At 48.5% G+C, this 61,403-nt stretch overlaps 1 protein-coding gene and 1 long non-coding RNA gene across 9 annotated transcripts; both read left to right on the top strand.

Annotated features, from left to right (window-relative positions):
• The first annotated feature begins 18,573 nt into the window (after positions 1-18,573).
• Positions 18,574-28,769, top strand: LOC102900721. 2 transcript variants are annotated; one of them, XR_006584127.1, is made up of 3 exons: positions 18,574-18,808; positions 25,944-26,017; positions 28,182-28,769. It is a non-coding gene; the product is annotated as an uncharacterized LOC102900721 (long non-coding RNA). The 2 variants fall into 2 exon arrangements; XR_440879.5 differs by having other exon boundaries at positions 18,576-18,758.
• Positions 28,770-36,547: 7,778 nt separating this feature from the next.
• SPOCD1 (SPOC domain containing 1) lies at positions 36,548-60,523 on the top strand. Of its 7 annotated transcripts, XM_045035465.1 has the most exons (17): positions 36,572-36,825; positions 36,936-37,002; positions 37,227-38,606; positions 48,841-48,882; positions 49,877-50,053; positions 50,717-50,758; positions 50,882-50,942; positions 51,216-51,306; positions 52,047-52,206; positions 52,325-52,441; positions 53,967-54,095; positions 56,230-56,362; positions 56,592-56,742; positions 57,053-57,188; positions 58,134-58,223; positions 58,510-58,696; positions 59,689-60,523. In XM_045035465.1, the coding sequence occupies exons 3-17, from the start codon at positions 37,266-37,268 to the stop codon at positions 60,351-60,353; spliced, it is 3,522 nt and encodes a 1,173-aa protein (XP_044891400.1). In that variant the 5' UTR covers positions 36,572-36,825; positions 36,936-37,002; positions 37,227-37,265; the 3' UTR covers positions 60,354-60,523. The 7 variants fall into 7 exon arrangements, with proteins under 7 accessions (XP_044891401.1, XP_044891400.1, XP_044891402.1 ...); XM_045035466.1 differs by lacking the exon at positions 36,936-37,002 and having other exon boundaries at positions 36,548-36,666; XM_045035467.1 differs by lacking the exon at positions 36,936-37,002 and having other exon boundaries at positions 53,967-54,091; positions 56,229-56,362.
• The last annotated feature ends 880 nt before the right edge of the window (positions 60,524-61,403 follow it).

The raw sequence follows: 61,403 nt of genomic DNA, 5'->3' as shown, positions 1-61,403 counted from the left end.
GGAGCCTGCTTCGCATTCTGTGTCTCCCTCTCTCTCTGTCCCTCCCCCACTCGCACTCTGTCTCTCTCTCAAAAATAAGTAAAAATTAAAAAAAAAAAAATCCTTTTCTTGCAGCCCTAGGAGGAAAGGATCCTGGAAGGTCCCCCATCTAGCTCTTTTGAAACATAAATGGAGGCCCCACAGTCCTGGACCCATTTCCCCTTAAGAAAGTTTATGTACTTGCCAACAAAGACACTCAGTCTTCCCTGGGGACTGTGTCCAGAAAGTCTTTGATCTGGACCATCCCTGTCATCCAGCAGGCCCAGGCCTGAGGCCATGCACTCTTCAGAAGCAGATTCACCTGTTGTCCTCTCTGCCCCCAGGAGAAGCGCCCTGAACCCTCTAGGTTTTCTTGCCGGCTGAGGCCTAGACGCTGACCAGCCCAACCCTGAGTCTTGCCCTTCCCAGTCAAAAAGACAAGGTCCTCCCATGGGTCCCGGTCCATGGTTTCCTTGGGAACAGCAGCCACTAAGAGGCGGCTCTTGCGCCCAAAAGCCACTTGGGTCCAGTAGCCTCTCTCTAACACAGTACCTGCTTCCCCCAGAAGCAGACCCTGAAACATGGATTTAAGTGTACACGGTTTTTCAGAAAGTGCAAGAAACACCAACAGAAGAGTGGGGGAAATCCCACCACAGGGAGGGGAAGGCCGCCAGTGAAGGGTATGTTATCACCAGCTACCACACTGGGCAACCAGAGCTAAGCGAGCTCATCAGAGGGGCGAGGGAGCTGGGGTATTTATATACCTACCCTGTCGGTCACTCTCAGGGCACAGGGGTCTTCTGCAGCTTTGGAAAAAGCCTTCAGATAACGAGACGCAGAAACCGGAAGCTGGCTGGAGCCGTCTGAAGAAATCCCTCCGAGCGGTGTGGGAGGGGGAATCAGCGATGTCTGCTACATCCTGGTGCCAGTACTCCCAGGGCCAGGGCTCTGTTGGCAACGAAATCTTCCCACACCACAGCCACCTTCCCACCCAGTCCCCGGAAACAGCTGGAAACATTTTGCCACCCACGTGGGATTCCAGATGGATTCAAATCTGACGTGTTGTTACTTATACTTTTGTTTGCTTCTTCTATCGATTACGAGAGGTCTATTATTTCATCTTCTTTTTCTCCCCCCTTCCATCAGTCCGGAAGAAATGCGTTCTGATCCTATTCTTATAGTAGTTACCCTAGTAACTTTCACCTTGCCGTCAACGTCTCATCAACGTCTAAAATTAATCGATGTCTTTTTTCCCCCTGGACCGGGCACAACAACCTTAAAACACCCTCACTCCAATAACTAGCCTCTATAGTCTTATTTTTCTTTGTCACCCCCAGAAGACATTTTTATTATGATTGTATGCCATCAATGGATAACATGAATTATTTAGAAGCATCATTCTTTTTTTTTTTTTTTTTTTTTTTAGAATTTAAGTAATTTCTACACCCAACATGGGGCTTGACCTCACAACCTCGAGATCAAGAGTTGCATGCTTCCTCTGCCTCAGCCAGCCAAGGTGCCCCCAGAAGCATAATTTCTTAATTTTCAAGTATATAGGGATTTTCTGGTTACCTTTCCCTCATTAATTTGTAACAAATGCACTCTGGCCTGAAAACATAATCTATATGATTTCAATACTTTGACACTTGTTCAGACTTACTTAATAGCCTAGGATATGGTTGATTTCTGATGTATCCTGAATGTTCCACGTGTCCTGAGAAAGAACACGAAATCAACAGTTGTTGGATATCCTGTTCTACAGGTGCCTTCGAGGTCAGACTTGTTAATCATTAAATCTCCTATGTTCTTACTGTTTTCTGTCTGCTTGTCCTAGCAATCACTGGAAAAGATATGTTGAGATCTCTTGCTATGATGGTTGATTTGTCTGTTTTTCCTTGTCATTGCTACCATTTTTTGGCTTTATACCTTTTTTTTTTTTAACGTTTATTTATTTTTGAGACAGAGAGAGAGACAGAGAGAGACAGAGAGAGACAGAGCATGAACGGGGGAGGGGCAGAGAGAGAGGGAGACACAGAATTGGAAGCAGGCTCCAGGCTCTGAGCCATCAGCCCAGAGCCCGACGCGGGGCTCGAGCTCACGGACCTCGAGATCGTGACCTGAGCTGAAGTCGGATGCTTAACCGACTGAGCCACCCAGACGCCCCGGCTTTATACCTTTTAAAGGCATCTTATTAGGTACATACAAATTCAGAATTATTATGTTTTCTTTTTTTTTTACGTTTATTTATTTTGAGGGGGGGTGGGAGAGGGGCAGAGGGAAAGGGAGAGAGAGAATCTCAAGCAGGCTCTGGGCTGTCAGCACAGAGCCTGACTCGGGGCTCGATCTAATGAACCATGAGATCATGACCTGAGCCAAGATCGAGAGTCAGACACTCAACTGACTGAGCCACTCAGGCGCCCCATAGAATTGTTATATCTTCTTAAAGGGAATTTTTATCATTATGAGATGACCTCTACCTTCCTATTGTGAAATGGTTTTGGCTTTACAGTCTATTTAATTCTGCAACTAATCTAGCTATATCTGCTTCCTTTTGTTTAGTATTTGCATGACATGATTCTTCTACCTTCTCGCTTTCAATCTTTTTTTGTATGTTTATACTTAAAAGGTATTTTCTGTAGACAATAAATATATAATCGCATTTTTATTATCCAATTGGCAATATTTGCCTTTTGACTGAAATATTTAGTTGTTAAACTTCAATGTGCTATTATTATTATGACTACTATTACTGTTATTATTATTTACATTCAATATCCACGTAGACTTTCTACTTGGGATCGTTTCCTGTCTGAAATAAAATATTTAGAATGTCTTTAGAGTCTTTAGATCTGCTAGTGGCAACGGTTTCAGCTTTTCTCTGTCTGAAAATGTCACCTTTATGGTTGTTTTTCTCCCACATGTCTAAAATGATGAAAAAAACCCCGTCAATTCAGAACTCATCCATCAAAAATATCCTTCGAAAACAAAGACTCAATAAAGACATATCGTCATCCACTGAACTCTTAGTTCTTCCTACCCCAAACCTGCTGTTCCCTAGCAAACCCCAAATTTGGACAGGGAGTACCAAAATATTGGCGCTATCTGAGATTTATCTCTTTTTTCCATCATCTCAAATCCTGTTCTGTGTGCAGCCTCGTAAACTCTGTTTCGATCTAACCGCTTCTTACTTCCGCCACTTCTACTAATTTAGCTCAAACCACCATCATCTCCCCGCCAAACTGTAGCAATGACTTCTTAATTGGGCCCTCTGCTTCCTCTCTTACCACTCACATGATGGTGACACAATATCCTTTTATAACGCGAAGGAGATATGGTTATTTCCCTGCTAAGAGCCCTCCAATGTCTTCCTCGTAGGGCAAATTTCACACACAGTGTATGCGACGGGGCTTCTCTGTGTGTGTCTAACTTCACCCCACCCTGTCCACCTGCTGCCCTGGGATCCTGCTCCTCCATCCCAGGGCCTCCCTGCTCCTTCTGCCGGGGTGCTCCCCCTAGACCGAGGCTGGCTCCCTCCCTTCACTCCCTCCCTCACTTCACTCCTACCTCTGCTCAAACACTAATTAATCAGCAAGGGCTTCCCCGAAAGCCTTTTCTAAAATAAGATCGTCTCACTCTACTCCCTTCTCTAATGTTCTTCGTAACAACTGTTAACCACCTGACATCATGTCCTACGTACTAGAGTGTAAGCTCCAGGAGGACAAGGACTTTATTTATTTATTTTTAATTTTTTTTTAACATTTATTTATTTTTGAGACAGAGAGAGACAGAGCATGAACAGGGGAGGGTCAGAGAGAGGGAGACACAGAATCTGAAACAGGCTCCAGGCTCTGAGCTGTCAGCACAGAGCCCGACGCAGGGCTCGAACTCACAGCCCTCACGGACTGCGAGATCATGACCTGAGCTGAGGTCGGCCGCTTAACTGACTGAGCCACCCAGGCGCCCTGGACAAGGACTTTATTTTATTTACTTTATTCATCCCTAAGTGTCTCAAACCGTCCCAAGCAAAGAGGAGGTTTTCCACAAACACCCGTCGAATGGATGGATCCGCAAGGTTATCTATTGTACAATGAGATGCGCATTAAAAGATTTTTCTCTTAAGGTTTACTTATTTATGTGTTTATTTTGAGAGAGAGGGAGAGAGTGTGCATGCGCGCACGACCAGGGCAGGGGCAGAGAGAGAGAGAGAGAGAGAGAGAATCACAAGCAGGCTCCGTGGTGTCAGCATAGAGCCCAATGAGGAGCTGGAGCCCACAAATGTGAGATCGTGACCTGAGCCAAAAATCAAGAGTCAGGACACTTAACCGATGGAGCCACCCAGGCGCCTCGAAAGCTTTTAATGCAAATGTAGTCCAAGTATCTAACTTCATCAGCTTGTTACTACAAGGTTGGGTTTAATTGCCTGATTACCTTTTCATACTCAACTTATGATGATTTAACACCCCATCCACATGATGGCAAATCCTCAGCCTCTCCTCAAGGGGACCCCAGTTATTTCTGGGAGTCCCCAGAGAAGGGCTCCCAGGAATGGCATGCTAGAGTTAGCAGGTGCCGGCTGCTAACAGCTGATTGTTAAATATTCCGGAATTCTGTGAGCTGGTTGCTATACCGTGGAGGCTTGAAATTGGCTACACTGGGAGTATTTATACAATGGAAATCAGTGAATGCTACCTATCAGAACGGTTTTTTTTTTAATTAAAAAAAATTAGAGCCAGTTTACCAGTACAAGGGTCCCCAAACTAACAAGTAAACTCCTGTTTCTAGGGGGCATTGTCTCCCCTCCGAATGAGGCTCCACTGTGAAGGCTCTTGGAAAATCCTGCCCACTGGTCCCGCTCATCCCGCGAAGGCCAATGTTCCTATAGTCTCTGGGAGCCAAGGGTGAAGTTGAGGGCTGCCCACCCATAGATCCAGACATGGAGTGGAACCTTGAAGATACAGGGTTTCTCCAAACTTCCCTCTGCTTCTCTAATCAGCTGGCTTTCAAAGCTCTTAAGCCTTTTTCTTTCTTTTAAATGAAGGCTCCAGGGGCGCCTGGGTGGCGCAGTCGGTTAAGCATCCGACTTCAGCCAGGTCACGATCTCGCGGTCCGTGAGTTCGAGCCCCGCGTCAGGCTCTGGGCTGATGGCTCAGAGCCTGGAGCCTGTTTCCGATTCTGTGTCTCCCTCTCTCTCTGCTCCTCCCCCGTTCATGCTCTGTCTGTCTCTGTCCCCCCCAAAAATAAATAAACGTTGAAAAAAATTTAAATGAAGGCTCCATAGTGGTGGTGCCGAAGTGTGGCTTGGCGACTTTATCCCCCGTGTGAAAGACTCTGCCAGTTGCATTTTCTCAAAAAAAAATTTTTTTTTTTAGTGTTCATTTATTGTTGAGACAGACAAAGACAGAGCATGAGCGGGGGAGGGGCAGAGAGAGAGAGAGAGGGAGACCCAGAATCCGAAGCAGGCTCCAGGCTCCGAGCCGTCAGCACAGAGCCGGACGTGGGGCTTGAACTCACGAACCCACAAAATCGTGACCTGAGCCGAAGTCGGGCGCTTAACCGACTGAGCCACCCAGGTGTCCCCAGTGGCACTTTCTGTATGCATTCCCCCATCTTCCTTATTGTGACTGTGACGTCAGAGGAGCAGAATGGCAGAGCGGGAGACACAAGAAGCCACCGTAAGGACCCTGGAGCCAAAATAAAATCCCCTTACTCAGGCCCCTGTTAGCTGTCCTAACTGCTGTTTGAATTGGTTCCTAACTGAAACGCTTCTCTGGAATGTTCATCAGCTCATCAAGCCGGTTGAGCAAATACTCATATTTTCTACGCAAGCACAATATCCAAACTAGACCCCTCTGCTTTTTATTGTTTGATGGGAATGCTATTGATTTTTGTCTATTGATTTTGTAATTGGCCACGTTCTTGGACCCACTTTATACTGTTAATGGATTTGGGGGAGGATTTCCAGATATACAGTCATATTAGCTTTAAATAATGATTATTTTGCCTCATTCTTTGTAATATTTATACCCCTTTAATGTGTTTCTCTAATTACATCAACTAGAATGTTCAGAACTGTTAATTAAGCACTGTAGTAGGGATCCTTGATTGTTCTTTTTCTTTTTTTTTTTTTTTAATTAAAAGCATTTGTCTTCGATGGGGCGCCTGGGTGGCTCAGTTGGTTAAGCCTCCGACTTTGGCTCAGGTCATGATCTTGCCGTTCCCAAGTCCAAGCCCCGCATCAGGCTCTGTGCTGACAGCTCAGAGCCTGGAGCCTGTTTCAAATCCTATGTCCCCCTCTCTCTTTCTACCCCCACCCCCCACTCACACTCTGTATCTCTCTCTCAAAAATAAGTAAAAATTAAAAAAAAATTTACCTTAGAGCACAAGAGCAGGAAAGAGGGGCAGAGGGAGAAAGAGGGAGAGACGGTGAGAGAAAATCTCAAGCAGGGTCCACGCTCAGTGTAGAGCCTGATACAGGGCTTGATCTCACGAACTGTGCCTGGGCAGAAACCGAGAGTTGAGTACTTAACTAACTGAACCACCCAGGCGCCCCAAGATTGTTCTTTACTAATGAAACTATTTCTAGAGTTTTATTGTGAAGCATGAGCTTAAAGTTGGTTTAAGACATTTGAAAGCAATAATCATATGAAAGAATCACTTTTACTTTACTAAGATTTGTAAAATTTAGTTATAGATATTAAATTTATGAAATGCAATTTCACTATCTTTTAATAATATTGTATGGCTTTCTTTTTCTCCTTATTATAAGATAAATTATAGTAATAGATTTTCTCATATTGATCTATGTTTTTACTTCTGTAAAGAATACACTTGGTCATGGTATATTTTTCTTTTAAATGATTATTGTAGTCTATTTCCTATAATAAATTATATTAATAGATTTATTAATATTGAACTGTTTTAACATTCCTATAATAAATACCACTGGATCAAGGCATATTTCTTTCCTAACACACTATTAGGCTCACTTTGCTTATCTTTAAAAAATGTTTTTTTATTTGAGAGAGAGAGAGAGTAGGGGAGAAGGGCAGAGGGAGAGAGAAAGACTCTTAAGCAGGCTTCATGCTCAGCATGGAGCCTGACCCAGGGTTCGATTCCATGACCCTGGGATCATGACCTGTTTTGCCAATATTTTTTAAAGAGCATGAACTCAGTCTACTAATAAACCCAGTTGCACAAGAAATATCACGTTTCATATTCTGCCATGATTTTATTCAGGAGTTTTGCATCAATAGAATGAGCGAGGTTGGTCTACTCTTTTCCTTTCCTGCACTACCCTTGGGTTTAGGGAACAGGGTCTTCCTAAAGAAAGTATTTCCTTCTTTATCAAGTTGTTCCTGTCACTTGATGTAACTGCCCAATATGTAGGCTGCATTATTCTCATGTTATACCTGAGGAGACTGAAATCTGCTAGGACTGAAATCGTTAAGCCTGATAGCAAGGTCTCTGGGAAGCAAACTTTGCCAATGAAAGGCAGTGTAGAATCGTGGTTGAGTTGGACTCTAGGGCTGGAGTGACCAGCCAACTGACCCTGGACACCCACCCCCACCCTGAGTTCTTGGGAGAATTTAACGGGATGATTGTGTATAGAACGGAGAACAATGCCTGGCACAGAGTAAACACTAAATAGACAGGAGTTGAAAAACAGAATGTAACAAAACAAACCACAGGCTACTTGGTGGACAGGAATCAGGCCGAAATAGAAGAGCGGTCCTGAGGGTGGCTCCTTTCACGCTGAGGAAAAGCCTCAGAAATGATCTCTGCCCAGAGCAGCACCCCCTTCCTACCACCCACACTCCATATGCCTTCCAGATTTCCTGCCCTTTGCCAGGACAGAGCTGCAGGGACCTTCTCAACTGTCAGCTTGCCTCCTGGACACCCCACATTCTCCTAAACCAAGGCCTCACATGGTCCCTCTGGCTTGGGATTGTGTTGGAAGAAAGACTGTTCAGTGACCAAAGTAAAAAGCAATTCACATTTTCCCTGGTGGGTCCTGAACAGCGTGAAAGGCAGTTCAGTGAAGGGCACTCCCGACTGAAGCTGCCTCCTTTTCCTCTGTCGTGTCTTACCCACACCTTCCAGCTGCTTTGAAGACACGGCCTTTCACTCTCAAGTCCCACCCCAGCTGGCTGACCACCTCCTCCCTCTATCCAGTCACCATTCCCAACACTACTCCCCCAGCCTCACACTGTGCCCACTCCCGGCGCCCAGCCCCCAACATGCCCCTCCCAGCAACATAGCTTGTTCTGGGTTTTGATTGCTTCTCCCACAAGAAGCAGCTGTCCCTGGAGTTCTTTGGTTCTGTCCTTTGGTGCCCTTGAGGATTCTTTCTGTCTGCAGAGAAGACTATTAAGGTTTATTTTTGGTTTTAAAAATGGAGTCAATTTATTAAAATTACAAATCCCAAAACCTTAGTTCTTCTTAGGCTTTTATGTTCAACTTACAAATCTTGTTGTTCTATTTATAAGCCTAATGCATCTTCGGAGTAATTTTTAAGGAGACTTTAAATGTTTGGTCCTATTTCCAAACTCAGTGAAACACCTTCACATTGTAAACCTGCACGAATACATTTAAATATATTTGATTTCTTGTTAAGTATTTAGATTTTCTCACTTAAACAGAATCTTGCTAAGTACAACATAATTCCTATCAATATAGGAAATTAATAAATACAGTGAGCCCAAAACTCACTTAGATATTCCAATATTATGCATTACTTTAGTAAGATTTCAACTTGCAGTCAGAAGTCTCAATTACACATTTTTTTAAATTTATGTTTTTGAGAGGGGGGGAGGGGTCAGAGGGAGAGAGAGAGAATCTTTTTTTTTTTTAATGTTTATTTATTTATTTCTGGGAGAGAGAGAGAATGAGTGTGCGTGGGGGAGGGGCAGAGAGAGAGGGAGACAGAGAATCCGAAGCAGGTTCGCACTGTCAGTGCAGAGCCTGATGGGGGGCTTGGACCCCCGAGCTGTGAGATCATGACCTTTGCCGGTGTTGGATGCTTAACTGACTGAGCCACCCAGGTGTCCCCTCTTTTACATTAAAATAATATTTTTTTTAATTACTTCATTTAATTTTTTTTCAATTACACATTGAAACTGGAGTCACACAGTAGTCATTCTAATCGACCAAATGCTCTTAAATATTACAACTACATAAAATACCAAATATTAGGAGACTTCTCTTTTTTGAAGCTTATTTATTTATTTTGAGACAGAGTACGAGAAGGGGAAGGACAGAGAAAGGGAGGGAGAGCAGGAATTCCAAGCAGGCTCCATGCCTTCAGTGCAGAGCCCGGACACAGGCACAAACCATGAGATCATGACCTGAGCCCAAATCGAGAGTCAGACGCTAAAATGCCTGAGCCACCCAGGCGCCCCAGACTTCTTATCACAACATTTCTAATGCGGAAGTTCTGATTCTCTTGGGCCTTTCTATGCTTAATTTAAAATAATAATAGCTAACACTAAGAGAGCATTTTCTATATGCCAGACTCTGTTCTAAGTGCTTTTCAGATATTATGTCTTAGCTTATTTAATCGTCCCAACTCTTGACCACAAACTTCAAGTGAGCCCTGAGGGCTGCCTGGCAGCCACACTGTATGCCATGAGACCCTTCAAGCTCACATGTTTTTAAGTGACTATTTTCTACATGCTACCCACTTCTCAACCTCCCAACACCTCCCTATCTCAGCCAGTGACCTGTTACACAGCAAACACGTGGTCTCTCCCACTTTTTTTTTTTTTTTTTGCTAGATTTTCCTTGCTAGCTATCAGCCCGTTAAAAAAAAAAGCTCACCTTGGGGCACCTGGGTGACTCAGTTAAACGTCCAGCTCTTGATTTTGGCTCGGGTCACGCATGATCTCATGGTTCGTGAGTTCAAGCCCCGAGTCAGGCTCCGCACTGACAGTGTGGAGCCTGCTTGGGGTTCTCTCTCTCCCCCCCTCTCTCTCTGTCTCTGTCCCTCCCTCACTCGCGATCTCCCCCTCTCTCAAAAATAAGTAAATAAATAAGTGTATTTTTTTAAAAAGCTCACCTTTGCCGCAAAACTCCTCAAAGGCATTGTTGTCCCTCTCCCCTGCCCCCCTCCACCCCCCGCACGCCCACTAAGTCACCTTGGTTCATCTTACCTGACCATCAGCAGTGCCTGACCGCTAATGACTCTCTCTTCCTGGAGAAACCATGTCCGGGGCCAGGATGTAATTCCTTCTGGGGTTTCCTCCTGACTCCCTGCCGTCCCACCTCTGACTGCTCTGTGGTTCTTCTCTCTGCTCTTCTGTCTTCTCTCTTCATGTTGGACATGCTGCTTGTCTCCTCCCTATGCCCCCTCACCCCCTTGGCGCTCCGCTCTCGTCCCATCCCGTGGTCTTTATACACTTATCTGTGCGCCCCTCCTTCCCAAGTTTACCTCATCAGTCCGAAACTCCCTTTTCAATTCCATGCTCGCGTATCCAACCACCTGCTCGACATCTCCATCGGCATGTCGCGTAGACATCTCAAGTCAAACACATTCACAGCGGAATCCCCGATCTTCCACCCACCCCCAAGTCTGCTCACCGGGGGGTTGAATCACCTGCTCACCAAGTCTGCACCTCAGTTGATGAGCATCCTTCCAGGTGCTCAGACCAAAATCTGTGGGGTTTTCTCTGTCTTACATCTCATATTCCAAGAGCAAAATTCCGTTGGCTCTGCCGTAAAGCTGCATCCAGAATTTGGCCTTTGTTACCACCTCAGCGGCTATCACCCTTGTCTGAGTCTTGGATTATTACGGTAGCTTCCTAACTGATGTCCCTTCTGCCTTGTCCATTTACATCTACTCTCAGCATAATATCCAAAGGGATCCTCTTATTTATTTTTTTTTAAGCTTATTTACTTGTTTTGAGAGAGAGAGAGAGAGAGAGAGAGATAGCCAGGGAGGGGCAGAGACAGAGGGAGAGAGAATCCCAAGCAGGCTCAATGCTGTCAGCAAAGAGCCCGGTCCAGCTCACGAACTGTGAGATCATGACCTGAGCCGAAATCAAGAGTCGGACACTTAACCGACTGAGCCACCCAGGCGCCCCAAGAGGGATCTTTTTAAAAAGTGGATCAGATCTTGTCTTTGTGCTGTTCAAAACCTTCAATGACTCCCATTTCATTGAGAATAAAAGCCAAAATCCTTGCCGTGGCCTCCAGGGCCTTGCGATCTGATTCCTTGTCCTACTCCTTTCCCTCCTCGTCAGCTCCAACCACGCTGGCCTCCTGTTCCCCCAACATCCCATGCAAGTTCCTTACAGCAGTTACTCCCTGGGCCTGGAAAGTTCTTTCCCCGGATACCCGCTTCCCCTCACTCTTTCACCTCCTTTAGGTCCTCACTTGAATCTCACCATTTCTAGGAGGCCAACTCCAACCACCCTACCAATATGGCAGCCAGCCCCCCCCCCCCCCCCGTCTGTTCCCTTCCCCCTACTCTGCTTTTTATTCCCACAGCACTTAATCATCTCTGGAGAAAAGACGTATCATTTTCTTACCTATTGTGTTTATTGTTTATCTCTCCTGCTAGAGGCCAGGACTTTGGTTTTATTCCCTGACGTCTCTCTCCTAAATGCCTACAATAATGCCTGGCATTTGGTAGGCCCCCCATTAAATATTTTTTTATATGAGCAGTCACATTAGAAGAGTACAATTTTTTTAAAAGTTTATTTATTTATTTAAAAAATTTTAAGTTTATTTATTTATTCTGAGAGTGAGAGAAAGCACAAGTGAGGAAGGGACAGAGAGAGAGAGGGAGAGAGAGAGAGAATCCCAAGCAGGCTCTGCACCGCCAGTGCAAGGCTCGAACTCAAAAACTGCACGATCATGACCTGAGTTGAAGTCGGATGCTTAACCGACTGAGCCACCCAGGCACCCCTAAAGTCTGTTTATTTTGAGAGAGAGAGAGAGAGAGAGAGAGAGAGCAGAGAGGGGCAGAGAAAGGGAGAGAGAGACAGAGAGAGAGAATCCCAAGCAGGCTCTGCCCTGTCAGCACAGAGCCCATCTCAGGGCTCGAACTCACCAGCCGTGAGATCATGACCTGAGCCAAAACCAAGAGTCAGATGCTTAACCTACTGAGCCACCCAGGTGCCCCAACACAATTTTCATTTCCATCTGACAGATGAGGAGGCTGAGGCACAGGGAAGATAAGGAACTTGTCTCGGGTCACCTCGCCAGTGAGTGGTGGAACTGGGATTTGGACTGAGAATGCATGTGCTTAATCACTCTTCTAGACTGCCTCTTTGTAACCCAGAACCTGTACGCTATGCGCTGGGTTCCAGTTACTCATATTATCTAATTCTCTTTCCTCAAAGAAGGCTGCACTCCCACCCAAGGGGGGGATGGATTTTGCATTTCTTTATCTCTTAAGATATGTAAACATGTTTCTCCATTTTACAGTAAAGACTTTTTTTTTTTAATTTTTTTATTTATTTTTGGGACAGAGAGAGACAGAGCATGAACGGGGGAGGGGCAGAGAGAGAGGGAGACACAGAATCGGAAACAGGCTCCAGGCTCTGAGCCAACAGCCCAGAGCCTGACGCGGGGCTCGAACTCACGGACCGCGAGATCGTGACCTGGCTGAAGTCGGACGCTTAACCGACTGCGCCACCCAGGCGCCCCCAGTAAAGACTTTTGAGCCGGATAGGCTCTTAAATTCCGTCGTGCTTTTAGGGTCACCCAGCTCGAAGGATAGAACCCAAGCTCCATGAGGACAGGTGTTCTCAGATACTCTGTCTCTTTTGTTCTTTACTGATTTGTAGAGCAGTGTCTGGAGCAAGGCTGGTGCCCCACAGATGTTAACTGTGGAGTGAATACTATCTGGGGTAGCACCTAGTTAAATTTTAGCCACATCACGTGGCTTTGTCTGACTCGAGGTCACCATTCGTTACGCCAGTCTCCGATCTATTGCATGCTCTACTTGGTTGCTTCCTGTTTCATTGTCTGAAAGTGCTAGACTGCTACAGTGGACTGTGGTCCTCCACTGGCTTATGGCTTCTTGGGAACTCCCCCCCCCCCCAGGCCCGTGTGAGCTGGGTGGAGCTGTCATGGTGCCCCAACACCACAGCCATGGGGGGTGGGGTCGTGATTCACAAGCCAGTCCTGTGATTGATCGATGCTGTAGTTCAAGCTGGGTGATCAGACAGGAGGTTTTATTACTGTTATTATTGTCACTATTATACTTCACAGCATGGCTGGTACTCTTTCTGGTGTCACAAGGGGATGAGGTATAGGCTGTCAGTGAAATTGCCAGTGGGTCTCTCATTGGTCACAAAGACACCGTGTAACACGAGGGTGTGGGGCCAACATACAAATAAAGGTAGAAAGTTGAGAGGGAGGGAGAGGGACCTATGCCTTGTTTCACTGGTCGCTCTTTAATAGCCTTTTAAATCTTTTCTTTGTTTATTAGTCTGCACAGCTTCTCTACTTCTTGAGTCAATTTTGGTAATTTCTATTTTTTTAATTTTTTTTTCAACGTTTATTTATTTTTGGGACAGAGAGAGACAGAGCATGAACGGGGGAGGGGCAGAGAGAGAGGGAGACACAGAATCGGAAACAGGCTCCAGGCTCTGAGCCATCAGCCCAGAGCCTGACGCGGGGCTCGAACTCCCGGACCGCGAGATCGTGACCTGGCTGAAGTCGGACGCTTAACCGACTGCGCCACCCAGGTGCCCCGGTAATTTCTATTTTTGATAGAGTGTCATCCTCCCGTGGATTTGCTGTCATAATCTCATTAAATTCCTTTAGCCCCATCTGCACCTACAGTTAAATCTCCTTTCTCACGATCTGTATCTGTATCTAAAAGCGCCACACCTGTTTTTCTTAATTAGGCTCGCTAGTGATTTTGGACTTTACAAAATATTTGCAAAGAGCCAGTTTTAATTCGCTCCCTTCGCTGCTTTTTAGTTCTTTTTTATTTCATGAATTTACCTTCTTTTTATTAATTTTCTTTTACTTTTCTTTATTTTGTCCTTTTTCTAGGTCTTAAGCTGCATACCCATTGAGTTCATTCCTTTTCAGCCTTTTTTATTTTAATTAAAAAATATATTTATTTTATTTTATTTATTTTATTTTATTTTATTTTTTTTTAATTTTTTTGTTTTTAACGTTTATTTATTTTTGAGACAGGGAGAGACAGAGCATGAACCGGGGAGGGTCAGAGAGAGAGGGAGACACAGAATCTGAAACAGGCTCCAGGCTCTGAGCGGTCAGCACAGAGCCCGACGCGGGGCTCGAACTCACGGACCGAGAGATCATGACCTGAGCCGAAGTCGGACGCTTAAATGACTGAGCCACCCAGGCGCCCCTTATTTTAATTAAAAAAAAAATATTTATTTTAAAAGAGAGTGCACGTGCATGAGTGGGGGAGGGGCAGAGAGAAGGAGAGAAGAGAATCCCAAGCAGGCTCTGCGCTGTGAGCGCAGAGCCCGACGTGGGGCTTGAATCCAAGAACGAGGAGACCATGACCTAAGCTGAAATTAGAGTCAGACTGAGCCACCCAGCCACCCCTTTTTCAGCATTTAAAGAAAATATTTATTGGGGCACCTGGATGGCTCAGTTGGTTAAGCGTCCAGCTTCGGCTCAGGTCATGATCTCGCGGTCCGTGAGTTCAAGCCCCGCGTCGGCTCTGTGCTGACAGCTCAGAGCCTGGAGCCTGCTGTGGATTCTGTGTCTCCCTCTCTCTCTGTCCCTCCCCTGCTTGCACTCTGTCTCTCTCTCTTTCAAAAATAAATACACATTTAAAAAAATTTTAATAAAAAAATTTAAAAATGTTTATTTATTTTGGGGGGGGGGAGAGGGGAGTAGGGGAGGGGCAAAGAGGGAAAATGCTAAGCAGGTTCCATGCTGTCAGTGTGGCTCAGGGCTTGGTCCCAAGAACTGTGAGATCATGACCTGAGCCAAAATCAAGAGCAGGACGTTTAATCAACTGAGCCACTCAGGCACCCCAGCATTTTTTTTAACTACGTAATTTTAAATGATAAATTATCTTGTGAATGAAGATTACTGGACTCCATAGATTGTGATACATATTTTCCCTAGTTTGATCATTGTGATTTCTATTTTTATTTCCTCTGTTCTCAGGTATTTTCCTCCACCCACTCTTCCTGGCAAATTCCTACTTGTTCATCCATTTTCAGCTTAGATGTTATTCCTCAGGGAAGGCTTCCTGACCCTCCCAATCAGGTTAGGGCTTTTAGCCGTAAACTCTTACAGAGTTGATACTTCTTTTTCAACGTTTTTATTTATTTTTGGGACAGAGAGAGAGAGACAGAGCATGAATGGGGGAGGGACAGAGAGAGAGGGAGACACAGAATCGGAAGCAGGCTCCAGGCTCTGAGCCATCAGCTCAGAGCCTGACGCAGGGCTCGAACTCACGGACCGCAAGATCGTGACCTGGCTGAAGTCGGACGCTTAACCGACTGCGCCACCCAGGCGCCCCCAGAGTTGATACTTCTGATACACATTAGAACGATTCTTTGTGTGATGATCTGTTCCTTCCCGTTCCTTACCAGACCAGAAGCTCCTGAGCTCAGGGACTGTATTGATCTTTATCACTGTTTCAATATCTTCTTATTGAATGAATGACTGAAAAATTGTTATCAGGGAGAATGCGAAATAGTACAACTCTTTGGGCGGTGACCTTGGCAATACCTAAAGAAAAAAAAAAATCCCTGATGACTTATGCATTTCCCCTTTGGCCCAACGTTTCCACTTCCAGGACTCTAGCCTAATGATACCCTGGAAAAAAAGGTTAAAATGATTAATGCACAAGGTTATTCGCTGTGGCATTATTTGAGATAACAAAAGATTGGAAACAATCCAAATGTCTATCATTAGGGAGACTGGCTGAATAAGTTGTGGTACATTCACACCAAGGAACCAAAGGGTGCCATCCAGCTGTAAAAAGAAATGTGGAAAATGCACTACAGTGGAATGATCTCCAGGATACGCTGCTAAGTGAAAAATGCAAGGTGTGGAACTGAGTATCTAGCATGCTATCTTTTGTGTAACAATGGGATAGGAAGGGGTATAAATATGTATACAAATTGTTTATAATTGCAAAAAGAGACACTGGAAGAATAAACCAAAAAGCAAAACAAAAACAAACAACCCACCACCCAACAACAATAAAAATGATTGCTGAGGGAGGAAAGAACATGGTGGAAGGACAGTGATGGAAGCGAAATTTTCTGAATACATATTGTTATATGGTTTTGGCTTTGGAATCAGATTAATATTTCACACATTCAAAAATAATATTAAATCAAAAGGAAAAGAGAAATAAAGGCAATGTCTAAAATTTGAAAAACAATCTGAAATGAAGGACCTTAACTGTATATTAAGTTGGTGATATAACCACTCAATGAAAATAATTACCTGAAGTGGCTTTACAACACAATATATCAATGGTACATGCTTAAAAAAATATTTTCTAAGGATAAAAAGAGCTGCAAAGAAATTTTAAAACTTCATTTGAAAGTCTTACTGTTAGTACAAATATTGGCATTGTTTTTGTAACTATTTTATATAAATCATTGCATAATGCAAATAAGTAATTATGTTAATGCTAGAATCTGAGATCTTCAGAGTACGAGATATGAGGATAAAACCAAAGAAGTTAAGTAAAAACCCTGAAATGGTACATTTGAATTGGAAATATTAGCAGGAACTCATAATCCTATTTTTTTTTAATGTTTATTTATTTTTGAGAGAGGGAGAGAGAGCATGAGCAGGGAGGGGCAGAGAGAGGGGGAGACACAGAATCTGAAGCAGGCTCCAGGCTCTGAGCTGTCAGCACAGAGCCCGATGGGAGATTCAAACCCATGACCTTTGACATCATGACCTGAGCCGAAGCTGGATGCTTAACCGAGAGAGCCACCCAGGCACTCCCATAATCCTTCTATTTTTCTGCTCAAAAGTATGTATTTTCCAGCTCTGTCCACTGAAAAATTTGGAAGCAGTGATCATCCACCATCAGTGAGCATGCCTAGTGCCCGGATTGTGTTTTCCAACCACCAAGAATCAGGGCTCCTTGGAAAAGCAGCTGATTCCAGAGCTGGGGCAGGAAATAGACAATACAAGTCTGGGGCATCTTGATGGGCCAGCAAGCAAGGACACTGTCACAGAGTAATGAGATCACACTGAATATGTAAACAATCATCTGTCCATATTGACATTCCGAGAAAGAGAGAGAAAGCCTCAGATCACCCAAATATTATTAAACACCATTGGCGGTAACCAGGCCAGTTCTCATCCTGAGAATTAGCAGTGACAAGGAGAGAATCAGGCCCTTCTCCTGTCATTCTTCTATTTCATCTCAATCTAAAAGCTGTCGTTTATGAATGATAGTTTCTTATAAAAAAAAATTCCAACTAATAAATATAGAGGGATTGATAGGATTAGAAAATTACCTTTTTTTGTTTTTTTTACAATCACTAATAAAATAATGGATTTAGGCAATAATCACCGATGGATGAAATTATTATATGAAAAGTTGATGGGGAATTTTATAACGGAGGGAATCAGGTTGTCCCCGCCTGAGCCCACAGGTCCATCTTTGCAATTGCTGTGTGTCTCCTGATGTGATGTCATATGACGTGCACAGCCTCACCCGTGAAGTGGCTGCCATAGTTTGGATTCCCTCAAAAGCGCACCCTAGGAAAAAGATTTGGGTGCCAGTGGTTCACTTGAGAGATGATCCCAGAAAGTACCTTTAAGAGAGTGGAGAAACGAGGCAGGGAAAGAAGAAAACCGCTGAACAGTGAATCCATGAGGGGGGGGGGCACCACTCACACACCAGGGGGCCCAGGTCCTTTGGGGATCCTCTGAAAGACTGCAGAACAGGTGTTAGGAACCCCCTTCTCAGAGGCAAGGAGGCTGGAGTCACCAGCTCCCACCGGGCACGGGTCAAAGACTGCTCCTGGGGCATGAGCTCCCCAGCCACTCTCCAGACCAGAGAACGCCCTCAGGGTGCAAGCCTCAAAAGGGCATTGGTCTGGGGTGTCTGGAGGTGGCTATCAGGATTAGCCAAGAGGATTTGGTGAAGCACCAAGACCCCCCGCGGTGGTGCCATGTCAGAAGAGTTGAATTTAGGGCTGACTTCTGTTTCTAGAAAATATAGGGGTAACGAGGAACAAGGTAAATAATGGAGTACCTAGAGAAACCCAGAATGGGGGGGGGACCTTCTCCAGGACAAACGATTTCTTTCACAAGGATGGTCTCGGAGTTGGTTACCCCTGTGGGCAACCGGGCTCCGTCTGGGCCGCTCTGAGGACCCACGAGCCGTGGCCTCGGCATTGTTCCACTTGGGGCCTGACAGCCGAGGTGTTTTTCCGAGATTCCAGCCCCCCTCCCCTCCCCTCCCCCGTTAAGGGTTGCCCCACGGGCATCAGCTTCCTGCATTTCTAAATTGTTCCCAGCTGGAGGGCTGAGCGGCTTTACCCAGCTAAACGCAGGCAACCTTTGCTGCGGGGAGGGGGAAGGGCACCGAACTGTCTCCCCAGCTGCTTCGAGTTGGGGGAGGGGGCGGGAAGTGGGAGGGGCATCCCCAGTCCCCGAAGGCGTTTTGGGGGATTCCTACAGGGGCTCCCAAAGAATTCCTGCTGCCGGGTGCGGCTGCTGCCCTCCGGGGTGCCCCCGGCACCCCCCCAGCCCTCGGCAGGCAGGCGCCGGAATTTGTGCGTGCAGGCTGTAACAGACATGCTGTGCGATGCGTGAGTGTGGCGTGAAAGCGTCGGGCAGCCCCAGCCGTGCTTCTCTGCGGGTTTGTGCTGGGCCGGTCCCCCTCCCAGACGTGGGCCCCCGCGGGCGCTCAAGTTCCATCATGTTGTTTCCCTGCTGAGGACCATCCGGTCCAGGCAGCCGTGGGCCTTCCTGAGATGCTGGAATGCGGCTCAGGCTCAGCTGCCTGGGTCAGGCGCGGGGGGGGGGGGGGGGGGGGGGGGGGGGGGGAGGGCCTGGCGGGGAGGGGGCTGGCGGGGCCATCCTGGCGGCCACCTCTCTCTCCATCTGCTTCAGTGTCCCCTCTCTCCTTCCCGGGCCTGTCTCCCTCCCGCTTCAGCCTCAGCCCCCGTTCCCTCCAGGTCCGCCTCTATCTTGGCCTGGAAACACCGCCAACCTTTCACAGCTCTCTGTGTCCTTCCTCCTCCTTCGTAGTTTCCCCATCGAGAGCCGGTTTACAAAAACAGCTCTTGGAAAAAGGTTTTTTCTTACAAACATGCTATAAGGAGACATTAAAAGTTGGAGAGGGGGGAAAAAAAAAGAATAACCCTGTCACTCTAACTCAGCAGCAGCTGTGGTCAATTTTGGTTATTTCCTTTCAGTTTTGTTTTTAATGTTTATTTATTTATTTTTGAGACCGAGATAGTGGGTGGGGGTGGGGGTGGGGAAGGGAAGCTGTGGAGGGGGCAGAGAGAGAAGGAGACAAAATCCCAAGCAGGCTCTGTGCTGTCAGCGCAAAGCCCCATCCGGGCTGAACCCCACCAACTGTGAGATCCCGACCTGAGCCGCGAATCAAGAGTCCGATGCTCAACCGACTGAGCCACCCAGGCGCCCCTCCTTTTAGTAATTTTAAAATGAGTTTTTAAACCTCTCAAGCTATACTTTGAGCTTATATTCCGCTCTTTTTTTTTTATCTTAACGACAAATCCCTCCAGTGGTTTCCAATCTCAGAGCAAGTATCAGAGCACCTTTACAGCGGCCTACAAGGCCCTACATGACCTGCCTACCCATGCCACCTCCCACGGGTGCCCGGTGTGCCCTCCTTCAAGAGACCTCTCCCGTCTGCCCGTGTCTCTGCTCCAGCCACAATGGCAGCTTCCCTTTCCTGCAGATGCAGCTTGGGGGCCTTCACATCAGCTATTCCTGGTGCCTAGAGTGTCTTCTCCCGAGTCCCCATGGATCGCTTCTCACCTTCTTTAAGGCTGTGTCAGTCAAGCCTATCATGTCCGCCTTCCCTAAAAGGCAGCACCCCCCAGCTGCACTCCCAGTCTATTACCCAATTTTTCACTCTAACCGCAATGTTGGGAAACAACCCTACTGCACTCCTGTTGGGCAGACACCCTTTACCCAAGATTCTCTCATTGCCTGGAGGGACATTTTGGTTGAAGGAGGATTGCTGGGCTTAAAGGTGTGCATATTTAACATTTCTACCGAGGGGTGCCTGGTTGGCTCGGTGAGTGAAGCGTCCCACTCTTGATTTCGGCTGTGATCTCACAGTTGCTGAGTTCAAGCCCCGAGCTGGGCTCCCAGCTGCCAGCCCGGAGGCTGTGTGGGATTCTCTCTCTTTGCTCCTCTCCCCCATGCTCTCTCTCTCAAAATAAATAAGTAAACTAAAATAAATAAATCAATCCGTATTTTTCTTTTCATACACTTTGTTAGAGGTTTGTATGTCTTCTGTGCATTTTATTTTTCATATTCTTTGCCCATTTTTTGTATTGCATTACCGGTCTATTTTTTTTTATTGATTTATAAGAGTTCTTTATGTCTTGTGGATCTCTTTAGCCAAAGCGGATTTTGCCGTTATCTCGTTCTAGCGAGTACAGGTTGCAAGGGGTCTGCACTTCCATAGTACCGCCTCTTCTATGGGTGTCAAAGATCCCACCCTCTGGTTTAGGAGGCTGACAAGAGTCCTAGGCCATTTAGAAAGGGGTGACATTGATAGGGGTGAGTGTGGATGGAGCTCCTCAGCAAAGTCTCAGGACAGGGCTGGGCATCGCTCCTTTTGAGCACTGCAGACAACTGTCCGTGAAGGCCCTGGCTGGACAGTGAAGAGCCCAGTGGCCAAAGTGGCCTGGGGCACCCACCTAAGCGACCACAGAGGATCTGCCGGTGAAGCCCCAGCCCCCCACGAAGCTCCCTGGTAGTAATGACGGAGGGCTTAGCGGTCTCTGGGCACTGACTGTTTTCCCCTCCTTGTGGCCCCACAGGTCTGGTTCCTTCATCTCAGTCCCCCTTGACCTCTTCCGAGGCCCTGTCCGATCCCACTCCCTTCCTTTCTCCCATCCCAGTGACCCCACTGACTTCCCCAGGCGGCCCATGGTCTGGGTCTTTTCTGTCCTCTTTCAATCTAAATTTTTTTTTTCAACGTTTATTTATTTTTGGGACAGAGAGAGACAGAGCATGAACGGGGGAGGGGCAGAGAGAGAGGGAGACACAGAATCGGAAACAGGCTCCAGGCTCTGAGCCATCAGCCCAGAGCCTGACGCGGGGCTCGAACTCACGGACCGCGAGATCGTGACCTGGCTGAAGTCGGGCGCTTACCGACTTCACCACCCAGGCGCCCCGTGTCCTCTTTCAATCTATAGCTAAGGTATAAACTCTATCTTCAGCTTCCTTCAGGATCTACCTTTTTGATTTTCGAAAGCACTTTTCTTTGGCAAAAGCAGCCTCTTGCAAATGAAAGCCTCTGCCTTCCAAAGTGTGGTTTCTGATGATCTGGGAAGTTCAAAAACAATGACATCTGAACGCAGGCTGTTTCTCTTTCTTTATGTTCCTGCTATGAAAGCACTAATTCTCCTGGGGGTAGAGTGGAACCTTTGATTGACATAAGGAAGTCGAAAAAATAAAAGCAAAATTGTTATTTTGAGATATGTACTAGCTGCATTCCTGCCTGTCTATGGTGGATTTGTTTCCCCGGGTCTGTTACTTGTCTTTTAACTTGGCTCATGCAGTCTCTGTCATTCTGAAGCGAAATGTAGTCAAATCTTTCCACCTTTCCTACGTGTCTTCTAAAGCTTTTATGGGGTTTTGTTTTTTTACATTCAGCTCTTGAAATCAAAGGTACTTTGTATGTGTGTCTGGTGTAAGGCAGAGTTCAAATTTTCCATCTTTCAAATCGGAGAGTCATTTGTCCTGGTGCCATTAATTAAATCGCCTATGTTTTCTTCGCGGATTTGAAATGCTACACATAATATAGATAGATGGATACATAGATAACGAAGGAGAGAAGGAAGGAAATAAAGAAATAAAACTCTTGTTTTATAAGTATTTTTATTTCAGGCTTGATAGTCCCCCCCTCATTTTTATTCATTAAAATTAGTTTTTCCTGTGGAGAAAGAGGGACTGCGGAGTTGGTGGGGTTTTGGTTTGTTTTTTAAATGTTTATTTATTTTTGAGAGAGAGAGAGAGAGAGAACACGCGTAGGCATGAGGGGGAGGGGCAGAGAGAGACACACACACAGAATCCGAAGCAGGTTCCAGGCTCCCAGCTGTCAGCACAGAGCCCAACGCGGGGCTCGAACTCACGAACCATGAGACCCGTGACCTGAGCGGAAGTTGGACGCTCAACAGACTGAGCCACGCAGGTGCCCCAGGGAGTTAGTGTTTAATGGGGACAGAGTTTCAGTTTGGGAAGATGAAAGAGTCGTGGAAATGGATGGTGGTGTTGGGGGCACAGCTCTGTGAGAGTACTCAGTGCCACTGAGCTGTATACTTACAAACGGTTAAAATGGTAAATTTCATGTTATGTATATTTTACTACAATAAAAAATTCTAAAAAAAATTTTTTTTGGATATTCTATTCTTGTGTATTTTTTCTTCCTGTTAGACTCAAGAATCAGATTGTCAAATTCCATACAAGGTACCTTTGATATTTTGATTGAAATTGCATTCAATTTATAGATTACTTTGGGGAGAACCGACATCTTTATAACCCCGAGCTCTTCCATCCGTGAACATGGTGTGGCTCTCCATTTATTCAGATCTTTTTTTTTTTTTATGTCCTTCAGTAAAGTTTTATAATTTTATTCATATCGGCTTATTCCTAGCTATATTATGGCTTTAGTTGCCGCTGTGAATGGAATCATGAGTAGAGCACAGGGGCTGTCACTCAGGTCTGTCCCCAGCCCAGCCCCTGGGACGAATGATTAGGTCCCAAAGACACATGAGTCAGGAAGTAAAAAATGTCTTTTCATGACAACCCCCTGCAATAGGGAGCAGGTGTATCCAAGTGAGCCGAGCCGAAAAGGCTGGCAAGGTCAAGAGGAGGGCCCTTCAGGATCAGAGAAAGCCAGTTTTATCACCTGTGTGGTCAGGAAGAGGGAGAAGCTGAGATGATAAAGGTTAGGGCTGATGCTCCCCATGAATACCGATGTATCCCAAATGCCTCTTTCATCCTGCTGGGCAGATTGTGGCCCTGGAGCCAGGAGCCAGGCGTTTGAACCCTTCTCTGTCATTCACTAGTGGAGTGGCCTTGGGCCACTGACTTTGCTTCTCAGGAACCCGGTGTCCTCACCAGCAAAATAGGAGTGAATTCTAATTACATATTTAGTTGTTTAATTATTTGTCTGTCCCCCACCCCTGAACCGTAACTGCACGTGGGCGGGCATCATATCGATCTAACTCGGTGATGTGCAGGGTTGCTTCAGGTACATCCATTGCTTTTGAAGGAAGTAGGAAAAGGCACCCTGTGAAGCAGACACAGCTTTGTGAGCCCACAGTCTGGTGGTTGGTCCACGGGCTGGATCTTGGCCCCACTTGTCTGTCAGCTGGGGGGCCTTCGTGTAGTGAGTCACCTGTCTGGGCTGTATACCCCGTGCTTGGCCCAGGCCTGGCACATGAGAAGTGCTCAAGAAATGTACTGACTAGGGGCGCCTGGGTGGCGCAGTCGGTTGGGCGTCCGACTTCAGCCAGGTCACGATCTCGCGGTCCAGGAGTTCGAGCCCCGCGTCAGGCTCTGGGCTGATGGCTCGGAGCCTGGAGCCTGGTTCCGATTCTGTGTCTCCCTCTCTCTCTGCCCCTCCCCCGTTCATGCTCTGTCTCTCTCTGTCCCAAAAATCAATAAACGTTGAAAAAAAAAATTAAAAAAAAAGAAAAAAAAATTAAAAAAAAATGTACTAAGTAGATGATTAGGTGTGGGGGCTTAGAAGATGCGGGAGCCGCTGAGGGGTTCTCACTTGTGCTCAAAAGGAAGTCCTCTGCTTCCAGGTGCAAAATAATATGGAATATTCCAGGTGTATTTTATTTTATTTTATTTTATTTTATTTTATTTTATTTTATTTTATTCTCTTTTATTTTATTTTAGAGAGAGTGAGAGAAGGGGAGAGAGGCAGAGGGAGAGACAGAGAATCTTAAGCAGGCTCCATGCTCACTGCAGAGCTGCATGGGGGGCTCAATCCCACGAACCTGGGACCACGACCCGAGCCAAAATTAAGAGTTGGACCCTCAACTGACTAAGCCACCCACGTGCCTCCCCTCAAGTGCTTTATTTTCCTTCATTCTACAGGTACTAGGGATGGTGACCTCGGTAGGAATGGGGTAATCTGATGATCTGGTGGGATGGGCACCCCAGGGCCGAGGGAGCCTTCAAGAAGCATCCTCACTCAGGGAGGAAGGAGCCTGACTTGGTAACAAAAACCTTGAGCAATCCAGGGAAGTAGAGATGAAGAGTATCTGGTGTGTGCGTGGGTGCTTTCTGAGGAGGGGAAAGAATGGGGTGACCTGAAGGGTGAGGAAGAGCCAGACGCAAGAGGTGTATCTGGAATACGCTTGGATGTCGGGTGGAACGTGCAAAAGTCCTGCTGCAGGGGACAGGTTGCTTAGCCTCTTTGGGGAGTTGAATATTGACAAAAGTGACTAGCCCTCTGAGCATCATTTCATAGACTTTTCATTAATTAGATGCCTCTTGGGATTTTCTACACTGTCCTCCCCTTTCTGAACTTTGTGAAGTTCAAATAATGGAGACATACCCTCGCTACACCACCGTCTCCCAGACACGTACTGTGTCTCTTCATATAGGGCCAGCCTAGGGGTGACAGGGTCATCCAGCCCAGACAGATAAGAGTCCCATCTCCACCGTGTGCTGTGTGCTATGTGCTGTGTGGTACTTGTCAACTCCTCACAGCCTCCTTCTCCATCTATAAAATGGGGATAAGAAAACCGACCTTACCAAGTTGTTGGAAAGATTCTGCCCTCAGTAATAAAGGCAAATAGTGTGAGAGCAAAGGAAAGACCACTTAAAACTCCAGGAAAAACATAAAGATGCAGAAGGAAGGAAATATACAAGCACACTCCTTGACTCAGCGATGAAGGGTATTTAGATACAGTACAGTAATCCTTACCCTTTTAATTTCTTTTTTGTGTCTTTCTGTGCCGGCCAGAACTTCCAATGCGACAGTGAGCAAAAGTGGCGTTAGCGGGCAACCTTGCTTTGTTCCTGACTTTCAAGGGAATGGCTCGAATGTGTATCATCAAGTGTGAATGCTAGCTTAAGCAGCCGTGGGAATAGTGAAATCTGAATCCTCGTGGAACCTCTGATCTTCTTCTTCCGCGACTAAACAGTGGTTGTCGTGCTTCAACCATTCCAAGATTCCACAGCCCCTATGGGATGAAGTTTAAGCCTTTGAAAAGCCCAGCATTCAAGGCCTCTTACTCTTTCCCAATCCTGAGTCTTTAGGATTTACCCACTGATCCCATTCCAGATGTCTGGACATTCCAGAACACAGTTTTGATGAGATCTTAAAGTCTATCTTAGAATATCTGTTCCATTCCTCATTCCTGCCCGCTCTTCTTCTTGCCTGGAATACCCTTTCCTTTATGTACTCCCACTTATCTTTCAAAGGCCAACTCACCTCTTCAAGGAAACTTTCCTTCCGCCCTCTCTCGCCCTTGATACAAGATTCGTTTATAGTCTGGGACACAGGTCCCAACACATACGAGGGTCTGTAAGTGTCTGTTGAATAAACAAATAAATGAAACTATGACTAAGCCTCTAGGTCACCAAAAGGAGAAAAAAAAAAAAAAAAAGTCCTGTTCTTCCAATAAATCCAGACTGTGCTTTTGCTTCAGCCTCCAAACTCCCACACATGTTCAAAAATGTTGTCTTCTGCTTTATACTTGATCAGCAGTTTGGCTCAAAATAAAACCCTTGAGTCACACTTTCTTTCCTTGCTGACTTTGTAGGTGGTGCTCTATTGAGTTCTAATGCTGGATGCTGCCATGAAGAAGTCAGAGGCCAGCCTGATATGCCCCCACTTGTAAGTGACTAGTTGCCTTTTGTCAAGTTGCCCAAAGGATGATGATGATGATGATTATTATTATTATTTATAACTTTGAGATCTAATACCCTTATTAGGACATACTTGGTATTGATCATTATGAATCCATTTTCCTGGGTCTCATTAACTTTTCACTGTCTCCTTTTTTAAAAAAACATTTTCTTATATCTTAGGATATTTGTTTGATGCTGTTTTTTTTTTAAATTTTTTCTGTTATGTGTATATGGTCTCTGTCATGTTCTCTCATCATTTAAGCTTAAGAAAAATCTTTCCATTTTGTCTTTCTCACACTCCTCATTTCTTTTTTTTTTTTTAAGTTTTTTTCTTAATGTTTATTATTTTTGAGAGTGAGAGTGTGTGTGTGAGCAGGGGAGGGGGAGAGAGAGAGGGAGAAAGGAGACACAGAATCCGAAGCAGGCTCCAGGCTCCGAGCTGTTAGCACAGAGCCCGATGCGGGGCTCGAACTCCTGAACCACGAGATCATGACCTGAGCCGACGTCGGACGCTCAACCGACTGAGCCACCAAGGCACCCCTCACATTCCTCATTTCTAACCACTCTGTCCCTAGTGGTATTTCAGAAGAGTCTGTTTTCTTTGGTACTGCTTTCACATTGACTTTTATTTCTGCGATACCATTTTCCTGAATCCTGACAGCTTGTTGTATTTCCTTCGGTTGTTTTCTTTTGTTTCTGTGAGGTCTTCTATCTCTTTTCTGTACTCTTGTTTAGTAGAAATAAGCCCTTGGCATAGTGTCTGGTGTATGGCGGGCATTCTCTCTCTCTCTCTCTTTTTTTTTTTTAATCAAGGGGACTGTTTCCATTTTCTAGTATTTTCTGCCAGGTTTTCATCAAGTCAAGATGAATATCTTGCACCCTTGTGATCACGCTTTAAATCTAATTTTGCAGTCTGCTTGTAGACTTACTATATTATAAGCACTTGTGTCCATGTTCTTGTAATTATTTAATGGCGGAACATCATGCCATTGAATCAATGTATCATTATTTATGTGACCCTTCTGCTACTGGACATCTTGCAGTGTCACAATTTCCTATTGAAATACATATTCCATATTATTGTTGTTTTCATTTGCATCTCACTTTTATTTCCTATTTCCTGTTGAAGGTTGCATATTCTTCCATGTTTACTTACTGCTTCTACTTCCTTGCTCGAATTACTTGCTTGTGACCTTTGTCCACATGTATCTCTTAGCAACTCAGGCATTTTTCATCGGTGTGTATGAAACCCTTACATAAGGTAGACGTTACCCACTTGCCATTTTCCCCACTCCTGGGTGACATTTAAATTATAGTTATTTTTCTAATATATGGAATTTCGGTGTTTTGTCTATAAGTCTCTGCATTTGTGATTTCTTTGACTTAGCTAATTGTTTATACAACAAGCCCTGTGTGAGCACCCCGTCCATAGGACAGGTACATGGGGAGATAGGGAGCGGGGGAGTCATGGACACCCCAGTTCCTGATTTCCAGGTAAGTTGGGGGTGCAGACATGCAAACAACCATAGCGTTGCCTCAGTAAGTGCTAGAATAATAAGGATTGCAAAGGCAGCAGCCGGAATGGCAAACCGAGCTAGCTCTCTTGCACCCAGCCCCCCCGGTGGAAGAGCTTGCATACAATATCTCGCTTAAACCTCACAACAACTCTGTGACTTAGACAAGGAGAGTGATCCTCAGGATCTTCACAGATGAGGAGAACAATTCTCAGAAGGCGAACATGACTTATTCAAGCTCTGACACCTAGCGAGAGCCTAAGCCGGCATTTGAAGTCAGCCTTTTAGACTGTAACCTCCATACCAAACCCGTTCCCTGGGGCAAAGTGGTGATGGTGGTTGACCATGGCAGCGATAAGTGATGGAGTTGCACATCGAGGAAAGCCTCCAGGAAGAGGTGAGTCAAAACTGAGAAATGAAAGGTGAAGACAATTTCACCATCAGGCAAGAGGCTGTGAAGGAATGGGCATCCCATTGCAGCCTGCTGAATCCATGAATCGTATGGTTTAAGAAGGAACACATTTCCCCCAGGCATGGAGCTACAGCCCCCTGAGAGACGGCAAGTTGGCCGATAGCCTCAAGGTACAGGTGGTTCTTTCCTGACCCACGTTTTATTTGTCTGTTCATTCCCCACAGGCTCCATGTAAGGTGCTGGGGACAGAGAGGTGAACGAGAACGAGACATTCAAGACATCTGCCCCATGGAGTGTATGTTCCAGGTGGGGGAAATAGACAAAAAAGAAGCTGTACTGAATATTTGCTCTTCGCCCAATGACCTTTAAAATTTCTTTCTACATTTTGATTATTCCGGATATCTTGAGTTCCTCCTTCCCAAAGCAGAAGCCTGCCTCTCTTGAAGCGAAGGTGCAGGCATGTGACCTACTTCCCTCCAATCACACTCACCGATCGATCTGAGATACCAATGGCGGGGTGCGGGGGGGGGGGGGCAGTGAGCTCTGTGTGGGGCCAGCTGCATGCTAGCCTGGGTGGTGGCCAAGGCGGTATGGCTCTGGAGTCAGTGACGACAGCAGCAGCTCCCACATCGGTTGTGCGCTTCTTGGACACGGTCCTGAAAACTGCATCTAGAGTCTGTTTCTTCACCATCCGATAAGCTAACATCCCTGAGTAAATTCCCTTTCTACTTAAACTGGCCAGAATGGACTCTGCTGTGTGCAAGCAAGAATACCGTGAATGTGCAAAGAAGTAAATATACACACTGAGGAAACTAAGACCACCTCCCTCTTTGTCAGGTGCACAGATTATAGGAGACTGGGATGAGAGCCTTTGTACCTGGTGCCCTGGCCAAAGGCTCTTGATCTCTTGTAGGGACTACTATACTGTCCTCCTCTGTGAGGACTGTGAGATGATACGTACTGGGATGGGATTGTGTATTTTTATTTTTAGTCTGCTTTTTATTTTGTTAAAGATTTTATTTCTATGTAATCTCTACACCCAGTGTGGAGCTCGAACTCACAACCCTGAGGTCAAGAGTCGCCTGCTCTTCCTACTGAGCCAGCCAGGCGCCCCAGATTAATGGTATTGTCATACAATTATGTACCCATCTCGTGGTCAGAAATAAGCAAGGGGCTAAAGCCTGACTGGACCTGTCTCAGGAAGGGAAGAAGGAAAGAAGGGGTTGTGGGCCGTCCAGCCCCTGCATATCTATGTGAAGGAGGCTGGCTCAGTGTCCCCAGAAGCCAGATTTACGCCCTCTGACGTCACCGTTAAGATTAGCTGCAGAGGGGAAAATGGGGGTCCTGCCCACAATTCAGGCTCTGCTTTAATTAAATCAGTGTCTTGTCCTGGGAGACAAAACGACTCGCCAAGAGCACTGAACTGATGGCAGGGGAAGTGAGTGGCACGGAAGTGCTTTGTGCACTGGCAGGGCTAGTCTGTTAGCAGCGCAAGGTGAGAGGTGTTTTTCTGTTGGATGCATTTCTTTGCATTTTCCAAGGCTGGTGGATCAATAGCTACACACAGCTGAAATAAATTTCTGTCTTTGCTCTCCGTACCCTGTGACAGGGAGATGTTGGGCCATTAGATAACTCTGGTTCCCATCCGGTGTTCCTCCTGTCAGTGACTGCTGTCCGTGACCTCTCTAGGTACTCACAACAGCCTTCTAAGGTGAGGGCTACTGTGTCTATTTCAGAGATAGGAAAACCGAGGCCCGGGGTGGGGGGGGGACATCATGAGGCAGAGTCCCAGGGCCTCTGTGCATGTAAGCTGTTGGTTCTTCCAAGTTCTGTTATTACCATTGTCTATTTTCCGGGCTACAGAGGAATCATGACCCTCAGAGAGGGAACATTGCTTGCCCAAGGTCACAGAGCCAGTCAAAGGCAGGGCTGGAGTTAGAAGCCGGCCTGTTGGATCACAGAGCCCCCTGCTAGGAGAGCTCATCAGCCTGGGCTGGGCTGACCTCTGCATGCCTGCCCTGGAATCAATGGGAGAAAGGCATCAAGATGTATATTTCTCTGAGAGCCCCTGGAGGGAGAGGCAGGCTCCTTCCCCATCCGCAGTAGCAAGGGCATCAATTCCTGGCTCTGGAAGGCCCTACTCCCCAAAGCTGCAGCTCTATTTTTAGCCTTGAATCCATCAATAAATGGAGCCTGGCAGAGCGGGCGACTCCTGGCTGCCTGATATTAATAAGATGAGAGAACGGGACCATTTATTAAGCGCTTTCTGTGTGCTGGGCATTATGCAAAGTGCTTAACATGGATTATCTACTTAAATCTTACAACATTCCTATGGAATAACTACTATTATGATCATTTTATAAATAAGGAAAGTAAGGCGCAAAGAGGTTAGGGGACTTGCTTGAGGCCACGCAGCTGATAAACTGCAGAGCCGGGATCCAAATGCAGGTCAGACCCAGGTTTGTGGGATTCTGAGCCCACGTGCTTTCCTCCTTACCACTCGGTCCAATAAAACAGGCCCCTGTTTGCCCACCCTGGGGGTGGGGGGCAGAGGCGGCAGCAGCAACCACGGTACCAGGAGGTGTTGTGAGGCAGGAAGGAGCCACAAGCTCCAATTGGTTGGTTGGTTTCTGTCACTGAGAACAGAAACCCGACCTGAGCGTCTCCAGAGGGAGAAAGGCTGGAAGAGCCTTGTGGGCAGAAGGAATAGCATAGGCAAAGGCAAGGAGGTATAAAGTGAGGCCTGTTCAGGGCACAGTGAACAGCCTGGTGGGATTTGGGCAGAGAAGGAAGACGAGGCCAGTCTTGGAGCAGGGCAAGATTCCGTAAGATCTTCAATCCCGGGAAGTTTCGATATTCTGGATCCTGGAGGGATCGTGAGTGGAAGAGTGGCTTTGTCATGTCTGAGCTTCAGAGCAGGGGGTGGACTTGAGAAAGAGACGTGGGAGAGGGAGACAAATGCCTGTTCTCACTACTGGCAGTGATAATAGCTGCCATTTGCTGAACACCTGCTATGTGTGTTAGGCCCCATAGTAGGTGCTTTTCCTAAGTTATCACCTAATAAACACAGTGGTGGCCATTGGAAGGCTTTCATTATCCCTCTCTTACAGAAGAGGAAACAGAGGTTTTGTGAGGTCAAGTGACTGCTCAGGGCCACTAGGATTGGAATCTCCAGAGACCTTGGTGCTACACTGGCCAGAGAGGAGGGTGTGTAACAGTAATAGTCTCAGGCAAAAGGACATTTGTCTGAGGTCTCAGGAACAGAGACGATAAGGTAGGTTTCAAAGATAACAGAGACGAAGATTTTTTTTGTTTTATTTTGTCCTTTAAATAAGTTTATTCTCACACATTGAGGATAGCATTTATGTTACTAAGGTTACAAAGCTTTTCTGGGGCCGGAACTGGCAGAAAGACTCAGCCAAGGGAGAGGGCATTGTTTCTCAGGGCAGTGGCTAGGAGAAGGAAGAAAAGGCAGGGTCTCAAGTTCAGTGTGTCCAGTGGCACAGTCAGAGGTGCAGCCAGGGCTCAGGGTTCGAAGGCCCTATGGCAAGCGGCAGGGGTGAGTGAAGGAGGGGGTCAGTCTGGGTCCCAGCTACATCTGACATCTGACATCAGTAGGGTTGCAAAGTCTCCAAAGAGGTGGGAAATATACCTCCCTCCACCCCCCGCCCGCCACACACAATAATAGAGATATGTCAAAATGTTAAGAGACACAGGACCCAACTAGAAGAACTCCCAGTGGCCACAGCTGGAACAGTTTGACCAACAAAATAAATAAAGCAGCACTGGGGGCACCTGGGTTGCTCAGGCGGTTGAGTGTCCGACTTTCGATTTTTGGCTCAGGTCATGATCCCAGGGTCATAGGATCAAGCCCTGTGTCAGACTGTGTGTTGAGGGTGGAGCCTGCTTGGGATTCTCTCTCTCCCTCTGCTTCTCTCCCCACTCGTGCTCTCTCTCTCCTTAAAATTAAAAAAAAAAAAAAGGCAGCATTGGGTTGTAACCCAAGTAAAATAAATATCCATGAGTCCATACTGATATAAATAAATGATTGAATAAATGATATAAATAAATGATTGCGAAGAGACAAATCTCCCATGCGGAATCCCAAATAATTTATGTAGAAATTCCACCCTCAGGGAAATGGTGCCCAGCTCCCCACTACCTGAGCGTGGGCTGCACACAGTGACTTCCTTCCTAAGAGTACAGTTGGGGGGCAGAGTGGCCTTTTCAGAGGAGAAACCTGGCAAACATGACCCAGCCAGATGATCGGAGTCAACATCAACAGCGATAAGTCACATCGATCTGATGTGTGTCCATCAGCAGCCTTGGTCAGGGTGCCAGGGGCCCCTGGCAGCCTTGAAAAAGTTCTGCTTTTCATAAACACAAGCGTGCTTGCCTGCAGTAGCCACAGCTCGGGTCCATTCCTGGCTGTCTGTCCACAACCTGGCAGGATGGGAATGAGGACATGGCCTGGACGTGGCCTGAGCTGCTGGGAGCCCAGCGGCACAGGAAATCTAGTAACTTCAGCAACAACCAGGTCTTAGAGGTGCAGCCACATCTAGGGGTGTCCCGGCAGGGCTCTGGCAGAGGCCTAGCAAACTGGACTGGAAGAAACTAAAGTATACACGTTATAAGTTTAAGGGTCACTGTTGAAGATTAGAAAGAGGACGTTTTTTTTCTTTTGAGGAAAATAAAGGGGGTAAATGTGATTTGATAAATCCTAGGGCGCCTGGGGTGGCTCAGTCAGTTAAGTGTCCGACTTCGGCTCAGGTCATGATCTCGTGGTCTGTGGGTTCGAGCCCCGCGTCAGGCTCTGTGCTGACAGCTCAGAGCCTGGAGCCTGCTTCCGATTCTGTCTTCCTCTCTCTCTGCCCCTCCCCTGCTCACACTCTGTCTCTCTCTTTCTCAAAAATAAATAAACGTTAAAAATAAATAAAATAAAACCCTAAATAAGACAAAGAGGAATACAAAGGAAGCAGAGAATTTGTAATAAGTGTAGAAAGCAGCGGCAGAAATAAGACCAACTATATTAGTAATCCCAAGAATATGATTAGATTAAACACATCGATGAAAGACAGAGACGCTCTGATTGGAATTCTAAAGACTAGCTATGTCATGCACAAGAGGTGTGGTGAAAAGCTAAACCGCATACAGGTTGAAAATAAAAGGATAGAGAATTTAAGATACAAGACAGATGAACATAAGGGAAGGGAAGCAAAAATAATATAAAAACGGAAGGGGACAAAACATAAGAGACTCAAAGTTTTTTTTTTTTTTTCAACGTTTATTTATTTTTGGGACAGAGAGAGAGCATGAACGGGAGAGGGGCAGAGAGAGAGGGAGACACAGAATCGGAAACAGGCTCCAGGCTCCAAGCCATCAGCCTAGAGCCTGACGCGGGGCTCGAACTCACGGACCGCGAGATCGTGACCTGGCTGAAGTCGGACGCTTAACCGACTGCGCCACCCAGGCGCCCCAAGAGACTCTTAAATACAGAGAACAAACTGAGGGTTGCCAGAGGGGTGTTGGGTGGGGGGGATGGGCTAAATGGGCAACGGGCATTAGGGAGGACACTTGTTGGGACGAACACTGGGTGTCATACTACTCCTGAAATCATTATTGCACTATATGCTAACTTGGATGTAAATTCAAAAAAATTTAAAAAAGAAAAAGAAAAGGATAGAAAAATTATACCAAGCAAATAGTGACCACAAAGAAGCAAGGTACTAATAAATATAAGCAAACAGTAAATGAATAATTATGATAATAAAGAATTTATTACTTCTAATAGATGAACGAACTAGTAAACGAATTAAAGCAACAGAACACCGGTCACAAGAAAGAACATTTGGCACGGATGAAAATCCTAACCTACCAAAAAGATGTAAAAATAAATGAACGTGTACATACCTAATTAAGCGTTTGCGATATATAAAGCAGGAACTCACTGAAGTAGAGGAGAAATCTACAAGTCCACGATAATAGCGTGAGATTTAAAAACACACGCTTAGAAGCAGATCAAGCAGTGCTTAGTAGCTGCTTAGAAGCAGATCAAGTAGGTGAAAAATAATTAAAAATACAGTGGAGGACAAAGTGGACGGATTCACTCTGCATCTGTTCCCACCTGCCGGTGTGCCTTCTTATCCTGCAGAGGAAGGAAAGCTGACAATTATTTCCCAGAATCCCGTACAGCTAAGTGCTCCAAGTGTGGATTAGTTTCCAGCACTGGTTGCCACCGTGCAAGATCCAGAAGGCAGATGACAGGCAGAGGCCACTGTCGTCTTCCTTGGGTCATTACTGCTCACAAGCTCAGTGGGAGAGCCCACTGGGTTTTTCTGTATCCATGTCTGGCCTCTAGTGTTGCGAATGTTGGGGGGCCGTGGCAGCAGCTGCCGTGCTCCGTCCCAGTCTTGGCTCGCCACCACCATGCTGTGTTTTTAGCCAGCTCTAGCGGTGGTGTCCCTGAGCCCAGCCCAGAGTGCACTCCTGCCACCCCTCCAGCCACCTGGTAAACACCCAACGCCTCCTTATGCTTCAGATACCAAGAGTGGTTTCTGTTTTCTGCCCTGAATACTGATTTCCATAGTTTCAAGTTATTACGGATCACTGTGGATTTGAAAAACACGACGTAAAAGCTGACATAGTAAAGAAAGAGGCAAGGAAAGCTCACGCCATTAGATCGACACTTTACATTGTTTCAAGGTCAAGTCTCTACCGTCAGGACTGGAGCATTCCATAGTGGGAGGTCTTTTCACTTAAAAATCATTTCTTTTTGAGTGGTAGTCGGATGTAATTAGTGACATCCAGTCTCAACTCCTACATCGTCTGTGACTCTAACAGCCAGATCATGACAGTTTTCGGTATGGATCACACGACACATTCTTTTTTTCTTTTCTTGTTTGTAGTAGACCTTATTTTTGACATTTTAATTTTTTTTCAATTTTAATGTTCATTCATTTTTGAGAGACAGAGCACGAACGGGGCAGGGGCAGAGAGAGAGGAAGACACAGAATCTGAAGCAGGCTCCAGGCTCTGAGCTGTCGGCACAGAGCCCCGACGCGGGCTCGAACCCATGAACAGTGAGATCATGACCTGAGCCGAAGTCCCACGTCCAATCGAGCCTGAGCCACCCAGGTGTCCCTTATTTAAGGTCTAAAAATAGTAGACCTTATTTTTTATGAGTTTTAGATGTATAGAAAAAAAATTGAAGATTAGTACAGAGAGTTCTCATACGCCTGGCACTCAGTTTCCTTCCTATTAACATTATCTTGATTTTTAAATTCAACATTATGTGTCTGAGATACAGCCATGTTGATATAGAGACCTAACGCGCTCACTCTAACTGCACTGGAGTATTCCACTGACCCAAAAGCTTCTTCTGGCCTCACGTGGTGCAGGTTTAGGGCTGGCCGATTCCATTTCCCTCTCGGTGATGTCTATCAAATCCCTAGGTCCTCAGTGAAAATATTTACGTAGCTGTAATGTCATAAATGTCATATGGTTTTAATGTTAAGAATCAATCTACAGGCAAAGTATGGCAAACTGAATTATCTTTACAGGCTGGGGCGGACGTGCTACAAACCTTAAAGCAAAAGTAAAAGGTGAGACGCTGGGGGAAGGGCAGCAGCCGGGAGGGGGCGCTATTCATTTCACACAGAGAGTCAAGCGATCAAACTAAGGGAGAGATGGACATTTAAGACTATTATTCAAAGCCGTGATAGCGTTCGATAGAAACAAGAACAAAATAAATACAAAAAAGAAAAACTGGCGGGGCGGGGGGGAGAAAGGAACACAGGTAATACAATCACCACATCAGGGAGTGAATAGATACTTTTTTTTTTTTGAATGTTTTTTAAAACTTATTTTTGAGAGAGAAAGAGTGTGAGCAGGGGAGGGACAGAGGGAGACAGAATCAGGAGCAGGCTTCAGTCTCTGAGCTATCAGCACAGAGCCCAACGCTGGGCTCGAACTTGTGACCCAGGAGATCATGACTAGGGCTGAGGTTGGACGCTCAGCCAACTGAGCCACCCAGGTGCCCCAGTCCAATAGATACCATTAACATGAATAAGCCTAGCAACAGAGTAGGAGAATATTATTCACGGTTACGAAAGTCGCATAAATAAAAAACTAAAACGACAACAAATATGGTACAAGAAAGGAAGGTGGCTCCCAAGAGTCGGGATGTGAGAGGACGTTTAAGCTTTTTATTTCTAACCTTTCAGTTGGGCTTGGAGGTGCATTTTCACCTGTATGAATTATATTTTTACATTTGAGATGATTAAAATAACAAAGAATTAGGCAGAAATGTGACTCTGACTTCCCTCAGGCTTCAGGAACTTTCGGTAACTCCCCATGGCCCTAGGACCAAGTTTAAACTGTCAGATTCAGGGTCCTTCGATTCTGATCTCTGGTTCAGGCGCACCCCCCCCCCCCCCCCCCCGTCGCCGCCCAGGAGCCCAAGGGATTGGCGCCTCCGCCGGGAAGCCCTCGAGAGGGAGAGCGCGCCCCCTGCCGGTGCCAGGACGCCAGCACGCCTGGGGTGGCGTCCACGGCGCGTCTTCAGAGGCCCCGCCTCCCTCCCTCTCCCGGGGCTCCCCGCCTCACGTGACCCCAGCTCCTGCCCAGTCCGGGGGTGGAAGCCGGGGAGGGGGAGCTCGCGGAGCCCAGGTGAAAGCTTCTGGACGCGTTGGGCCGTGGGGGACCGTCCAGGTCAGGCCTGGGAATCTGGAAGTCGTATCTACTGGAACGGGATCGGTGGGAAGGGAGTTATTCCCACTCACTGCTCATTGCCCAGTGGTTTAGAGCTGGGCTTTGGGTGGGGGGGAGAGGCCCCGCTCTTCCTCCCCTATCTGCGTGTCCTGACCTTTGGTGAGTCGCTAAACGTCCCCGTGTCTCAGTTTCCTCACCTGTGGCTGCCGGCATGAAATGAAATTAGGCACGTAGTAGGTGACTAAGAAATGGCACTTTTATTACTCCAGCCCCGTTAAGCAAAAGCGTGAACTCTCGGAGACGGGAAGCCCTGCAGCGTCGCTGTCGCTCAACCCGGTTTGATGGCGGGCCTCCCCTCCCTCACCTGGGGCTCCAGGCCCTGCTGGGGTGCTTATATCGCTGGGTGCTGTCTCCCTGTGGCCGCCAGGCCTCAGAGTCGGCAGGGCCCCCGGGGTCTCCACCTGGAGGGGAGGCTGTCCCACAGGTTCCCCCTGGCCTGGTGTCCTGAGTGGGCTGGCGGCCAGACACTGCATGATGGGGTCTCCTCTGTCTCTTCACAGGGCCTGCGTTCTTCTTTGGGCCCCTGTAGGTGGACAGACATGTCTCAGGAGGGGGCTGCAGAGGGCTCCAGCACAGAGGACCCTGCCGTCAGTCTCAACAGCCGTGGGCTTTTCCAGGAGGATGTGGAAGAAGCCAGCTCCATGTCAGGCCCCAGGCCACACGTGCCAGGGGTGAACTCTGGGGCCCATGTCTGGGCTGGCAGCAGGGAAAGGGTCCTGAGGGGAAGGACCCATCGAGGTGCCGGCTCCCAGGCTGGGGGTGCTCCTGGGGCCAGCCTGGAGGCGGAGGCCCGCTTGATGGTCCTGGAGCTGCGAGCCATGAGACAAAGCCAGGGTTTGGTGCCTGTCCCTGGGCTCCACTTCCAGCTGCCCGTAGTGCCTGCTCAGGGGAGGACTCGGGCCTCCAAGAGGCTCCAGGTTTCTCTGCACGACATCTTAGCTGAAAGTCGGCCCGGGAATCCTCATGGCACGTCTGTGGGTCTCCCAGAGAGAGCTTTGGTTGGCAGGGAGAGGCTGGCGGGGCTGGAGGAGACAAGCTGCCCCCAGCCAGGAGAGGCCGGAGGAGGTGGGAGTTCTCCAGGGCGTGATGAGAGAAGCCCCACCCTCAGCAAAGAGGAGCCCCCCAAAAGGAGCCTGCCGTCCTCACCAGGCCCAGCCCCTGTGGGGGCAAGAAAGGAAAACAGGAAGTGTGAGGCCCACTCAGAGGGTGGGGAGGGGGGCTTCTTGTGGTCCCCTGGTGGGGACAACCCCCAGTGTGTGGGAGGCCCCCCACCAGGTGCTGACTGGGAGTCCCTGGGAGACCTTTGCAGTCCTCTCTCTCCCAAGGACACTGGGTCTGGGGCTGGAGATCCAGGTGGCAGTTGTGTGGGATGTGTCTCGGGGACTGAGAAGTTTGAACATTTGCCCACTGCGGGGAATGGGGCCCAGCCGGTGGGCCCCTCCGACCCTGTCAGGGTCCCACTGCTGGATGGAGGATTGTCCCTCGGGCCAGCTGCCCAGGATCCTCTACAGAGCTCTGTGCTGTGCCTGGAAGTGCCTGGAAAGGCTTTCACAGAGTGGCAAGAAGCTGAGCACATAGTCGGGGCCGGCTGTGGTGACGGGCCTGCTGTCTCGCACAACCAGGAGGAGCTAGATGTCAAGGCTCAGCCAGAGTCCAGAGGGAGGCTGGGGCGAGGACTCCCTGCTCCCGCCGATGCCCCCGCCAGCTCCCTGGAGCCTGCAGCCAGCAAAGCTCGCTCAGGCCCATCCGTGGGGCAGAGAAGATCCAAGTGTGCTAGGAGGTCGAGGAGGGGCCCAGTGCCCCATGCCCAGCACCAGGGCACAGACAACTCCAGCTGGGACCAGCCAGAGGAATCCAGCCCAGGAAGCTTCCCCAAACTGGTAAGTTGAGTATGAGAGGTTGGGATAGGAAGGGCTTGGCCAGTCTTAACACACCGTGCTTGGCGGTGGAGTTTAATAGAGGTAAGCTACAGAGGTTCTTTTTTTTTTTCAACGTTTATTTATTTTTGGGACAGAGAGAGACAGAGCATGAATGGGGGAGGGGCAGAGAGAGAGGGAGACACAGAATCGGAAACAGGCTCCAGGCTCTGAGCCATCAGCCCAGAGCCCGACGTGGGGCTCGAACTCACGGACCGCGAGATCGTGACCTGGCTGAAGTCGGATGCTTAACCGACTGCGCCACCCAGGCGCCCCGACAGAGGTTCTTAATGGACATTATCCTTCACGCCCATTTTATATATGAGTAAACTGAGACCCACTGTGTCAGGAAAGAGAAGATGAACTACATTTGCTGACATCTTTTGGAGTTGGTGAGTCCTGGGTTTAAATCTTGCCTCTGTCCACTTCCTAGCTGAGTAGCCTTGGAATGTTTTTTAGCTGAAGATTCCTCATCTGTAAAAAGGGGATAGTAGTTCTAATTAAATGTATTTTTTTTATGTTTAGTTTTTGAGAGAGACAGACAGAGCATGAGTGGTGGAGGAGCAGAGAGAGGGGGAGACACAGAATCGGAAGCAGGCTCCAGGCTCTGAGCTGTCAGCACAGAGCCCGACACAGGGCTCGAATTCACAGACCAGGAGATCATGACCTGGGTTGAAGTCGGATGCTCAACCGACTGAGCCACCCAGGCGCCCCAGTAGTTCCAATTTAATAGGGGTTGTTCTAAGAATTACGTGAGATGATGGTGGAAAATAATGCGCCTAGCACAGCATAAGGCACAAAGTAAATTACTTAATGTATGTTAAATTTGCGTTTGCTTTAGTGTTAACAATAACCCTAAAAGATGGGCATTAGCTACATGTTTCCAGATGGGGAAACTGAGGCTCGGGGCAGTTAACAAACTCCTCCAATCTCCCACAGTGAGAGAGTCGATGCCCAGCCATTTCCCCCCGTATTCACTGCTTCTGTCTCCATTGCTCTTTAATTAGAATAATCGTTATTTTATTAATAATCGTAGATGACATGTTTCTACACAAAGGCAGAAGGTGATGCTCCTGCTTTTGGTGTATATTTCTTACATAGTGGAAGTTTTATCACATTCATTGAATATGTATTATGTGTTGTAGGTACTTTTGATTTAATATTCCCTAGATGCCTAGAGATGGTAAGGTAAGGTAAGAAAGGTAAGGTAACTGGCCCAAGATCACACCTCTGGTAATTGACATAGCCAGTGTATAAACCCTGAGAGCTCACCATACTGCCTGTTTGTGCAGCTTCCCTGTCGGCATCATGGTATCTGGCCTGCTTACCATGTGCTGGTAAGCACTTTATCGTCGTCGTCTTTTTTTTTTTTTTTTTTTTTAAGCACTTTATCTTCTTAACAACGCTATGAGGTAGGGGCTGTTGATGTATACCCATTTTATTGATGTGGACACTGAGGCTCAGAGAGGTGAAATGACTAGTTCAGGGCCAAACAGCAAATTAGGAAAACTGGGATAGGAGCACATGAGCTGCTGTGTGATATACCACTATTTGGTATTACAATTGCACTAGAATGCTATTACCTTGTTTTTGTAAACATCGCTCAAAAACAATTTTTAATAAAAAAACGCATGTGCTTATCATAGAAGATAAGGAAAAAAAAAAAAAAAACCACGATGCCAACTTTTTGGGATGTCCTTCCTCTCGTCTTTTTCCTGTGCATGCATATCTTTTCTTTACCTAGAAATGGGATCACATGTCCGATGTATAACTCGGCTTTTTTGGTATTTAAAAAAATGTTCACAGTGGGGCTGCCTCGTTGGCTCGGTTGGTAGAGCAGGCGACTCTTGATCTTGGGGTCGTGAGTCCAAGCCCCACGTTGGGTGTAGAGCTTACTTAAAGAAAGAAATTTTATTTTCACAATTAATTTGTTAACACAGAAAGAGGAAGTCCCTTTGAATGCTTTCAGGCCTCATTGCCCTTCGTCTGGAGATAATCGCTGTTAACGGTTGGAGTCCCCCCCCCCCCACTGTCCTTTTATGAACATCTACATCTATCTATTACACACATATAAATAAGCTCATACTATGCTTCATTGTTCTGGGATTTGTACTTTGTTTATTTTTCAAGCATTGTAGCGTTTGGAGATCTTTCCAAGTCGGTATGTATTGTTCTGTCGAATCTGTGCTTTCCCTGAGCCCTGTATCCTAGCAGGCTGCAGACATATTTGTCACAGCCACAGGCGCTGGTGTGACCAGAGGATGGGCTGGGACTTCCTTTTCTCATTTCCGACTGCCGTCGTGTAGTTAAGAGTACGAAGCCTGGATGCTGACAGGCTGGCGTTCCGTTCTGGCTTTGCCACTGTCCGAACGACCTAGGCAAGTGGCTTCACCTCTCTGAGCATTATTTCCTCATCCGCAAAAGCGGGGGGGGTGTTAAAAGTACTTACCTGATAGGGTGGCGGTGAGGAGCAAACGAGGTGACACGTGTTTGGCATTTAGCACAGTGCCTGGTACAAGGCAAACACTCCAAAATGTTACCTATCATTGACATATACAGTGCTGTGCTGTTCTAAGCCACGCTGGGGTGAACGTCCCTGTGCATCTGGTTTCTCCCCGTTTCAGGTGATTTATTTGGGCCAGATGCCCAGAATTAGGATTCCGGGGCCTGAAGCGTTTTGAGGGGCTTGCTTGAGCTCTGTGGTGGCGCCAGGTGCCCACCTGCCTTGACTGGAAGCAGCCCACAGCTGCCTCCCCCTCCGGGCCCCATCCTTGACTCAGCCGGACAGCTTCCCAAACAACCCGTCGCTATGGCAACTGGTTCCCAGCTTCAGGCCAAGAATTGAGAGGGGGCCGTGACAGGGACGGATGGGTGGCTGAGGTCAGGGCTGCGTGGGGTGCGGGCAAGCATGGGCAGAGAGTCCAGCCGGTCTGGGACCCTTGCAGTGACCTAGCACCTTCTGCTGGAGGCAGCCTGGCTCGCGCTGGGGGCTGACAGGTGGGTTCGAGATTAGTCTCTGCTTCGCACTACAGGGTCACTTGCGATGGGAGATGTCTGTTCTCTGAGTCATAGCGGCTTCCTCTATGAAATGGGAATCAGGTATGAGAGGCTGGCTGTGTTGTGTTCTTCTGGTGTGAAATACAGGGGCTCTGTCCTGAGCTCCTGGCCAGTGAGGTCTGGAGCCGTTTTGCCGATGGAATAGCAGGTGACGTGGGGAGGGCAGCTTTGCCAGGGCCCTCCTGCTCTGCTCGCCAGAGCCGGGGAGGTACCTCTGGCCCCACCCAGGTGTCCAGGCTCAGGTGCGCTGTCTGCAGCTTCCAAGTGTCAGGATGTGTGCGAGAGGAGCCTGTCTTTCTAGCAGGTGGTAACCTAAGAACAGCTCTTTTTTTACTGGGTGCTTACCAGTGAGAGCGTGCATACCAGGAACTTCACATGACGTTACCATCTCATATTTAATCCTCCCAGCAGCATTAGAAGTTAGTGTTAAGGGGCGCCTGGGTGGCTCAGTCGGCTGAGTGTGTGTCTGACTTTGGCTCAGGGCACCATCTTGCAGTTTGTGGGTTCGAGACCTGCGTCAGGCTCTATGCGGATAGCTCAGAGCCTGGAGCCTGCTTCAGATTCTGTGTCTCTCTGTCTCTGCCCCTCCCTTACTCATGCTCTGTCTCTCTCTCTCTCTCTCTCTCTCACAAAAATAAGTAAACCTTAAAACAAAACAAACAAACAAAAAACCAAATCCAGTTTCCTTTAAAAAAATAAAAACAAAAATAAATAAATATAAATAAATAAATATGAGTGTTAATACTCCTGTTCGGGATTCAGAGAAGTTAAGTGACTCAGTCAAGGTCACACAGCAAGTAAGTGGTGGAGCCAGTATTTGAATCCAGGCCCGTGGGATTCCAGAGCCTGTGCTCTGAGCCAGGCTATGGGGTTTGGATTTTTATGGGACTTTATTATAATTTGTTTAACAAGCAGAGGGGCTCCTCCAGGGATCTCATGGTCCAATGGGGGGTGGTGAACAAGTAACCAGAGGTAGGGACTGAGGCCCGGCAGACCTTAGATACCCAGAGGGCAATTGAGTCTACCTTGGGGAATGGTGGGTGGGAGGGTTTGAGGTAGGGGAGGGTGGAGGAGCGGGCTGCCTGAGTTGGGTCTGGGCAAAGGAAGTAAGTGTTCAGCAGGCAGAGAAGGGTAAGAAGGACGTATCAGGAAGAGGGCAGAGCATGGGCAAAAGTACACGGGCAGAAGGCAGCTTGGAGTGTTACGGGAGTGGAGCAGTAGATGGGGTCGGGTCTCGAGGGGAGGAGTGAGATGGGGAGATCAGCAAGGACAACATTGATTGAATGGAAGTGGGGGGCTTAAGTGTGGTCGAGTACCCGGAAGGGATCTCTCAGGGCATGAGCCAAGGAATCTTTATTTATTTATTTTAACATTTATTTATTTTTGAGACAGAGAGAGACAGAGCATGGACGGGGGAAGGGCCGAGAGAGAGGGAGACACAGAATCGGAAGCAGGCTCCAGGCTCTGAGCCATCAGCCCAGAGCCCGACGCGGGGCTCGAACTCATGGACCGCGAGATCATGACCTGAGCTGAAGTCGGACGCTTAACCGACTGAGCCACCCAGGCGCCCGTAGGGAATCTTAACATCAGCATTGACAGAGACAGCGTGCTGTGTTCCAGGCCCTGTTCTAAGAACCTTGAATCAACCCTGTGAAGTAGATAGCTAGTATTATTCCTGTTTCACTGATAAGAAAACTGAACCACAGAGAGATTAAGCAATTTCCCTGAGATTATACAGATCCTAGATGTTGGCAGCAAGTGTCCCATTGCATGAATATTGCCATCACTTATTTATTGACTCCATATGGACATTTGGGTTGTTTGAATTTTTTTCCTGTTCCATCTGGTGCTGCTATGATGAACAGTTCTGTGTATGTTTCTGGGTACGTACGAGCAAGAGTATCTCCGTGGAATATTCCTGGGAGTGGAATTGCTAGGTTATAAGGTATACACGTCTTCAACTTTCCTTAAACAATGCCAGATGTTTTTTAAAGTGGTTAACACGGTTTATACTCCTACCAGCAGTGTATAAATTCCAGTGGCTCCAAATCTGCACCAACACCTGATATCATCAGACTTCAATGTTTGCCACCGTGGGAATATGCTCTAGTGTCTCAATGTTGTTTCAATTTTTATTTTCATTTCCCTATGTTAAGGAGAATCTTTGCATACATTTTGGGCATTCCTCTTAAGTCTTTTGCCAAAAATTTTTTTGTTTTGGTTGTTTAACTTCTCCTTCTTAAAAATTAAAAAATTTTTAAAAATATTTATTTATTTTTGAGATAGAGAGCACAAGCAGGGGAGGGAGAGAGAGACACACAGAGAATCCGAAGCAGGCTCCAGGCTCTGAAGCTGTCAGCACAGAGCCCAACGCGGGGCTTGAACCCACAACCCGTGAGATCGTGACCTGAGCTGAAGTTAAACGCTTAACTGACTGAGTCACTCGGGTGCCCCTCAAAGTGATTTGTTAAAAGAAAAAATAAAAGGAAGAAGGAAAAGAAGAATAAAGATAGAACAGTGAGGTCCAGTAAGATTTCTTGGTAACATATGGTGGGATTATACTTCTTAACTCTGTCAAACTCTGTTATGGCAGAACTTTTACTCGAGTGCTCTAGTTGGGAGAATACATCGCCCCTGAATCTTTAAGTCTAGCCCAGACAGATCCCAAGAGCCACAGATCCCCTGGATAATTCCATCAAGACGAACCATAGCATCCCAAACTCCCATCAGAAACCTGGTAAAAGTCACTTGCCATCTTTCTACTACTGCCTCCAATGTATTCTCCTTGCCTCTTGTCTTTTTATTCTCTGATACAATCTCTGTACTTATATCTTTGTGATTCTATTTTTTTATTTTAATTTTATTTTTTGAATTTACCTCCAAATTAATTAGCCTCTAGTGCAACAATGATTTCAGGAGTAGATTCCTTAATGCCCCTGACCCATTTAGCCCATCCCCCCTCCCACAACCCTCTGTTTGTTCTCCATATTTATGAGTCTCTTCTCTTTTGTCTCCCTCCCTGTTTTTATATTATTTTTGCTTCCCTTCCCTTGTGTTCATCTGTTCTGTGTCTTAAAGTCCTCATATCAGTGAAGTCATATGATTTTTGTCTTTCTCAGACTGACTAATTTCACTTAGCATAATACCCTCCAGTTCCATCCACGTAGTTGCAAATGGCAAGATTTCATTCTTTTTGATTGCCGAGTAATACACATCTTCTTTATCCATTCATCCATCAATGGACATTTGGGCTGTTTCCATACTTCGTCTATAAAAAAATTAAAAAAAAAATTTTTTTATTTATTTTTGAGAGACGGAGAGAGACACAGCACAAGTGGGGAGGGGCAGACACACACACACACACACACACACACACACACACACACACAGAATCTGAAGCAGGCTCCAGGCTCTGAGCTGTGAGCACAGAGCCCGACACGGGGCTCGAACTCACAAACCATGAGATCATGACCTGAGCCGAAGTCCGACAACCGACTGAGCCCCCCAGGCGCCCCTAACTTTCCCTTTTTGATCGGTAGGAGTTCTTGATATATTTTGGATACTATCCTTTTGTCAGTTCTATGTTCTATATCCTTCCAAAATATTGCTCACATTTTGCTTGCCTTATAGTATCTGTTGATGGACAGAAATTCTTCATTATTTAAAATTTGTTTCATTTTAGTAAAATGTACCATTTTAACCATATCTATGTATACAGCGCAGTGGCTTTGAGTTACATTCACACTGTTGTGCTGTCAGTACCACCATCCATCCCCGGAACTTTTTTCATCTTCCCAAACTGAAATTCTGTGTCCGTTAAGTAATGACTCCCCATTCCCTTCTTCCCCCAGCCCCTGATAACCAGTGTTCTACTTTCTGTCTCTATGAATTTGGCTATTGTTGGTACCTCATGTAAATGGAATTGTACAATACTTGTCCTTTTGTGACTGGTTTATTTCACTTAGCATAATGTCTTCAAGCTTCATGCTGTAAGCATGTATCAGAATTCCATCCCTTCCTAAGGCTGAATAATATTCCGTTGTCTTGCCTGGAGTACATCTTGTTTATCTGTTTATCTGTCCGTGGACACTTGGGTGGTTTCTACCTTGCAGCTATTGTGAATAATGCTGCTAGGAACAAATATCTGTTCAAGTCTGTGCTTTCAATTCTTCTGTGTCTACTCTGCTGAGAAGTGGCAGTTGAATCAAAGTGGGATTGAAGGGAGATAGAATTGCTGGAGAAATTCTTAATTTTCTAATTTATCTATTATTTCACTTGTGATGTATTAAAAAAATTTTTTTTAGGGGTGCCTGGCTGGCTCAGTTGGTGGAGTGTGTAACCTTGATCTCGGGGTTGTAAGTTCGAGCCCCACGTTGGGTGTAGAGGTTCCTTAAAAATAAAATGGTAAAAAAAAACTACAAAATAAAAATCTTTTCAAGAAGAAATGTAATGTTGGAAAGAAGTGATGCTAATAGGGACCCTTGTGTTGTTCTGGACTTTCCAGGAAATGTGGTCATCTCACCAGAGTATGTTTGCCATGTGTTTATATAACATGCCCTTTATCAAGTTAAGGAAGCTCCCTTCTATTGCTGGTTTGCTCATTATTCTGAATGGACAGTACATTTGACCAAATATGTTTTCGGCATTTTTTGAGATAATCATACGATTTTTATTCTCTAATCTATTACTGTAGTGAGCTTAATGACTTGGGTTAAAAAAAATTTTTTTTTAATGTTTATTTATTTCAGAGAGAGAGAGAGTGGGTGTGTGTGAGCAGGGGAGGGGCAGAGAGAGAGGAAGACACGGAATCTGAAGCAGGCTCCAGGCTCTGAGCTGTCAGCACACGAATGGCGGGATCATGACCTGAGTCGAAGTTGGATGCTCAACCGACTGAGCCACCCAAGCGCCCCTAAAATTTTTTTTAAGTTTATGCATTTACTTTGAAAGACAGCGCGAGTGGGGGAGGGGCAGAGAGAGAGAGGGAGAGAGAGCATTACAAGCAGACTCCACGGTGTCAGTGCAGAGCCTGATGCAGAGCTCGAACCCATGAAGCTATGAGATCATGATCTGAGCTGAAACCAAGAGTTGGACACTTAACTGACTCAGTCACCCAGGCGCCCCATGAGTTGGGTTTTTAAAAAATGTTTATTTTGAGAGAGAGAGAGAGAGAGAGAGAGCGCACTTGAGTGAGGCAGGGGCAGAGGGAGAGGGAGAGAGAGAATCCCAAGCAGGCTCCAGGCTGTCAGCACAAAGCCCCAATGGGGCTCAAACCCACGAACCGTGAGATCATGACCTCAGCTGAAATCAAGAGTCAGACGCTTAACCGACTGAGCCACCCAGGCGCCCCATCTAGATACTGAGTCTTAAATTCTGATGGTTATTATGTTTTTATTTCCAGAAGTTGTGTTTGGTTTCCAGCCAAATCTGCTTGGTTATTGTTTGATACTGTTTTACCCTTCACTCATATATTTGACGCCTTCTTTTGTTAAACATATTACATGTATTTTGTATTCTAGTCTGATAAATCCAGTATCTAAAGTTTTTGCTGGTCGGATTCAGCTGCCTGTTCTGGAGCCTAGTATGCGGGTGCACAGACCCCTGAGACAGGGGCCAGTCAAAAAGTTTTAAGCCAGGGAGGACTGTTCTCAATATCTTTCCTGCTTTCCTTCCCAGATGTCCCGTTCCCCCCCCTCCCCCCTTTTCTAATTTACTTTTTTGAAAGGCTGATTCATTCCCATGGTTAAAAAAAAAAAAAAAAAAAAGTGAAAAGTCTCCTTTTCAGCTCCCTGTCCCTTTCCTACCGGCAGCCTCTGTTTTTAGGTTTGTGGATACTTCCAGAGATATTTTATGCAGATTCAAGCAAACACAAATTTAAAAATTCTTTCGCTTTTAACGCAAATGGCAGCACACTACACGCATTGTTCTAAACTTGCTTTTATATTTAAAAAATATGTTTCTGGTTATAAAAGAAATACGTGCTCATTTTGAGTCACATAAATACCCAAGTGTCTACAAGCAGAAAGTGAAAGTCCCTCTGGAATTTCGTTCCCCAGAGATAACCTCCATTATGCGTCTATAAATATGTATTTACATAAATGGGCTTACGCAACAGATACTGCTCTGTAACCTATTTTTTTTTTTCCTCCAAATTCTATGCCTTGACATCTTTCCACGAATCTTTCCACATCTGTCAGTGCTGTCCACATAGCGCAGCAGTTCAGTGCCTGGGCTTGAGTTAGGACAGACACAGGCTCTAATCCCTCGCTCTGCTGCTTAGTAGTTGTGGGACTTTTCGTATCCTCTCTGACCCTCGGTTTCCCTCATCTGTGAAATGGGGATGGAAATAGTACATACCTCATGGTGTTGATCTGAGACCTTAATAAGATCATGTGTGATGTGCTTTCTTCAGGGGCAGCTACTTTATAAGCCTCTGACGAAAAACTAGAAGTTTTTATTATGACTCATTCTTTTTTTTTTAATGTTGATTTTTTTATGTTTTAATTTTTTTAATGTTTGTTTATTTTTGAGAGAGACAGAGAGAGACAGTGCAAGTGGGAGAGGGGGAGAGAGAGAAGGAGACACAGAATCCGAAGCAGGCTCCAGGCTCCCAGCCTTCAGCACAGAGCCCGACACTGGGCTCGAACCCACGAACTGTGAGATGATGGCCTGAGCCGAAGTCGGACCCTTAACCAACCGAGCCACTCAGGCGCCCCTTTAATGTTTATTTTTGAGAGAGAGAGAGAGCGTGTGCACAAGGGGAGGGGCAGAGAGAGAGAGGGGGTCCGAGGATCCGAAGCAGGCTCTGTACAGCAGAGAGCATGATGCAAGGCTTGAACTCACGAACCCTGAGATCATGATTTGAGCTGAAGTCGGATGCTTAGCCGACTGAGCCACCCAGGCGCCCATGACTCACTCTTTGTAATGGCCACTTCGAATCCATAGTATGCTGTATCACGGTTTCTTAACCATTCCCCCTTTGATGGACATTGGAGGGTACTCATTCGGGGTTTTTGTTTGTTTTTTGCTAACCCGGCGAACACTGAACATCTTTCACACCTTTGTGTGAGTGTCGTCTTGTGAATTATCTGCAGTGGGGTCACTGGTCCTCTGAATCCTAATCTCTGCATCCTTTCTCTCCAAGGAGGAAATGAAAATGCCCCATGGGGTGAAGCATGTGTGTTACGTAGGTTTTTCCTTTTTATTTCTGCTCTTCCTCCTCCCTCTCCTCACATTCGGTGGGGTGGGAGGGATCCTCCACACTAGAGGCAATCCCAGCCCCCCTGGCCTGCTGTCCTCCAGAGCCTTGTAGCACTCCCCTTTCCCGACGATGCTGAACCTCAGACTTCCAGTTTCCCCACGCTTTGGAACCTGACCATTCGTGATAATTCATTCAAAGATTAGATTTCAGACACATGTGCTTTTACAATAGTTCTCCGTGGTTTGCAATAGATTAGAAGAAATCAAACATACTTGTAATGGAATAAAAGCCTAAAGTAAGAAAGAAAAGGGGAAAGAGAAGGAGAAATCTTGGTATGACAACCTCTACTCTCTACCAATCCTGGAAAGGTACAACTGCTGGACCCAAAGTTAATGCTGAGCTTCCTGGCAGCCAAAGTAAAAAGGGGAACAGGATAGATTCTACAGCCTATAAGAAGCCCCAAATCCATTTTGCACCTTGAGATACTCATAAAGGTCTGGGGCTGAGGAGGGAAGGTGAAAGGATAAGAATGAAGACAGGCTCCTCTCCTGGGACAGAGGCCATGCAGTCAGCAAAACATTTCTTATTTTTTTTTTTTTTCAACATTTATTTATTTTTGGGACAGAGAGAGACAGAGCATGAACGGGGGAGGGGCAGAGAGAGAGGGAGACACAGAATCGGAAACAGGCTCCAGGCTCTGAGCCATCAGCCCAGAGCCCGACGCGGGGCTCGAACTCACGGACCGCGAGATCGTGACCTGGCTGAAGTCAGACGCTTCACCGACTGCGCCACCCAGGCGCCCCAAAACATTTCTTGAATGCTACTTTGTGTCAGGCCTTTTCTAGGCATCGGGCCCAGGACATACATATTCTGTGTCCTCATGTTGGCTTACGGTGCCATAGGGGAGAGTGACAGTGTGAAACGGGCCCTCCGAAGGGCCTGCGCTGCTCAGTTCTGAAGTGCTTTTCCTCCCCTGCAGCTTAGATCCGGGGCAGTGGTCCATCTCCTGGGGGCCATCAGCTGTGGCCAGGCAGGGGAGCCACAGCATCCAAAGCTGGAGGTTCTGGAGAACATGATGGAGGCCAGCTCTGTATCACCTGTCCAGAGGTCCAGAAGGAAGGAAAAGCCTGTGGCCCGAGGCCCCACTGGATGCCAGGTACAGAACAGGTTCTTTTTTCTTTTTCTTTTTCTTAACGTTTATTTATTTTTGAGAGACAGAATATGAGTGGGTTAGGGGCAGAGAGAGAGGGAGACAGAGGATCCGAAGCAGGCTCCAGGCTCCGAGCTGTCAGCACAGAGCCGGACGTGGGGCTCGAGCTCACGAACACGCGAGATGGTGACCTGAGCTGAAGTCAGACGCTTAACCGACTCAGCCCCCCGGGCGCCCCAGAACAGGTTCTTTACACAGGCAATGCGCCCTACTCCCTGCTGAGATTTTTCTCCCTGCTTCACAGAGATGTCACTGCCTCCCACACACATGGGGTGACTTGCTTGTGGTCACACAGAACATACTAGCCGGAGACAGGTGAGACCCTCACCTGGCTGGCTAGTGGGGCCTGTGCGTGCTTTCTCCCGCACAGCTGAATTCAGGACCTTGACGGGAGCCGGGGTGGGGGCTGAGCCTCCAGGGCATCTGGAGAGGGGGCAGTCACTGACCTTTGTTCCTGGCCGACCGGCGGGTAAGGTCTTCTAGCCCCCACCCTCAGGAGGGACAGCAGGGGCTTCTGGTGGCCTCTGACCTCTTCTGCCATCTGAGGAGTCGTTCCTTTCCCCTCAGGGACCCCCCCCCCCACTTCTCCACATCCCCTTTCTCTTGCAGGAAGGGGCTCCTGTTCAGGAGGCCTGTGCCGAATGGCCTGGGGTGAGTGCTGTTTCTTCTGCCCACTGGGGAGAAGGTGGGGAGGTGGCTGGGGGAGCAGTGACCCCCTGGTGCCGGGAGGCTGCTCCCAGAGTGTGGCCTTAGTTCCTCTCCCCTCCCCTCCAGGGCGGCCCAGGGGAGCCCGAAGAGGAGGAGCCTGTTGAACCAGACTGGAGGGAGGACTCAGGTGAGGGGCCATGGAGGCCTTAGCAGCAGCTGGTCTTCTAGGGACCTGCTGGGGTGTGGCGGGGGCCTCGTGCCCAGCTTCTGGCCCCAGCCTCTGCTAGGACTCGTCCCTCTCACCCCTGCCCCTGCTCCCATCAACCTGAGTCCTTCACCAGAGGACTGGCTGCCTGGGGCTGGATCCCAGACATCTCAGTCCCTGAGACTGAGCATCGAGTCGCTCCCTCCCCTTGCTCCTAAGAATCCCACGGGAGTTCGTGACTCTCTTTCCCCACAGCTCAGCTTCAGCCCCAACAGGAGAAGCTATCCCTGGGTATCGGGGTACGGGGCGCTGTGGTCCACGCCATGCAGGAGGTGCTGTGGAGTCGGTAAGGCCTCGCTCCCCGCTCCCCTGACTTCCATGATACCCTCACAGCTGTCCTCACCTCCCAGGGCCATGCCATGTTGTCAGGGCTTCTGAATGTATGACTAACCCCCTTTTGTAGCCGTGAGGTCACTTGCCCACACAGCGAGCCGGTGGAGAGCTGACATTTGAACGCGAGTCTCTCTGGCTTCAGGGTCATGCTCTCCCATGAAACCACTGCTGCTGCTCATGTCCTTGCGCTTGTCACCCACAGCAAATGCTTCCAGACGCGGTGAGCCTTTGTTGGGAGCACCTCAGATCTGAGCCCAGAGCTCTCATTTACAACAGTGAGACCAAGGCTCAGAGAGGGTAGAACTTTGCCAAGGCCACACAGTGAGTCCGTGGCAGAGTCCGCGTTATATTCAGGGCCAGGGCTCTGTCCCCTGCCTGACTGATGCTCTACCCTTCTCCCCAGGCTTTCTCCATCCCAGTTCCACTGGCCAATGATAGAGCGCGGGCTGAGCAGTCAGATCTTGCTTTGCCACTGATCGTGTGGCCTTGGGCAAGCCGCTTATGTTCTCTGAGCCTCACTCACCCCGTCTGTAAGTGCAGAATGATAACACTGCTTCCTCACGAAGTTGGGGTGAGAATAAATGTGTGTATATATAGGAAAATGCCCAGGATAGAAAGCACAGTCGGTCCAGACCCTGCTCCATACTCTCCTCACCAGCTCAGAGTCATGGCCTCACCTTTGCCCTCCTGCAGCCTCCAGGAGCTCCCAGACTTGGTGCTGAGTGAGGAGGCGGTGGGGGGCATCGCTGCTGACATTGAGGCAGCCCTCTTCGACCTGACACAAGCCACCAACTGCCGCTACAAGACCAAGTACCGCAGCCTGCTGTTCAACCTGCGTGACCCCCGCAATCCGGTGAGCTGCACTTTGGGCTAGGCCACACCCTCCCTCGGAGGCCGGACGCCCTGGCGGGATGTTGGGGTGGGGGCTTCCGGAGCGGTGTGGTGCAGCCCCCCCCCACCTGCCCCTGCAGGACCTGTTTCTCAAAGTGCTTCAGGGCGATGTCACCCCCCACGGCCTGGTGCGGATGAGCTCAACCCAGCTGGCCCCCCAAGAGCTGGCCCGCTGGCGGGACCAGGAGGAGAAAAGGGTGAGCCGCTGGGTCAGGTCAGGGTAGGTGATGTGGGAGGGACACGGGGAGAGGATGTAGCAGGACAGAGACAGTGAGGAGGTGGACAGTGAATGAGATACGGGGAGCACGAGACAGACAGAAACAGAAAGGAGGAAGTGGAAAGAAAGAGTGGGCAGCAGGGAGAAAGTCAAAGAGACTCTGTCCACCAAAAAAAAAAAAAAAAAAAAAACAGAAATGGAAAGGGGTTGGGGTGGAAAGCTTTGAGAGAGGTGACACCCTGAGAGGTGTCATCTTCCACTTGCTTTTCTGTGGAGCTGGGGGCAGGGGTGAGGGTACTGGGGATGATGGTCTGAAGTCTGGAATCCAGGATTGTCATCCACCATAGATGGGGTAGACCCCCTGGGGTTCCTCTGTTTCCATCTCAGCCTCAGAAGCCCTCGAAAAGGCTGGAAGTCTTCCTGGTGCCTCAGGCTGGGCGAGGGACCCCCCCAGCCCTCACGCTTCACAGTCATGTCCCCGTATACCTTGTGTCTGTGTCTCTCTCCCTTCCTGGGGGCTGCTCAGGGACCTGGAAGGTGTGGGCACTGAGTCGGCTTTGGGGAGTGTTTGCACAATGCTTGCTGGTGGCCCATGAAAGAGAGGGGGCTGATCTAGGGAGTAGGCCAGTGGGGTGGAGTGGGGTGCTGAGGCCCCTGTTCTGGAAGACACTGGGCTGATTAGATTCACCTAGAATCCACTAGGTGACTCTGTCCACTGTAGGCTGAGCTTCTGTGCAGGAGCCTGTGGGGGACCAGGAGCAGAACAGCTACGTAACTTATAGGGTGCAGTCCAAAACAAAAGCATGTGGCCTTTTGCTCAACAACTATTAAGAATTTCAAGATGGTGGCCGCATGACGTATGGGACCCCAATGAAGTGCAGCACCGTGTGCAACAGCATGGAGCCCTCGCCCATGAAGCCAGCCCTGCCAGGGAGGATGAGACCTCCTCCAGGCTTCCAGGAAACATTTCAGATAGAATGATATTGATCAGCCATAAGAATGACAGGCAGCATTTACTGTGAGCTTGGCTCCAGCCGAGCATTCTGCATACACTGTTTAACCTAATGCTCTTAATTTAATTCCTAGAAAACAGAGAAGTCGAGGCTCAGAGCAGTGAAGTGCTTGCCCAGCACCAGATTGCCTTGAGGGTTTCTAGTAACGACCCAGCTGGTGCTCCGGAGCCTGCACTCTTGGACTGCACTGTACTCTTCCCAGGACAGAAGCTGGGGTCCGGTGGGAGGCAGAACTGACTTGTAGGAGGAGGTGAAGTTCAGGAAGGCTTGCTGGAGGAGGCAGGGCTTGAGTTTGGAGGGTGGCTGAGTGGAATATGGGAGCAGTAGGGCTGAGGGTAGAGGGCTTGTTAGGGAAGGGGGATAGTGGAAGCAGAACTGTGAAGGGAGAGGAAGGGGACCCACAGAAGAGGGGCCATGTCGGAGGAGTATGAATATCTTGGGGGCCTGAGACCTCCTGGCCTGGCTGAGTTTGGGCGGCTTGGCCCCCACCAGGGCCTGGAGATCATTGAGCAGCAACAGAAGAAGCCGTGCAGCCTCCCGGCGTTCAAACTGACCCACAAGGGTGAAGTCGAGATCCCGCGGGACGGGGACCAGACGCTGACCCTGGAGGATCTGATTATGGTAAGCGACAGCCTGACCTGGCACTGATGGGGCTCGTGCCCAGGGTCCCACCGCTCACCTCAGCAGCTGGGTGGCCTTGAGCAAGTCACCTGATGACCGTGAGGCCCAGGGTCCGCTTGGTGAGCGAGGCAATGGTCGCTACCGCAGTTCCGCGGGGTGGAACTGACCTGTTGGCATGGCCTGTCCGGGCCTTCTCGGCGCCGGTCCCCTCCTTCCGGCCTAACGCCAGGGCGCCCCACGCGAGTGGTGGTTAAGTCTTATCACTGCAGCTTCTCCCAACCTCAGCCATTCCCACCAGGTCTCTGGTTGGGAAACAGGAGGGCTGCCCTGAGGCAGTGGCTGTTCTCGGACTGTTCTCGGAGGACAGAGCCCTGCTCTCTCCGGTGGCGTGGCAGGGCTTAGCAGTGCTCCGGGCAGGCAGAGACCCATCTGGAGCCCCTCTTGTCACTGGGGATCCGCTCCGTCCTCGTGTCCATCCTGTCCTTCCTCCCCTCTGCCCCTCCATCTTGCATGGGGCCCGACATGGTGGCTCGGCAGCCCTGAAATCAGTGAACTCATCAGCTCAGCTGCCGCAGACGATCAGAACGCCCCCCTGGCTTAGTTCAGTCACTCTCGGGAGGCCCCTGTGGCTCTGCTTGGGTGTTCGGTGGGTCAGATGTTCACCCGACTCTAATCAGCTATGTGTCCAGGATGGACAGCGCAGGCCCCTTGAGCCTTGTTCATGGGGGAAATGGCAGTGAACATGACAGATGAAAACTCCCGCTCCCCCACCCGCTGCAAACCGATAACCAGGCCAGCCTCCAGAACTGCGGCCTGTGCAGGAAGGAGTCCCCAACCCAAACCAGCCTGTGCTTTCTAAGTAAATTGAACCCAAGCATAGAGGTAGGAACTGCAGACCCAGAAAGAAGTGCTCGCTAGGGAGACAGAGGCAGAGTAGGGGTGGGGAGAATAACACAGAATCACATCTTACTCCTTATCGAGCACCTGCTAAGTGCCCGTTTTACAAACAGAGCCTCATTCAGATCTCACAGTGACCCACAGGGTAGGTGATGCCAGTTTCCTGGATGAGGACCCTGAAGCCCTTTGCCCAGGGTCACTTAGTTGGTCATGGGGTCACTCTAGTTGGTCACGGGGGGCTGTGATCTGAAGCTGCCCGACTCCAAAGCCTGTGCCTTGGTGCAACTCTGGAGGTGGTTTATAAGGCAAGAATAGAGTTTAAAAAAATCTTTAAAAATCTTCCTAAAGCAATATTTGTGCTTTAAAAAATTTTTTTTAATGTTTGTTCATTTTTTTGAGAGACAGTGAGTGAGCAGGGAGAGGGCAGAGAGAGAGAGAGAGAGAGAGAGAGAGAGAGAGAGAGAGAGAGAGAATCTGAAGCAGGTTCCAGGCTCGGAGCTGTCAGCACAGACAGCTCAGACGGGGGGCTCGAACCCACCAACCATGAGATCATGACCTGAGCTGAAGTCGGCCGCTGAAGTGACTGAGCCACCCAGGTGCCCCCAAAGCAATGTTTTTTTTAAAAAGCCATTTCTATTATGAGGGACAAAGGTGATTCGGCAGTGGGCATCGAAAGCCTTTAAAATGTTTATTCTCCCTGATTCTGTCCTCTGCTTCTAAAACCTTGTCCTGAGGACATGGTTGAAAGTTTAGGAAAATACTTTCTGCATAAGGATGTTCTCAGTACTGTTTGCAATGGTGAGGATCTGGGAATGATCCCACCATCCAGAGATAGAGGAGATGTGTACACGACGGTCCACGGTGTGTATGGTCCGTGTGTGCGTGGCAGGCGCCTGTGCGATCATTCGTGGACACAGTGAGAATACAGGTTGAATATTTGATCCCAGCTATTTTAGTCAAAGAACCCCCAAAGCCCTGGGTATAGAAAAACTGTTACAAGGAATACCCAGAATACCAATTACTGTCATTGATGAGTGGGACAAGAGGTGATTTTTATTTTTTTTGGTAATTTTCGAATTTTCTATATTTTCTTTAACAAGTTCTTAGTACCTTTATGGTAAAAGAACGTCTTATTTGGAAAAATGAAACCCTATCCCTGAGGCTCCCTGGTCCTGGAGAGCTGCTGACTTCCTTAGCGCCTTCCCAGCCCACCCTTCTCTCCCGCTGTGCCTCCTAGGGACCCATGGTGTCCATAGACAGTAGCCCACTGGCCCTGCCTGCCACATCAAAGGACACCACGGAGCAGTACGAGGACACCACGGAGCAGCATGAGCACCATTTCCTGGACCCCAGCTGCCGCATCTGCATGGGTTGGGGCGGGGGCACGGGATGGGTGCAGGGGTGGTGGGCAGGCTGGGGCTGAGTGTGGGGCTCAGCAGCAGCAGGGATTCATGGCCTGGGGAGAAGGTGGCAGGGTGGGCATATCTGTGTCCCAGGTCACCTCGAAGAGAACCTGGGTCAAAGCCTGGTTCTAAAGCCCTGGCCTGGCTTCATCTAGCTGCCTGTTCCTGTTGCAGCTTCTGCCTCTGTTCTTTGTAGACTGGAAGCCCTCGTGTGAACTGCCAGCCTCCTTCAAAGCCACTGGGAGGATAGGGGACAGTGTCTTCCAGAGAACCCCAAGCCCAACCCTGGTGTCCTCTCCAGCGATGCCCCAAACCAGGGAGAAGCCTCCCACACAGCTCCAGGACAGGTGTGGGGCGGGGGGTGGGAGAGGGTCAGTGAGGGGGGGGGGCACCTGCTGGGGAGGCAGACACAGCGTGGACTTTTCTTTGTCTATGGCCTTGGGCAAATCCTGCTTCCGCTGTGGGGCTCAGTTTCCTCATCGGTACATTGGAACCAGTCACTGCAGTCTGCCGGTTCCCCCTCACCAGGCCGTGCTTGGACTGGTGTTCCAGCATACACACTGGGAACACAGGACCTTCTCTGAAAAGTAGAGAGATGCTGAGGGAGGTCCTGATAACCTGCTCTGCCTGGCCCTGTCTCTCTGTCCCTCTCTCTAGGCTCCAGATGCCTGCCAGGCCCACAAAGGCCCTGCCCAGCCAGCCGCCCTGGGAGGGAGCACTGGACATGTTCTCCATCAAGCGGTTCAGGGCCAAGGCCCAGCTGGTCTCTGGAAACAGCTGTCGGCTCCTCATGGTACCCCAGCCCTGCTCTCCAGGGTCTCCCTCCCACCCTGGCCAGCCCGGTCAGCTACCCACACCCCTTTCTCTCTTCCTTCCTTCCTTCCTTCCTTCCTTCCTTCCTTCCTTCCTTCCTTCCTTCCTTCCTTCCTTTTTCTTTCTTTCTTTCTTTCTTTCTTTCTTTCTTTCTTTCTTTCTTTCTTTCTTTCTTTCTTTCTTCCTTCCTTCCTTCCTTCCTTCCTTCCTTCCTTCCTTCCTTTCTTTTCCTTCCTTCCTTCCTTCCTTCCTTCCTTCCTTCCTTCCTTCCTTCCTTCTTCTTCCTTCCTTCCTTCCTTCCTTTTTCTTTTCCTTCCTTCCTTCCTTCCTTCCTTCCTTCCTTCCTTCCTTCCTTCCTTCCTTTTTCTCTTTCCTTCTTTCTTTCTTTCTTTCTTTCTTTCTTTCTTTCTTTCTTTCTTTCTTTCTTTCTTCTTTCTTTCACTCCCTCATTCTAAAACAAGGCATTGGGACCCTCTCTGTGCCTGGCACTGTACTAGGCATGGGGCAAATGAGACGCCAGCCCCACTCCTGCAGACACACACATGGGTCAAGGACTCCCTGTAACCCAAGGCATAATGCAAGAGGGCCCTGGGAGAGGAGTCACTCTGGTGCCTCCCTGATCCAGGGGAGAGCTTTAGGAGTGATTGTTGAGTGACTGACGATCAGCTGAACCACTGGATGTGGGTGGGAGGTTCAAGAAGGGAGGAAGGGGCTTCTGAGGAGCTGTAGGAGCCTGGCCAGGATAGGCTGTAGGCCTCCAGGAGCAATCGGGGCTTCCTGGGCAGTCACTGACCTTCTTGGGGTCCTGGTGTACTGCCTGTCCGTCCTCTTCACTGAAGGCTGTGGCTTCGTGGTGGCTGGTGTTGAGTGTACCCTAAGTGGGTGGGAAGCTAGGGGGCTGACTGGCCATCCTACCTGCCCCCAGGCCCTGCCCGAAGTGATCCGTTCAGCAGGCTGCATTCCCTCCAATACTGTCTGGGATCTTTTGGCCAACATCTGCCCAGCCGAGGCCAAGGTAACTGCCATTCTTGGGCACCCCCTTGCCTTCTGGCCCGGGACCTTTAGCCCTGTGCTTCCCCTCTCTCCTCCTCTAGGGCAGGGGCCTGGTTCGGGGTGTCTGGGTCTAGTTCCCACTACAACTGTAGACGCTCTGTGACCCTGGGCAAGTCTCTCTGGTTCCTCCTCTGGAAAGTGGGGACACACATCCTCACGGGGTTCTCAGGGGCTTGGATGAGACCAGGGGTGTTCTCAGGGGGGAAAGATGGCAGCTGCAAAAGCCACTCCCCTTCCTCCAACTATAGGACATCTGCGTGGTCAGGCTGTGCCCACACGGGGCTCGGGACACCCAGAACTGCCGCCTGCTCTACTCCTACCTCAACAATAAGCAGCGCCATGGCCTGGCAGCCGTGGAACACGTGGGGATAGTCCTGCTGCCCTTGCCTGCCTTCCAGCCCCTGCCCGCCAGACTGCGCTCTCTGGGAGGCCCCGGTGAGTGCCCTGATGCCCGTGCCGGTCCCTGCCTCCCCTCATCTGGGACCAGATGGGGCATTGTTGACAGTCACCTCTGTGGCCATGGAGGCAGGGCACATCTCAGAAGGGAACTCTTGAGACGGGCACGCGGGGCAACAATGATAGGTATATATTGCTTACTGTGTGGCAGACAGTGTTCTAAAAGCTTTACTTACACTAGTTCATTTAGTCCTCAAAATAACCCCATCAGAACGGTAACTGTCAGTTTCTTGATTTCACACATGAGGAAACTGAGGTAGGGAGAAAGCAAAATGACTTGTCCAGAGTCACTCAGCCAGTCAGGAGCAGAGCCAGGCTTCACACCCAGGCAGCCTGGCTGCAGAAACAGGGCTCTTGAACACAACACATACTGACCCTTCAACTAGGCGTCCTGAATAGAAACTCATGGGACAGCCACTTTCATGCAGACACAGCGGGACAGAGGCAGGACCCACAAACAATCGACTGAAAGCATCGTCTAAGGACAGGAAGGAGGGATTTTTTCACCACCAAAACATCACCTAAGACTGGAAGGAGGGATGTTTTCACCACCACTACCCTAGGCCAAGGTTGGCCTTTGTGCCCAGGAGGGTATCTCCAGGGCATGGCTCCAGTAAAGCACCTCGGGTGGGGGTGGGGTGTCAATGGGTACGCTGTACCCATTCCCAGGCAGAGCACTTGGCCTTTCTGGGCTGCCTTTCCTGGTGACAGTGTGGTAGATTCTGAATCCATACAGTCTTGAGGTCAAACCATTCACTGCCCCACTCTCAGGCAGGTGAGCCCTCTCCCGTGCTGAAAGTGACTCTCCTGAGACGGGCTCAGCCTCCTCCTCACTGGACCCCCATCTCGCTGCTGGCAAGCTCTTCCTGGCACCTAACCATAGACCTACTGCTGCACTCACAATGCAGCTTCTAGGGATGGTGTGTTCTCTCCTACCAGGCCTTGAGTCTCTCTGCTTCCTCTTTCCCCAGGCCTGGAAGCCGCTCACTCAAGCCTGGTGCTGGCTGTGCTGCTCCCCAAGGCAGGGCTTCCAGACACAGCAGAGTCCAGACCTCTGTGGCAGAAGGTTCAAAAGATGGTCTCCTTCAACAGGAAAGTGGAGATGAGATGCTACCAGTCCGAGCACAGGAGTCCCGATGTGGCCCCAAAGGGGTCCCATCCCCCAAGGGATACTCTGCAGCAGAACCAGGGCAATAGCAGCCTGGCTCCAAGGGGAATTTGTGCTTGGGAGAGGCCACCCAGAGGCAGGGGGAGACTGTGGGAAGAGCCTGAGACCTGGCAGAGTCCTGGGCGAGGGCAGTGGCCCCCCAGGCCAGGCCGGTGCCAATCCAGGCACCCCTATTCAGCAGTACCATCTGGCCGTGGCCGGCGCCTCCACAGAGCCTCCTGTCCCCACCAGGCCCTGCTCCGACATCTTGAATCCCTGGTGTCCATGAGCCGTCAGCTCCAAGCCTCACTGAGGTCCCCAGGCCAGGAGATCCTTCCCCCAACTCCTGCCCTGTCCCCTGCAGCCCCTGGGATTCTCGGCCTACTCGGTCAGCCCCCTGCAGCTCCAGAGCCCCGAAGCCCAGCTCCTGACTCTTTGGGTCCTACAGATGGAGCTGGCTCTGAGTGTTCCTTCCCCAGAGAGACCTGACCCTCATTACCCACCAGAAGAGAGTCTTTGATTCCTTCCCCAGTGCTGAATCCGGAGCTGTTCCAGGGAGAGAGGGGCAGAAGAAAGGGAGGGTCAGCTGTTTGGAGTTTTCTGTTCTGCAGTCCGCTTGGTGTTGATTTTTGGTTCAATAAAGAGTTTGGCAAAGGTCAGATTGCATCTTCTGGCTGGTCAGGAGGGACCCTGGGCCTGACCTGGTATGGGTCGGGGCAGGTGTGTCTGAGTTTCTGTACACAGATGTAGCAGAGCTAAAGTGCTGGGGAGGGAGAGGGCAGCCTTGTCAGCTGCTTGTCTTGAGATCCTGAACCATCACTGTGCCCCTGGGCACAGCTGTTGCCATGGTGGGTTCTGGGAAGTATTCCGAACTAGGAGGAAGAAGTGATGGGAGAGAAGGCAGGACTAGGATGGAGGAGAGAGAAATGAGGCTTTTGAAGGGGCATAGGCATTTAGAGATAGGAAGAAAAAGGCGAGCAAGTTGCAATGTAAATTTTGTAGTTACCAAAAAAAAAAATATTTTTTTCAGTTACCAGGATTTTTTTTCCTTTGGATAGTCGGGTACCATCATATTCCCCATGTGTCTGTGTCTGTGTGCATCTGTGAGTGTCTCTGTGTGTGCATGTGCCTGTGAGCATGTGGGTGCACCTGCGTGTATGTATGTCTGATTGCATGTCTGTGTGTCTCTGTTGGGTAAGTTGGGAGATCCATATAGGATGACTCTTCTCTGTGCCTCTTGCCAACCCCCCCCCCCCCCGGAGACTGGTACAGGAGAAAGAGGGTCTTGGCCTGGGAGTGGAGGGGGTTGGGCATTCAGGGTGGGGTTGGAAGCTGGTGTGAGGGCTGGATGGTGCTGCTTTGCCTGGGGCCTGGAATGAGCTAACAGCAGCTACAATTGTAACGCATCTCTGGGAGAACGGAGTCTGGGGACCTACCTGGAAACTAGCTGCCCTCTGGCTGCTTAGCCCAGTGCAAAGAGGCAGGGCCTGGCTTTGGGGAGAGAACTTCTGGGAGGACCCCTCCGTCCTCCTCGACGCC

Source organism: Felis catus, chromosome C1, assembly GCF_018350175.1.
Source record: "Felis catus isolate Fca126 chromosome C1, F.catus_Fca126_mat1.0, whole genome shotgun sequence".
Classification (NCBI taxonomy): Eukaryota; Metazoa; Chordata; class Mammalia; order Carnivora; family Felidae; genus Felis; species Felis catus.
This window is presented reverse-complemented; position numbering and strand designations above follow the sequence as displayed.

What these genes read in the sequence shown, in the direction of transcription:
- SPOCD1 (XM_045035466.1), top strand. Translation starts at nt 37,266, where the DNA reads ATGTCTCAGGAGGGGGCTGCAGAGGGCTCCAGCACAGAGGACCCTGCC. An exon ending in CCTGTGCCGAATGGCCTGGG is followed by an intron (nt 50,759 to 50,881) that starts GTGAGTGCTGTT and finishes CCTCCCCTCCAG; the next exon opens with GGCGGCCCAGGGGAGCCCGA. An exon ending in AGACTGGAGGGAGGACTCAG is followed by an intron (nt 50,943 to 51,215) that starts GTGAGGGGCCAT and finishes CTTTCCCCACAG; the next exon opens with CTCAGCTTCAGCCCCAACAG.